Genomic DNA, 58,117 nt, shown 5'->3' with positions numbered 1-58,117 from the left:
ACTGGCTGGCTTGAGAGCACTTTTTACTAGAGGTAGTTGATAGGGTAAGACTCCTCACCCATACTGCCCTTCCCCTTGGTTTTTAGTCTACTTAAATCTGATTAATTGAACTAATTAATTAATTGAGCCAATTAATTAATTAAAGCCACACAGAGTAACTTCAACAGTGAGATGGGCAGGGTATAAATTAGACAGACAGACAGACTAGATAGATGATAGATAGATAGATAGATAGATAGATAGATAGATAGATAGATAGATAGATAGATAGATGATAGATAGATAGATAGATAGATAGATAGATAGATAGATAGATAGATAGATAGATAGATAGATAGATAGATAGATAGATATTTCTTTCAATTTGCACTAATGGATTCCAGGCTTATGTTCTGGAACACTAAAAATACATTTTATCTATGTGACAGCTTTTGAAATGATTATTCAACAGGAGCTTTTGTGGGACGATAGTTGAAAAGTCAGGATGTCTGTGACACAAAAGGAAGTGGGTTCAACCACATAGCTGAAGCCACCATGTTGCCTTTTTTTATCTACCTAGATGACCCTCTTACACAATTAAATTACCATCCCTTGCTCAGATATCTGAAATCTCTAAACCCATCAGGGCTTATTTATAAATATATCTGTATAAAATGACCCAGACAGATTATCATTCTAAATGAGTTATGTAAGAATCAGTTCACCTGAACTCAGTGAAACATTCATTCAGACATGCTAGCAGTATAAATAGACAAATCACATTAGTGAATGATGACTGTTTATACAACATTTTTACTCAACCAATTCTTTGGATTTCCTGCCTACAATGAATCATAGACTCACCTCATGAGCTTTGTTCACAAATTGCACTAATGTATTCAGTCAATTGTACAAAGAAAACCATTCAACAGATATCACAACCTGTAAATAATGGGAAGGAATAAACCTTTCTAGCAAGTATATTTTGATTAGCTCTTGTTAAAATGTACTGTGACAGCAAATCTTTCCTCTTTTTTTGTAAGGATCTCATCAATTTTATTATTTCTTTGTCCAACCATATGCAGAGTTCATGCCTCAGAAAGGAGAGGTTTTTTTAAAAAAATTATTTAACTAAACTAGTGTGAAAGTTTGGTTTCTATGTTCTGCAGATACAGACATGAGCTCATTATGATTTAATGTTTCACCACAGTTGGCCTTAAACACAGAGCAGTTTGAAAAACTACATATCCCCACTGTGAGAGCAGTGGGTTATGCAAATATTGTAAATTCTCTAGTGCCCTAAATCTCTCAGGCTATATTTGCTGTCCAAAGAGTGAGGGACTCCCAGGTAAAGTCAAAGAATAGGCCATTGTAGAGACTATGGAACATGATGACACTTTTCTGCCACCTTGTGGCAAATGTGCATAATTCAAAGGTGCTAGTCACAAAGTATCCAAAAGAAAAGCTTGTTTTTCATTTACATTCAGTAAAATGCTATGTGTTGATGATGTATTTTGCAACAGGATATTTTCACTTCCTTATATTGCAACAGACATAAGTTGTAACACACTTAGCAGTTTCATGTATTAATGGGGCTGTCCTTGAGGACACACCTCCCCACACCCAAAGCTTTAATTGGTTCAAAAATGTAGTGGCTTGATTGATAATGATTGATTGATTGATTGGCTTCAGTGTGCCTGTGTAATGTCTACGTTTTGTGAGCTGCCCTAATTTCCAATAGCTTCCAGATGCTGGTACCTACCTATACCTATAACCCCTACATGACATAAGGCATGCTTATTCTATCACCTATAGCATCTACCTGACCCATTTAATTCTGTAGGGTTGGTGCACTTGCATTCCTTCAATTAAATGCTCTCCATCAGGATCCCAGAAGGACACCTGCCACAGCAGGATAGCCTCTATTCTGCTGTTGTTCAGAAGAACCACAAAAGCTCTTCACCCGGATCTGTAACAAGGGAAGGTGAGGCTCCCTCCTCACTTTATCCCATCTGATTTGTCACACTTGCCATCTTTTATTGTTAATTTTATATATACATTTGCTGGCCAATCAATCACAGTAATCCCACTGTCATTGAACCAGGTTTTGGTGCTTTTGGCAGTGTGGGCAGGTGCCAAGTCCTTCTTGAAAATGAAGTCAGCATCCCCATAAAGCTCGTCTGCGGAATGAAGCATGAAGTGCTCCAAAAACTCCTGGTGGACGTCTGCATTGACCTTGGACTTAAGGAAGCACAGTGGACCAACACCAGCAGATGACACAGCTCCCCAAATCAACACAGACTGTAGAAACTTCACATTGGACTTCAAGCATCTTGCAGTGTGTGCCTCTCCATTCGTCCTCCATACTCTGGGTCCTTGGTTTCCCAATGAAATGCAAAAGTTGCTCTCATCAGAAAAGAGGGCTTTGGACCACTGAGCAACAGACCAAGCCTGTTTTTCTTTAGCCCAAGTAAGATGCTTCTGACGTTGTTTGTTGGTCAGGAGCGGCTTGACAAGAGGAATACGACATTTGAAGCCCATGTCCAGGATCCGTCTGTGTCTGGTGGCTCTTGATGCACTGACTCCAGCTGCAGTCCACTCCTTGTGAAAGTCCCCAACACTTTTGAAGGGCCTTTTCCTGACAATCCTCTCCAGGCTGCGGTCATCCCTACTGCTTGTGCACCTTTTTCTTCCACACTTTTCCCTTCCACATAACTTTCTATTAATGTGCTTTGATACAGCACTTTGGGAACATCCAACTTCTTTTGCAATTACTTTTTGAGGCTTTCCTTCCTTATGGAGGGTGTTGTCAATGATGGTTTTCTGCACAACTGTCAGGTCAGCAGTCTTTCCCATGATTGTGATTCCTACTGAACCAGACTGAGAGACCATTTAAAGGCTCAGAAATGCTTTGCAGGTGTTATGGCTTAATTAGCTGATTAGAGTGGGACACTTTGAGCCTTGAATATCGTACCTTTTCACAATATTCTAATTTTCTGAGATTGTGGATTTGGGGTTTTCATGAGCTGTAAGCCATAATCATCACAATTATGACAAATCACGGCTTGAACTATCTTGCTTTGCATGTAATGAGTCTATTTCATATATTAGTTTCACCTTTTAAGTTGCATTACTGAAATAAATGAACATTTCCACAATATTCTAATTTTTTGAGTTTCACACATTATATATATATAGGCATACCAGGGGTTGTAACACAAATATATATATGTTGTATTTGTACTGATAAATAAATAAAGGGCGTCTTAGTGGCTAAGACTCCTGCCTAAGATATAATACAGCCCAGGTTCAAATCCCAGTAAGGGTATGGCTAGCTGATGAGAGCTAATTAGCTCGAAATAGATCTATACTAGTCTCCCTTTATTTATTTATCAGTACAAATACAACACAAATATAAAAAGGCAACATTAAAAATAAAAATATGGTTTTCTGCCTGCATGGTCTTCTGTGATGAGCCGAAGGACAGAAAGAGGGAGTAGTGACCTTCCTCCCATATTTAGGCATACCAGGGGTTGTAACACAAATACATACATATATACATATATATATATATATGTATGTATGTATGTATGTACGTACGTACGTACGTACGTACGTACGTACATACATACATACACATACATACCGTAGGTATGTGTGTGTATGTATGTATGTATGTATGTTTTTGTAGATTGTATGTATGCATGCATGCATGCATGCATGCATACATACATACATACATACATACATACATAGTCGTAGATTTTCATGGGTGTAGGTATGTTGGTCTTGTTGTATTTGGGTCTTTTCCCATGTAAGATTGAGATTGTCTTGGCAACGTTTTGGCTCACTCGCCATCTTCAGGCTGGTGTTTTTGGCTTAAAGCGTGGTCAGGCTAGAAAACCAAGGAGTCTACAAAATACCATGCAAAATCTGCCCTGAAACATACATATGACAAACTAATAGGATAATAAATGCATGCATCGCAGAACACAAGAACACAGTCAGAAAAAAAGAAAAAAACTTCCTCCCTTTTCCAGCACCTTAAAGCTACAGGACATGAAATTGATTTTGAAGGAACCAAATTAATCTCCAAAACTGAACGCTTCAACAAGAGAATAATTATGGAAGCTATCGAAATAGAGAACACCCCCACAACGTGAATAAACATGACAATGCCTCCCGCCTACCAGACATCTGGAAACCAGCCCTAGTCAACAAACAAGCCCCACCCACCACCCAGGCACAACACAAATCAACAACACACAGCCAGCACCGATCAGCACCAATCTACCAATCATGATACAACCACACAGGCTATCAATTCACTTACTGAAACAAAGCCAGCACTCCACACACCCCCACCAAGATTTATAGAAAGATGGCAGCCCCGACCACGCTTTAAGCCGAAAACACCAGCCTGAAGATGGCAAGTGATATATATATATATAGTTTAATTGTCATGAACTAGCCAGAATGGTTGAGAATTCGGCGGCATGAAGTTTAATAAATAAATATTGAGGGCATCCCCTTCCCCCCCTTGAATCTCTGATTACAAACCTAATTGTTTTACCAATGTAGCATGGCATAATGGTCACAAGTGTCAGGTTTTGGTAACAGAAAGTAAATGTAAGTAAACAGAAGTTTGGGATTACAAATCTTGGAATTTCCAACTAACAGAGGAGTATCCCCGGTTTGGGAAGGCTGACATAGCCTCAGTGTCTGCAGTTTTAATCCAGCCTCTTTCACTTCATATATATGACATCCACACCCATAACTAGGATTCTCAATAATTATTGTACTTATTTTCCAGAACGCTAACTAGATAAAACAAAATTTTGCATGCCTCTTTTTCTAGGCAGAGGTCTTTCTACATATTCTTTGAGTAACAAATCTGTGTTGAAGCTACACAATAGAAAGTATGTAGTAGCCAGCCTGAAATAATATACAGTATATATGTATTATGGATGTTTAGATACCTCAATTTACACCTTCAGTCATTATACTCTGGTAGCATACATTTAAATAGTGCTAAACCTGTTTAGTCTCTGTAATTGCTTTTTTCTCTTTGGAAGGTGGGAATATTAAAAACTCAAAATAAAATTGTATGAATATTTGGCAAGGAGAGTAATTTCCCACAGGACATTTTGACAGAATTTAAATGTGCTAATTGGTAACTTATTAAAGTAGCATTTTTTTATTTTCTAAACTATCCTCAAAATATTAATCACAGTAAAAAAAGTGTGTATAATTAATAAGGCTGTATATTAGGCACAGTCCCTTGAAAAACGGGCAATTCTGTTCATACGTTTTGCAAGGCATTCTCCCGTGTTTATTGTTCCAAAGGCATTTATAATTTTTAACCAGTCTCAATTATATTTCAGCAATTTCTTTTTAATTGTCTCGGTGGCGTGGGTTTTGTTATTTTAATCATACGAGCCTCTCAAAGCCGCGTAAGTGAAATGGGCGGCTCTATAAATTTAATAAATAAATAAATATAGGGGGGTTTTCAGGAAACATACCAAAGGGAGCCAGATCCCCAGCTTTTCCTGGCCATTGCAGAGATGAGATATAAGCCCCGCAGAAATGATATAAAAATGTGGTTTATTTTGCGTACGGTCTGCGCTTAAGGCTAAGAGTTTACCCATCGCATGATGCTTACAAACACCCATAAGAACTAACCACCGACTAGAAAGTCTCAGGGGTAGTATTGGAAGGCCGCCTTGTAGACTTCAAATCTGCATGTTCCCCCTCCCGTCTCCGATTATCGCTTCCAAAAAGCGACCGAAGAACATCCCGGCTGTTCCATAAGGAAGAAACCTCGGTTGTCTTTTTTCTGCTCCACCCGGCAAGCGCTTCGCGCACGCTGGATTAACGGCCCCTTTCTCTCGCCGTAGGGCGCTCGGATCATGTGACGGGAGCCGCGTGGCTCGACCGACGCGACCAGCGGGGCTTCAAGCGGCTGCCTTTCCCTGCCGTGACCAGGGCGCGTTGAGCTCGAGGTGTGGCGCGGGGGACGATGAGCGGCGGTCGACGGAAGGAGGAGCCGTCGTCGCACCCGCACTCGCAGCAGCAGCAGCACCTGGTAGCCAACGGCGGCGGCGGAGTGTTGCGGGCCTCCTTGTGGGGCAAAGCCTTGCGGAGCGACTCCGCCTGGGAGGACAAGGTGAGGCCTAGACCGGGTGGACGGACACACAGACACACGCAAAGCGGGCTGGCCGGGTGTCTACGGGAGGGCAGGTCTCGGCCTTGCGCTCGCGGGCGACGGGCTGGGGCTTCCTGGCGTTTTTTGAGGGGGGGGTGTTGGAGCGGCGGGGGGGGGACGACGACTCTGCCAGTCGGTTCTCCTAAAGGTCACAGCAGAGCCCTCGTAGGCGCCCAGCTGGCAGGAGTCTCTGTATATCGGACATTAACACAATTGAGAGAGTCCAGAGGTGTTTCAGGAGAAGAGTCCTCCGCTCCTCTGCTCACAACAGAATCCCTTATGCCACAAGGCTCGAAAGGTTGGCCTTGAACAACCTTGAACTACGTCTGACCTGAACGTACTACACAAAACTATTCACTACAACGTCCTACCTGTCAACGACTACTTCAGCTTCAACCTCAATAATAATCAGGCAAACAATAGATTCAAAGGCAAGGTAAACTGCTCCAAACTTGATTGCGGAGAATACGACTTAAGCAATAGAGTGGTCAGTGCCTGGAATGCTCTACCTGACTCCGTTGTTACTTCCTCTAACCCCCATAACTTTAACCTAAGACTGTCTACTGTTGATCTCACCCTATTCTTAAGAGGTCCGTAAAGGGGGTGATCATAAGCGCACCAGCGTGCCTACCGTCCCTGTCCTACTGTCTCCATTTATTTGTACCCATTTACTATGATCATATTTATGTTTATACTTATACCTATTATCGTTTACATGTTTGACAAAAATAAACAAAAATAGAGCCTGCTGGGGTTGCACCTTGAGTTGTTGGGCAAGAAGGATGGAAGATGTGAAGGAAATTGACACTTGATTAAGGCGGCAATGTTGCCTGCCCCAAAACCGTTGGGATTGGTGTCAGCCCCTTTTGCTGGCTTGAGGTGGGTGGTGGTGTTACAGTTTCCCCACCAAGGAGCATCTTGGCAGTGTTTTCCCCTAGATGGGAGGCCTTCAAACTTGGCAACTTTAAGATTTGTGGGCTTCAACTCCCAGAATTCTCCAGCCAGCTGGCTGGAGAATTCTGGGAGTTGAAGTCCATAAGTCTTAAAAGTTGCCAAGTTTGAAGACCTCTGTCCTAGATTCACAAGAGATCAGCAGGTGGAGAGCTTTTCCCTCCAACTTTGGCTGGCAGGCTAACTGCCATGCCTAGTTGGGAAGTGGGAAATGTTTGACAACCAGGAGGTGTTCTCCCTTTTTATCTTGAATCCTGGATTGCTGCAATGTGGCCTGCTTTAGGTTGCCTTTGAAGATCATTAGGAAATGGCAATTGGCACAGAATATGGCAACCTACTAGCTGGCACGTATTGTGGCAACACTTAAAATTCTGGGCGCTGCCTTGCCTGCCAATCTGTTTCCAAATAGAATTCAGAGTACTGGATTTGACCTGGAAAGAACCCCACAGGGTTTGCATCTTTGTTACTCTCATGTTACTCTCAGGACCATCTTCTCTAAACAGAATCTTCCTATACTGTCCAGACAGCCCAGAAAGCAATGCTTTGGGTTACCTTCTTCCTCCCTGGAATGTCAGAATAGGCTCTCTTTTTTTTGGTGGCCTTTCCCTTATTTGGAACGCATACTCCCCACCCCCAGGTCTGAATTTTACAATTCAGAAAAATGTAAAAGTTTTGCTTTTTTGCTAAGTTTTTATGGCCAGAGAGCCACTTGTTTATTAGCCTATTCCTAATTATATTTCAAGTTTTTTTTATCAAATTGTTTTCATTAAATGTTTTTAGGATGTTTGTGAGAACCAGTTTGGTGGTGTGGTTAAAATCATTAGGGTACAGACCAGTGGTGGGTTGCAGATGGTATGCCCCGGTACAGGTGTACCGGTGCCTACCCGGAGCACCGGGTACCATTCCGGTACAGTGCTCCAGAGGGCCTGCGTGTTCCAAGAGATAACCATGCATGTGTGTGCTGTGCGCATGTGCACACGCGGTGCGTGTGTTCATGTGGTGCATGCCGGGCTGGTTGCAACGGGATCCAGAACCCACCACTGGTACAGACTGTCAGTACAGACTACTTTAGATATGAAGTCAGGTGGTAACTTTGGACCAGACATTCTCAGCCCTAGAAAGAAGACAATGGCAAACCAATTTTAATTAATAGGGAAGAAAACTATGTGTGGACTTATCCATGTAGTTATCAGAAGTCAAGACCGATTCAAAGGCATCAAAAAGGTTTTGAAAATATTTATGTAAGCTTCCTGATGTTTATAAAATTGGATGATATATAGTTTAGATGGATAAATAATATTCTATATGTTGTGATTCATTTAACGTAGAGTCTTGTGCAAACAGTTTTTATGTTTTTCAGAGTGCTTAATTTTGATTTAAGCAACTAAGATTTTTAAGGGGGGTGGAGAGTTTGAAGAACAGTCTGGATACTGTTGAAGCTAAAAGCTTAGATTATGTAAATTATAGTTTAGCATGATTAAGGTGACCAACTTTTTTACAATGAAAAGGAGGACAAAACACGTTCTATTGTCCAAAATGCTAAGGTGACCAACGTTTTTACAATGAAAAGGAGGACAAATAAATTGGAAAAAATATATCGTAAATAAAAGAAATATTTTATTCATTGCAACAACAATACACTAAAATATGATATATGCATAATAAAAACAGTTGCAACATTTTATATTGTAATTATGCTTACATGCCTGTTAATTATTATTAAAATGAGTACTTTTCCATTGAATTAATATTTTTGTCAATGTATCATCTTCTAACAATATATTGGAAATATCTGAACAAGAAATATCCTTCATATTGAATTTTACGGCAAGTGCTGCAGCTAGAGTATCAACATTCAATCTCGATTTCTCACTTGTCGAAAAATCATCGGCAATTGAAAAAAAAACTCTTTCAACTGCTGCATTAGTTCCAGGGCAGCACAACGTAAATTGAACGTAAATTGAACAAGTATAAATAAATGTTCACATGGAATATGTTCATTTTTGAAATGGCTGAAAATATCCACCCATCTTTTATCAATTTCAACATGTTGATTTTCCCATTGTATTAATTTTTCAGAATTTAAATATACATTCAGTCTTCTAATTTCTTCAAAGAGACACTTGTCGTCTATTTTAATGTCTAGCATTTCTTTAGATAAAAGTTCAACACAAGATTCAATATCTGTTCAATATACTTGCGATGAAGTAAAAAAAACACCATTAAAAACCGTTTAATAAAATACGTCACATAACGCGCAACAGATTAGCCTTCAAATATCAAAAAGGAGGACATGTAGGAGGACACTTTTCGAGGGAGGACAGAACTTACAAAAGAAGGACTGTCCTCCCTAAAGGAGGACGGTTGGTCACCTTAGCATGATGAGTAATTCAGTTGACCAAGGTGACACAATTCAAAGGAGGAGCTGCTACCAAGTGAGATACCAAGTGGGGTAAAAGAAATCTTGACTTCAGGGCATATCTGTAACCCAATAAACATCTGCAACAAGACCCAGTTTAGTTCTTAGGAAGATAAAGGGAAGGTGCACAGAAATGATTGTGTCGCTATAACTTTATAATAAAAGTAGTATAGGCCTGCATGAGCTTTGTTTCCTAATCTGGTCTACTTTAAAGGGCTAATATGTAGTCATAAACAGGGTAGGGAATATAGATATTCAAATTAAACTCTTAAAATCATAAGTTCTGTATAATTTCTATTTCACTATTGTGAAACAAAAGAAGCTGGAATCTGACTTTAGAACCAAGCAAATTGTCTTATGGTAGAAAGTACATCTTTTTTCCATCATTTCATAGCAGGTGGAAATTTTTCATTCTAATCTGTTCTGTGAATTAATTATGCTTTTTTTTTAAACAGAAGAATTCAGGCTGCTTGTTCAGCCCATTTGTAAATAAAGTGAAATTAGAATGGCCTAGAGATTAGTGAGCTGATATTAGCTTAGATTTAAACAGTGTCTTGACAATGAAGCTAAGCAGATACCTCACTGAATCAGTAACCCCCTCCATCTCCCAGAGTTGTTATGAGATTAAAATAATTTATCTAAGCTCCTTGAAAGACAGGTGGTTAATAAATAGGAAATGAATGTAAGTATATACTTTTTACCTTGGAATTGAGATAGATTTCCAGGTAGGATGGAAATAATTGCAGGTGTCTCATTTCTGAATCTCCTTTTAGTTTTTCAGACCTTCTCGAAATGTTTGTATAGTTCTTTTGAATTAGGCAGGTGAGATATCTTGAGAACTTAGAATTGTTGTTATAACAGGAGATACTCCTCTACATACAGTATATTGAATGTAAATATAGGTTCCATATGAATTTGATACTGTTTTTTCTCTGCAGGATGAATTTTTAGATGTCATTTACTGGTTCCGGCAGATCATTGCTGTTATTTTGGGAGTGATCTGGGGAATTGTTCCACTTAAGGGATTTGTGGGTATAGCAATGTAAGTTTTTTTCCATGTATTTAAAGACAATCATTTATGAAGTTGAAATGTTTAAGACAAGGGATATATATTTGAAGCATATGGGTTTTGTATTATACATTTATTTGAGCTTGCAAAGTTTTCTCAGAACAGTTTGTAGGAAAGAAGTTGACAGATACAGAAGGCTTCTTAAATTTAGTCAGAGGGAACATGCCCCAGAGCATCAGAAAAGGTTTTCACAGAAAAAAACTGGCTGCAGTGCATGAAATAAAGAAAATGTTGAAAATGCGTCCATTTGCCTGAAAATATTTGTCTATAAGCTTAGAATGTGTTATTTATTGCTGAAAACTAAGTGTATGGCTATGTTGAAAAATTATATAGATGTTTAGCTATGAAGTTTCAGCTATGACGAAATGATAAAGAGAATATCTTAAATACTGTTAGTAATTAGCATCATGAAGCATTTTCACAGTTGCCTATGTTTTCCTTAAATGATAAGAAAGGGAGTTTGTGAAAATGAAATGCCTCCAGTTATTTCTTCTAAATCTATTTATAGACTTATAGATAAATATCTACATCTGGCTTAACTTTATTTAGAAGATTAGGATAAGAAAGAATATCATCCATGTTTCTTGAATGTAAGCAACCCAAATTTTTAATAAAGCCAAGATAGTATGGCTTAGAGGCAGAATTCATAGTTCAGGTTCACCTGAAATTAACACAGAGCAGCAAGAAGATAATCAAAATCTTTGATTCCACATATGTAGTAGAAAAGCCATTTCTAGGTTCTTTCTGAATTTAGTGAGGTTCACCTGTTGCTTTTAGAGCTTTAAAATAGGATACCTCTTCAGTACCTATTGTCCTTATATTTAATGTTATATTGTTAAAGGGCTAATGCATGTGCATTCAGGATTCTTGTTTGAAGCAGGCTTGTGAAAGACACAATCTACCATTTAAATTCATTTGGGAGAGACTGATAACAATAGTAGAGATAGTCCTTGATTTATGATCATAATGGATCCTGTCCATTATAGTTGTAAGTTGTGTCAGTCATAAAATGGACCATTTATTTGAGCAATCCAATTTTGCAAACTTTTTTGTGGTGGTTGTTTAGCAAACACCATGGATATTAAGTGCGCCAATTGTTTGCTAAAAAAAAAAAAACCAGATATGTGATTATGTGACCCAGGGACATGCAAACAGCCATAAGTTGCTGAATGCCTGAAATGTGTTCACATGACTGCAGGGAAGTCCATCATAGCTCTGAATGATTGCCATATGACTGGTCATAAATCAAGGCCTACCAGTGTTTTAATCTGTACTGGCAGTACAGACTTGTAGCATAAGAAAACTTGCAAATTCTGGTCATGTGATTGCAGAATGTTGCAACCTGTCATAATTGCAAGCCAAGTTGCCAAGCACCTGAAATGCCATGGATAGCTCTGGGGGAGGGGTGGCAGTTGTAACTTTAAGAACAGATCAACAACAGCCTTTTTTAAAAACTCCACTGTAACTTTGTACAATTGTTAAATGACTGGTTATAAGTTGAGGACTATGTGTAGGTAGGGGCTGCTCTTAATTTCAGTGATAACTGAAACAAGAAAGCCGCTTGATACCGTTGCATTGTAAATTGACTGAAGTTGCCCAGCATCTCTCTTTTTTTCTCTCTCTCCTCCAGATTCTGCCTCATAAATGCTGGCGTCCTGTACCTCTATTTTAGCAGTTTTCAGCAAATAGATGAAGAGGAGTATGGTGGAACATGGGAGTTAACAAAGGAAGGCTTCGTGACATCTTTTGCTTTGTTTTTGGTAATTTATGTTACTTGTTTGTAGATTCCTGACATTATACGCACAGTATAAAACAGGAGGTAGATTATCATCCCAAGAAACCTCAAGAGCTAGAGAGAAAAGAAATAGATTAAATTTAGAAATGTAAATTACATGTGAGTAAAATAATGGATATTCTTTCCCCTACTAAGAATTTAAAAGGCAAATGTATAACTTTTAGAATTCAACATAACACGAGCAAGCTCCCCGTTGTAAATTGCATTGTTTTTTTCTCTTCAGCTCAAAATTATGCCTGTTTGCTCTTGGGGAGCATTGCTCTGTGTGTGCATTGGCCCGCCGTTGACATTGCCCGGTTCCCCTTTCCCCCCACCCGGGCCACCAAGGTTGAGGATCACTGTTTTATGGCCTACTTAGAGGATGGGGAATATAGAGAAATGGGGAATTGGTTCTGCTGATGGCTGTTGCATTGTTGATGAATTAATCCAAAGTACTTAATGGTAAAACATTTCATTATGCTAATTTGTACAGAAAGATATATGTATCTGTGCAAGTGGGAGTGCAGTGAAAGCTTTTTATCTGCCCCCTTTTTCAGTAAGTATATTTGAAAACTTTTGACCATGTATTCTGTCTAATATTTTTATGTGCAAGCTATAGCATTTAATAGAAAATATTATAAATGCCACTATTAATCTTCAGTATAAAGTAATATAGAGAAAAAAGAGCTTTGGCAATTATTCTGTTTAGGGTATAAATTGTTCTGTTTAGTTGTTGTTAGAAGATGTCACTTACATTCTTGTTCAAACATATACAATTAGTGTATAATTATAACATATATAACTCGTTATAATGTCTCAAAGCTTCTGGTTGGGATACAAAATTTTGATTGTAGGTGTTTACTCTTTATACATAAAGTATCCAGTACTGTATCTTTGGTTGTTTCCAAGTTTTCATACATAAATATAAAAAAATATAGAATAGTAGTTTCCAAAAGGGGTGCAAAATATTTTATTATACTTACGGTATATCCATTCCACTCTTACGACTGTTCTAATCTTAACAAAGTGTTTTAATCATATTCTAATAGCTAATAGGTCAAAATGCTGATAGGATCATTTTGAAGTCATAATATTGAAGAAAGTTTAGAAGAACATAATAACATTTCTGCTAGACCAGGGAAAGAGATGTAACAGAATCAGAACATTTTTACCTTGAGAAAAATTTTATTTGTCTGTCTCCTGCTAGCACTAAAAAGCAGTGAGGTTTTCTGACGCTAGTCTAAAGTTTTTTTATGATCCCTTATTTTAGTAATGTTAAATAATGCAATCTTATTCAGAAGGAAGAAAGCAAAATACATTCATACTTATAATTTGGTAAAGTTTAGATCTTTTTCTTATTTGTTCTTATCTCTGCTTCATTTCAGGTTGTTTGGATAATCTTCTACACTGCCATCCATTATGATTGACAAACTCAGCCAAATTAATTGTCTTAACTGAAGAACACTTTAAGAACCCCTTTGGCCTATGGAGAGGTAGAATAAGCCAGTTTTTACATCCATGGTCCAAGGAGACGCAACATGTCTTGGAGATTCTAAGAAGAAAAGTTTGATCAGTCTTAGTTTAAAAAGCTGTTGCTTTTCCAGAACTTTAAAAAAAGCCATTACAATGCTTTGCAGACAGCACAAGACTTTTCAATCTTTCAGCCTTCTTGGTGACTTCAACCAGTATGGCGATGACAAATCTTTATATCCTAAAAGGGTGATTCTGTTAATTAATGTGCGTCGATTATCTTGTTCTCTTTGAAATCTATTCAGATTGTGACTTGTCTTCCATTTGTAAGACATACTAAAATGGTAGCCATCATGAAGCATGGCAGGAGGAGAACTCTGCTGAATGTATTGTAGAACATAGATTTTGATGGTTCTCAGCTGCTTTTGAGGAAATTAAAGCTCTGATCTGATTGTATTAAGTACTAATGTCTTTAAATGGTTCATCCAGGGTCTTAAAATTTTGGTCGCTTAACAATGTAATAAGCATAATCTTCAGATGGTTTCCTAATATTTTGAAATTTTAACTATTTACTGAGAAGTGTAAGGCTTTCGTAGCTTCATTAGGGAACTTCCCAAAACAATTGCAGTGATTTAGAAACATCTTAATATATTGGTTAGTTAACCAATTCAGTTTTCAGAACCTACCTCAGAGTCAGTGATCTAAATGCACAAAATAACAGATGCTTCAGAATTCAATTACTTTGGGATTGTTATAGGTTTTTGAAGCTGAAACATAATACAGAATAATACAGAATAATTAAGGCAGCTAATGTCTTGTACATAGAACTAATTTTCAGATAGGAGTAGACTGAAATTCAGTGTTGATCTTTTATGATTATTGAAAGTATCAGAATGAAAAATTCTATTAATTGTACACTAATTGGGCTACTTATGAGCTTTAATTGTACTTCAATTATTTTAAGATTTAAACTTGTCTATATAAGTATTTAATAATTTCAAGAAAAAGCTATTTCCTATCTTAAGTTAATGTAAGTAGACAGAAAATGGAGTTGTTCATTAAGACTGCCTTATAATGAGAAGCTGTTTTGAGTCCTAATATGCCGTGGATAAATTTCCAGTTCTTTGTACTCCTCTTTTAAACGCTTAAATGTGCATACTTCTTTTTTCACAAGTAGCTTTCCATGTATTCTCTTTCAACATTGTCAGGTCTGTCTGCCTTTTTTGCAGTTCAGTTTTAACATCAGGGAAGAATTTAGCCACAGGAAATGAAAGACAAAACTACTAAAGATTGGAGAGCCTTAGCAGAGGTTTCTCTTGCAGTTCTTCATTGCCAACTTAAGTGTTCTCTCCTTCAGTTTGAGGAGATACTTAGACATTTTGGTATTTGCTATAAGCTGCATTTCTCAATCAGCAGGTTTTTTTTTCCAAAGCTTGAGTCATCTTGAAAATAAATAAATCATTTTATACATGGAAGATCACTAATAAAGATCACTTTAAGAAGCCGGTGTAATGTTTTCTTATTGGTATTGCCATTTTTAAATTTTCAAGTAGTATTTTGTAACTGCTTTGGCCCTTAAAGTAGTTGGATACTTGCTTTTAAAAAAGAAGATGGCATGGTAGGTTTTTGTTAAGAGATCTGGCCATAAATATGAGTTTTAGTATTGCAGGATAATCTTAGTCTGTCTTTTACTTTGGGATAGTGGGAGGAAAAACTCTTGCCTTCATTTGTGGAAAAACTTTTTTTTACTGATTTTAAGATCTAAGTTACATAAGAGATCCTCTTGGAATTGTATAAAACTGTTGGGGTTGGGGAGAGTTAGAACTGGAGCAGATTGCATCTTTAAATTATCTCCACCAGCAAACATTAGCAGACATGCTATGTGATTAAAGTTATTGTTCCTGCACTAACTTCCATCATGTTGATGTCTCACATTACAACCGCAGTGATTTACTATCGTAACTCCAGGTTCAATTCTGGTCATAAGTCATAGGCTACCTGCTGTATACCAGGGGTGTCAAACTGGATTTCTTCGACGGCCGGATCAGCATTGTAGTTCTCCGTGGGCAAACTCCGTGGGCCGGTGGGGGGGGGAGAGATAGGATGGACGCCTCCTGCAGCATCCTGCCGGCCAAAACGGGGCTTGGGGAGGGCACATGCGGCCCTCTCTGCCCCATTTTTGGCATGAACAGCCTCCTGCAACACTTTACTGGCTAAAACAGGACGCGAGGGCCCCGCACACGGCTCCCCCATGTCTTCTTTTTGCCCTCCATGGCCTCCTGCAATACTACATACCCATAAATACTCCATACATACTCCATGGCCTCCTGCAGCATTAGATACCAATAAATAACTCTATGGAGCTAATCGAAAGAATGACGAGTCCAAGTATCTCCTTCACATAATCCTAGTCTTTGCTTAATATGACAGCTGAACAGCATCCAGAATCCCTCGTTATGGCCTCCCCAGCAGTTCCATCTCAATGACGATCACCTTCAGTTCTGCACAATAAAATTCTTGTGCCATTTCCCAAATCCTATTACAATGCCAACGGTTACTGCTCTTCCACATCTTACCCACGTAGTATATGGATTCTGTACTACAAATGGAGCAAAGAGGTATTCATTGCAGAATAGGCTGTATCTCTTGTGGGCTATTAGGGGTCAAGAGGAGAGCAACTTGGAGCCAACTGAGAGGTCTGATGTTGCTGCTTACCAAAGCAATGTCTGGCCTAGATTTCAGATCAACAATGTAGCCTATGCTGAGCTTGTCTTCCACAAAACACCCCCAAAGAATCCGCCTGCCTGCCTGGATTTCTTTTAATTAAACTAAGTTTATATTTTAATCAAATTTTTGGACTTTTTTTTTCAGACTGGCAAGATTTTATTGTATTCATCAGATGATTTTCTGCCTCCTTAAAAGATTGTGTAAATTTGATTTTTAAAACTTTATGCCTGTGAAATTAATTTGAAGGGGAATTTAAATGTAATACAAATGGATCTGATGGATGATTCTTTCCCCAAAGATGATATTAAACCAAGAAATCGATCCCAATATTTCTTTTGTTTTAAATAAAAAAGCTCCACTAAGATTTAGGACACTTAGAAGTGACAAAAAAGATGGTTTTTTTTTATGTATTCAAAAAAATTCTATTAAACTTTTGAAGGATTTTCATTTTAAAACACAGATGAGCAGAAAACTACCTCTTAAGATTTTTCTGAATAGGTTAAAGAATAGTTTGTTTTTTTAATGAGGAAAGTGTTGTAAGATTGGCTTCTTCAACCAGTGCTAAAGGAAGAAAATAATATGGTTGCTCTTACTGGACTTTTGCTGACAAAAATTGATTGACTAGCATTTGGATTTTGTTTTCCTTATCTAAGTGATGAGCTATGGGTAGAAGAGAAATTATGCTTTATTTAGAGATGGTGACAGCTATTTAAAAAAATAGCTGGAATGAAGGGGGAAAGTACCTTTTCTCCAATCCGATCCAACTAGGCACGGCTAGTCTAGTGAAGAGAAGGACCAGGGGAGACATGATAGCAATGTTCCAATATTTGAAGGGCTGCCACAGGGAGTCAAGCTATTTTCCAAAGCACCTGAAGGCCAGACAAGGAATAATGGATGGAGACTGACCAAGGAGAGATTCAACCTGGAAATAAGGAGAAATTTTCTGACAGTGAGAACGACCAATCAATGTGGGAGCTTCATCATTAAGACTTTCAAGAAGAGATTGGACTGCCGTTTGTCAGAAATGGTGTAGATTCTCCTGCTTGAGGAGGGTGGGGGTTGACTAGATGACCTATAAAGTCCCTTCCAACTCTGTTAATCTCTAATCCCGTCAGCCAAAAAAAGTGTCGGCTGGCGGGAACTAGAAGACCCTTCACGATGGTGAGTGACATTTTCCCATCTCCGCCATCCCCCTTTTACTCCCTGAAGCGACACCGCGGAGCTTAGAGACGGCCAAGCGAGTCGGCCAGCGAATCCTGCCTCTCAAAGCTCCGCCCCGCCGGCCTTTAGCGTCCGCCCTTCCCGCACGCCTCCGCTTCCTCCCCAGACACTCGGCTGGGCTCCCCTCTTGGCGAGCTGGGCCGGCCTCCACCGGCAGTCATTTCCGGAGCAGGAGCCTGGGCTGAACCGGCCAACCAGCGCGCCTGCCTGGCTAAGGAGGCGCAAGCAGGATGGCGGCGGCGGCGGCGGCGGCCCCGGCTGCAGGGGCCGCCGAGAAGGAGGCGAGCCAGGAGAGCAGTTTGGGCGCCTATTCGCCCGTGGATTATATGAGCATCACCAGCTTCCCCCGCTTGCCCGAAGAGGAGGCGGGCAGCGCCATCGCCCCCGAGAGCTGCCTGCGCTCCAGGAAAGAGGAGGATGCCTTCCTGGCAGAGCAGGACACCGGTGAGCGCGGATCTTAGCCCGTTCGCTCGCCGGGCCTCTCCATCCGACCAGCCGCCAGCGGGACCTTCACGACCATCTCTCCATCCTCCCCCTTCCCGTCACCTCCGCGGCCTCCATCCCATCCCAATCGGACGGCTCCTCCGGGACTGGCTCTCGTCCTGCCCTTCGCCCGCTTCCCCGCATCTCTCCTTTGGCGGGTGGGCGGGCGGGGCTTCTGCGTCATCCCTTCCTTCTCCCCCTTCCCGAAGCGTGTTGGCACCGGCCCAGCGGTGCAGCCGTCCCGCATCCTTCGCCTGCCCTGCTTCTGCCCTTCCCGCTTCTCCTGCCTGCCCCTCTCCTGACGTCCTTGCCGGGAGTCTCCAGTCCTCCATCTCCCCTGCTCTGCACCATCTTTTCCCCCCTTTGGCCTCCTTTCACCTTCCACTGTTGCCGGTGAGGCTGTAGGAGTGCTAGGTTGCATGGCGAGGCTGTGGAGGCTCCTGGGCTGCCTCTTTCCATTGTCTTGTTTCCATTCCTCTCCTCTTTCATCCCTTCATCCCTTCCTTCCTTCCTTCCTTCCTTCCTTCCTTCTACCTTTCTACCAGTTCTACTGTCAGGGCAATAATGTAAGTGATTGTATTGCCTCCATCCCATGATATCTTTCTGATCACAAATATCTTTCTTGCTCTCCAAAGTATGCATACTGATGCTAATGCAGCCTTTCCTAATATCTGTGTCCTGTTGTAGATGCATTGGACTGCAACACCCAGAATTCCCCAGCCAGCCATCTCCCATTCTTTGCCAACTTTTTACCTTCCTTGAAAATGTCTCAGGTTGATTAAGAACCCAAGACTTGGTGTGTGTTTTTTTAACTGTTTCTCTCAGTTATTCATACTTGGGAATAACTTTGTGAAGTGTCACTGAATTTTGATCTTCAGAATGTTATTTACTATTCTAGGGTCTTCCAATCAGTCTAAAAGTGTGAGAGAAAAAACAGTAGTATGCTGAAAATTACCCAGGGTAAAGTTTGCTATTGCTTCAGTAGATATTTTCAATACTTAGGAGCATGGGACCTGTAGCAGCAGAGATATAGCCAAGATCTTGTTCTCAGATTTATTACTTATTGCAGCACATAGGGTCAATAGTTAGAATAGAGCTTCCAGTCAGCACAGCAATTCTTAAAACAATTATCTCTAGCGTGGTGCATTTCAGAATAGCTAGACTACAACTCTCACAATCCCCATCCTGCATAACTGATGGTTACTAAGAAGAAGGGGCAGTCTGGATAAGGTTGTCTTAAAGTTCTCTGGTCTCATAAATATAATTTTCTGAGTCACCCAATCAAGCTGATTGGCATTAGGTTAAGATGACAAAAGAGCATCTCTTCATGCGTTGTGTGGGTAAACTTAGTATAGTATAGCCTTTATTGTCATTGTACATCATGTATACAACAAAATTGGAAAGTTCAAATAAATAAATAAAGATAAATAGAACAGTGTAATTAGTAGTCAGTTATTTTAATGGATTATTATGAATTATTGTGAGCTAGATGGATTGTGAAGTCACCCTGTAATTGAAAATGTTGCCTTCTTCTGCTTCCCAGTTCCGGAGAGACTTTTAAATGTGGAGTTCTTGGTGTTATCTAACCAAGTAATGAAATGTGTGCAGAAAAAAAATCATGCTCAAAACAACAAGGACCCAATAGTTCAATCCTGAGGGTTTTTTTAATACAGTTGGGAGCAGAGTTTTCATGTTTATTCCAGCCTCCCTCCCTGGAGCTTCCCCTTAAATTCTTTCAAGTTCAGAAGACTAACCCTCTTCAGTCACATTAGAGAATTCCCAAGTCTAAACCAATGAAAAAAACATATTATTTATTTATGTCTAAAATTCTATGTTCACAAAATGAAATGCTTCTAGTACAAATTGCATTAAAGAGTATCTTTTTTCTCTCTCAAAGTTCTTTCACGTTAAAAATGAACTAGTAAAAATCACATCTAGACCAAAACATGCCTCATTTTCCATAATTCTAATTTCTTGTGAAAATAGAGTCTGGTTTTCAATTGGTTTATTTTAGGGAAGATTGAGAAATGTCACCAAAATGTTCAGGATATGTATTCTGTTAAGGCCAGGACTTAAATTTTAAAGCATGGAGGGAAAATGAATTCAACACCCAACAAAGGGTAAGGGGCATGCACACTTTCATTTCAGAATAATAGCTTTTAATTACTTTTTTAAAAGATACAACTTTATTTGAGTCTACATTGATCAATCTTTTTTTGCTTCCCTCCTTCCTGTCCTGTATTTCCATCTATGCAGAGGGAAAGTAATTATGCTTTTTCCCCCCATGCACCTTCTATGAAGTGGACAATGAAACCTCATAATTTCCCATGGGACAAGATTTATGGTCCAAGGACAATTTCTGGAATTCATAGAACATAAACTGCAAAATCCTTGTGTCTCACTTTATTACAGAGGCTAGGAAAGAAGAAGGCTGAGTCACCAATACTTCCTTGTATCTGCTTTGAAATATTTAGGATGTTGTGGCAAATAATAGCTAAGGTTCCAGTCCCTCAGACAAAGCAAAGGAAATTTGTTAAGCAAGTAGTCTTGAGCTGCTGGAGGAAAGTGAGAATATAAATCTAATCCATCCAAAAAGGATTGATTCAAATCCCCATTGGGCTATGAAATAGATCTCTTATGAAGATCAAATTGCTGAAAACTGACATGATCTCCTTGGAGGAAAATAATACCAAGATGTGTCTTATTTTTTTTTTCTATTTTACCATCATTCCTTAATTTTTCTTACTTTTCATTTGTCATTGCCATTGTCATTTTGAATAAAATATGTGTGTGTATATGTGTGATTATCTTGCTTTTATCTTGATTATAATGCCATCTCAGACTTCTGAAGTTTGAGAATCAAATAGATCATGTATTTCAATCCTGATATAATTAGGCATCGGCTTATTTCTTTTTAAGTAATAAGGATTCTGTTGATTGGAAGGTTAAAATATTCTTCATTTGGAGTTGAATTACATATTAGTACATAAATTGTTTGGCGTATTTCATAGTGTGTTTTCTCCATCCTCCACAGCTGCTCCAAAACACTTTACTATTTGAGACAGAATAGCAAATGTTCTATCCTTCCTAATATAAAATTTAAGGAAAACTTTAATGTCACAGGGTAAACATGTATACTATGTTGCACTACGCAGTGTTGTTTAAATTTCCCCATAAGGCAAAATATAGTTGGACAAAACCCAAGTGTTTGCTACGTATAAAATACAATGCTACATTGTGTAGGTTTACTTAATACTTTCATATCTCATAATTTCCCCCTATTCACACTTTTGTAGGTAGATTGATCCTCTCTATACTGGGGGAACAGAGGAAGAATGCTGGGGATACTATTTGCCAATTACCAGTCCCCCTCCCCATTTTAATATTTACAGTATATTCTCCCAAACGTCAGAGTATTAATTTGTATGGAAATATAATTGCTGTAGACAATACTAATGGCAATCAATAACCTTGAACAACTGCCATAGAAATGCCAAATTTTAATAAAATCGTGTGTTCTTAAATTCTTTGTATTTTAAAAAACCTTGATCATTCATTATGCTAGCACTTATTGTTTAGAAAGTACATTTCAAGGCTTCCAATTTTTTCATATATCATTTTGGAAGTCACTGTAATAAAAGCAATCCATATTTTATTTTTCTACTACAGGGCAGAGATGGATTCCTACCGGTTCGGCCCAGTTCAGCTGAACTGGTAGTAACTTGGCGGCCTGGGTCACTGGAACTGGCAGCGATCCAGACCTGCCACACTCCTGAACCGGATATCTTGGTGGCACTATAGGTGCCACCATCTTGTTTTTGCCTTTGCTCATGCGCAGAGCAATTTTTGTTGCACTGTCCATGCGCACGCATCAAGCCTGCGTAGCATCCCTGAGCAAACAGGCAGTAGTGGCAGCTGGAACCCACCTCTGCTACAGGAGATTTTTTTCTACTATCCCTCCATTCTGTGGCCAATCGATCACACTTCCCATATATTATTTTTAGCATTTAAGGGATCTAATCATTTCACTAAGTAATTTCATTAATCCAATATACAGTATTATTATTTTAACAAAGGGTTGTAGTTTTTAGAAACAGAAAACTGATTTCAGGGGCGGAGGAAACCTTACTGGTCTGTCAATTCTGCCCTTGGAGCTATTTGTTTGTTTTTTTGTCAGATAACAGACGTGTTTATCCCAAGCTTGTTTAAACTCAGTGACTGATGATTGATGAACCACTATCTTCACTGAAGTTGTTTCCAAACTTCCACTATTATTTCTGTGAAGTAATATTTAACATTACTTTTGAACTCACATCTCGTCAGTTTGAGGATGTGCCCCTATGTTCTTGATTTAGGGTTCTAGAATCTTATTCACGTTCTTATACATTTAAAGGTTTCAAACATGTCCCCACTTCTCCTTCTGTCATCCAGCTGTACATATTCAATTCCTCCAATCCAAAATTAACTTCATAGGTTACTCGGCAACTGCAACACAAGGATTAGTTATCTGTAGGTCTATTACATAGATATGTATTAGAACTACAGTTGATGCTGTGCAATGATTATTATTGGTTTCCTCCCTTCTTTTAATATAATAGGATAGATTTCATATGTATTCTAGAAAAAAATGCATGTTTCTATCTAGTTTCTGATATGAATAGATGTAAAGTAGGAAATGAAGTTTGAAATAAACTTGAATAGAATGTCTAAATTGCTCCTGCAAGCAGGTGAGTTTGCAATTGTTTAGTACATTCCCGCAAACGTCAACAGTGAACTTTTTTTTCTGCCCGTATTTTAACTGAAACTCCTTTTCTAATTTACCCACCATCTCTTTTCTATAAAGTTGCATTCATTTGGGAATGGCTTTTCTGAATGTTAATATTTCTGGCTGAATTTTGGTGCACAATTAAAACAGATTTCATAAATTGAATAGTCCCTTTGAGAATAATTTTCTTCACCATTCCATATTTCTCGGGAAAAGCTTTGCCATCCATATGCCATTTTGAAGAAAACTAAAGATATTGAAAGCATGCAAATATTTGTTCCTCAAATAAAAGATTTCTCTGGAAAAACTAACATCTAGATGTGGTAGTCTTTACCAAATGACACGGAATGGTTTTGACACCCTGGAATATGGCTATACATTTTAGAAACATCCAATAGCATCACCATGGTGTTGGTAACATACATAACCAAGCAGAAGTTGGCATATTACTTGTTGTCATTTCACAATCTTTGCAAACATGTTGTCAATAATATACAGGTAGTCCTGACGTTATGGCCACAATTGAGCCCAAAATTTATGTTGCTAAGTGAAACATTTCTTAAGTGAGTTTGCCCCATTTTACAACTTTTCTTGCCACGGTTGTTAAGTGAATCATTGCATTTCTTAATTTAATAACATTGTTGTTACACGAATTTGACTTCCCCATTGACTTTGCTTGGAAAGTCAGGTAAAGGTTGGAAAAAGGTAACCACATGACCCCGTGACACTGTGACAGTCATAAATATGAACCACTTTGAATTGTAACTTTGAATGGTTACTAAATGAACCATTGTAAGTTGAGGACCACCTGTATATTAATGTGAAATGAAGGGGAGAAAACATCGTTTTCACCTTTATTACAAAATCTCTATGTTTTAGGATGCTTCTGAAGGAATTTTCTCCTGGATTTGCATTTACAGGTATATAGCATGCAAAATGATCATGACTTGTTTCACTCAATGATTATGCACAGATCAAAATGACTTCTTCCTTGTTCAGCCTTTCCTTCTTCAAAAACCTTCCCACTTCCCACTTTTTCCTTTTTTACAGTACTTGTTTCCTCCTCTAAAGTAAACTGATATGATGAAGAAAAGGCTTTGCCGGTATCATCTACAAATATTTGCTGTTTTTGTTTACATGTAAACCGTATTTACTGAATACAATGAAAATTCCTTTTTCCTAAGGATGTCTGAAAACTTTAGACTGAGTTTTAGCTTATATTTCCATATTTTCATTTAACATAGCTTAAATAAATATATTTTGGCTAAGTGTCAGTCATGCCACAATGATCAAGATTTGAAAACTAAGTATAGGTTACTTGCAAAAAAAGAAAGGACTGTCCCATTTTCTCAGCAATCCAAAAACTCATCACAAAATGAATAATTGACTGCATTGAATTGACTAGAAGTGACAGATCCTTCTTTTACCTAGCCTAGGGTGTAAAGAAGGATTAAGGGTACAAAAAGGAGAAGCAGCTTCCAAAATCTTTGGATAGGAATGTTATTGATTCTAATGGGGAAGGGTGATTTGGAGGTCTCTTAATACCTAGGATGAGGAGTAGGTCATGGGAATTAAGGATACAGTTCCAGTATTAGATATCATGAAGCCGACGATACATTGGTAAAGTTGTATTTTGACTTTAGAGAATAGTAATTTTCCCACTATTGGAAGGAATTCAAAATTGTCTTAGGCCCATCCCTTAAATAGTGTAGAAAATACTGCATACATTTAGCATTTAATTTGTATGTGTAACTACTTAAGTTCCTTTATGCTTCACTATAATTATCTAGAAAATAGAGTTATCATATAGGAAATAGATTATTTACAGATCAAACCTTCAGTATATTTAAATTTGTCCATATAGTATTTGAATTGAGTTTTGCTTGTTTATGTAATACTCAAACTGCACATTTCAATAAAAAATTAGAATATTTTTGTTTGTATACCTACAGTTTGCTAATTACAGTATGAAATGACCGTATTTTACCTCAACAATATGATTTCTAGAAATAAAACCTTGGGCCAAGATCCAAACAGAATTCAGCAGCTCCCTGCCTCTCCCCTTTATTTGAAATGGAGAAAATGATGTACGGGTAGTTAAAGATATTGGTATGTTAATAGGCTTAACTCTGGATGGATTGTGTTCTGATTTTGCTAGTATGATACGATCTAAGGCACGGGTGTCAAACTTGCATCATGTTGATGTCACATGACCTATCACCAGGGGTGCGTTCCGGTACTGCTGGTTTGCTTGTGGCCACGCCATGCATGCACACACGTTTGATGCACACTGCATGCATGCGCAGAAGCAAAATACAAGATGGCAGTGTCTATGGTACTGCCTGGAGAACCGGTTTGGGGGCGTGGCAGGCCTGGATATCTGCCAGTTCCAGCGACCAGGCCGCCAAACCACTACCGGTTCAACCGAACCAGTCCAAACTCGTAGGACCCACAGCTGCCTATCACAACATTTTCTCACAGAGCTCGAGTGGGCGTGGCCTGCGCGTGACGCATCCGGTTTGACACCCCTAAGATATCCCTTATAGCTCAAGCACGCGCACTCAGGAAATCAGCTGGGTTTTGTTCTTTTTCCATTTTAAAAGATTGTTACATAAAATATATTTACGTGCAACATTTGTTTCATTTCCTTCTTACTTATGCCCTATGGTTTAATAACAATGTAATCTATAGTATAAAACACTGAGATCACTTTCATGGATGCGCCAGATTTAGCAGTAGCAGCAATAGCACTTAGACTTATATACCGCTTCACAGGGCTTTACAGCCCTCTCTAAGCGGTTTACAGATACAGTCTAATACAGTTTATAAGAGTAAATGTGTTTTTTTTAAAAGCGAATTTAGTTGCAAGGTTATTTAAATGTGGTTTTGTCGTACATGAGCTCATGTATGCAAGACTTTAAAGCAGTAATTCCTTAGACTCCTACCTTTCATATCTTCAGTTCCAGAATTTCCAGCCGACAAGGCCTGAATTGGAATCCCAACAGAAGATTCCAGCCAAAGGTGGCTGTTTTAAAAGGAAGAAAAATCTGGGTACATGTTTGATACTGATTGTGCTTGATTATACCTCGGGATAAGTACAAGGAGTCCTCGAGTTACAATCACACTAAAAAAAATGTGACTTTTGACCATTTTTCACACTTAAAACCATTGCAGCATCCCCATTGTCACCTGATCAAAATTCAGACACTTGGCAACTGACATGTATTTCTGACAGCTGCAGTGTCCCAGGGTCATGTGATCACCTTTGGCAAACCTCTGACAAGCAAAGTCAATGGGGAAGCCAGATTCACTTAACAACCGTGTTACTAACATAACAACTGCAATGATTCACTTAAGAACTGTGGTAAGCAAGGTCATGAAATGGGGCAAAATCCACTTAGCAAATGTCTCGCTTAGCAACAGCGATGTTGGGCTCAATTGTTGTCATAAGTCGAGGACTACCTGTAATTCTTTAAGGGTTCAGTTCAGTGGTGGGATTCAATTTTTTTTACTACCAGTTCTGTGGGCGTGGCGTGGCTTGGTGGGCTTGGCTTGGCTTGGTGGGCATGGCAGGGGGAAGGATACTGTAAAATCTCCCTTCCCTCCCCACTCCAGGGAAGGTTACTGCAAAATCCCCATTTCCTCCTGTCAGAGGTGGTATTTACTGGTTCTCTGAACTACTCAAAATTTCCGCTACCAGTTCCCCAGAACTGGTCAGAACCTGCTGAATACCACCTCTGGTTCACTTGTACCAAAGGTCAGTTTAATTCCTAGAGTTTAGGTACATTTTCACCAACCTTCTGTAATTTATGGCTACACACTGTAATGGTAGTAGGAAATGTTTTCAGCAATTGAAAAGCAGCCCCAATCCCCTTCTACTCCCACCCCATGCACAAATTTGTATCTCTAGCACCTGTAGTTGAAAGGTTGATTGCACAATTACCAAAGGTCCAACAGCCCTTTTAACTTCTGTTGGGAAAGGAGAAAAAACAGAGAAGAATGATCTCAATGAAACAAGCTTTTCATGTTCTAAGACAATTGAAATTTAAAAGAAATCTCAAAGGCCTGAACATTGCAGAATCAAACATAGATCTTACTGAGATATGGATAGCTGTGACAAGGGTGCTCATAATGGCCTCTTTCACAAGCAGAATATTCTGCATGGCACAAGGACCAATTGGGACCAAATGTAAAGAAAGTGTTTGCGGAAAGAGGAAATGCAACTTTGTACAGTTTGACATCACAAAGTCAGGCAAGCCATTACTAAGAGCATTTTTGCCTAACTGGAATGTAGTTTAATTGCATTCCTATAAAATAAGGAAAGCCAAAGTCTCCTCTTACTGCAGAAAAGAGCACAGAAGTTGGGCATACAAGCAGCAAAGTGGATTATTAGGAAGGATGCATAGTTGGGTTTGTAGAGACAGTTGCTTGTGAATGAGAAATATATCAGGTGGATGTGGGGGGATAGAAGAGTGGTGCATAGGAACTGTGCTGAAGCTAACTGTGGGTCAAATTGGGTTAGCAGAGGCTCTATGGCCATGTGTAGGCAATGAATTATTATTAAATGTGAAATCACAGTTCCCACTTCTTTAGCTGAGATTGGCCTACATTTGCACCAAGTTCTTCTGAAAGAACTTAGAATGTCATAATGTATTAGCATTGTGTGAGGATCCAAACAGTGTGGCCTTTTGTAGTTGACAGATGGACATTTTCTCAATGGGTAGATTTGCTAAATGCCTTCCAAGTTTTTTCTAAGGGAACCAACAATGCCCATTATTCCTGGGACCACCCTGATCAGTTTATGCCATAATCTTTCACTTTCTATTTTTAGATCCTGATCCTTGTGATCTTCTCCAATTCTTTGGCTTCTATTTTACTATCCTCTGGTATTGTTTCATCAGTTATACATCTGTCCTTTTAAACCAGAGTTAAATCTGTTGTGTTATGTGCCAAGACTTTATATTCAGAAATTCCACAGTATTTTAATCTGCTTATTTTCAACTACTTTTTCAAGTATATATTCTCACTAATTTTTCATTACTAGCACATAATTTTTACAGATTGTTATTATACTGTATTTATTATGTTATATACTTATCATTATCATTATGAACATCCAAGCCATTTTTGACCACAATTTTTGAAAATTGGTGGCATAATTTCCTGCCTTTTAGACAAGAGAAATGCATTTAAAAAATTATAATAGGCTTAACATGGTTGAGCAAGATGAACAAATCACCTGAAGCCAGTGCATCCAATGGCTATTTTGTCTGGAGGTCAGAGGAGTTGTTGTCCAATATAGATGTATCCAGTTGATCTCCTACACAGATGTCCAGAGCACTCTTCTAATTTACAAAACAAATAAAAACTACCATTAATTTAATAATTTGATAATTATGTATAGCACTTAGTGATGCTTAATCATTTAACATTCCTAGCAGACATTAAAGGATCTGTGCTTTAAAGTAAAGAAAAAAACACACCTTTTTAGGCATAGATAAATGCATATTTTTTTTGAAACAATGATTTCACTTGGCCTTTGAGTAAGTGCCAGTGACTTACAGTAACTCCAAAAAAATGAGCATGGCCATTAGAGAATATAATTTTTCCCAGGTCTCAAATCATAATTTTATATAATTTATATATAATACAGCCTATATTGTCCACCCACTTAATGTATTTTAAGATTTCTTGCTATAATATAATTTGCCAGAACTCATGGGACTCAGAATGCATACCATGCCTTAGAATTCAAATTTCCCAGGAATGGTATGGACCACTGCCCGAATTCCTCTGCATGAGTACTAATAATCATTTCTCATTGAATTGCTCTGTATCTTCCTGGTTAACATCAAGTGCTAAATCTCATCTCCAAATGAGTGACAGTGGCTTTAAGGACTGCAGAAGCAGTTTTGCACTGAATAATCTATGTTGAGGAGAAATGTGCTTTGAAGAGACAAGTTTAATTTTTCAAAGGGTTCTTCTATGCACAATTTATGCAGGAGACCACTTGAAATATGGTGAAGAAAATTCACTGTATTTTCATTCCATCTTTCCCTGTCAGCATTTTCCTGTCAGTATTCCATTCCCTAGCACTTGTCAGTTAATCAGTCGATACCTACCAATTTTTCATTAGGTTGTTTCTAAAGGGATTGGCATACTATTGTTAATTGTTGTTGAGATCTTCTCTCTGGAAACCTTAAGATTCTCCCAAACCTTCAGTTACATTCCTATAAAATGTGGTTGGAATCATTTTTTATATCTGGTTCTACACCATGACAAATACAGTAAAAAGTCTGTGAGCTGATTATTTTCATTCACAAATCTTTTGCTGTCCCATGTGATCCATATAGCTCTGAAGGAAAGAACTTATGGTAAATCCAGACTACAAGAATTGTTAGTTGTTTCAGGCTCTTGAAATCTTTAAAGAATGTCTTAAGGTTATATCTAACTACAGTTCGTTCTTCCTTCCCTCAAAAAAAGATTTAGACTGTGATTGTGTCTGCATCTTGAACCATCATGACACAACAGCATCTTTTGGCAGCACTTTTTTTTTAGGTTGGTTCCCCATAATGTTGCCTTTACCTCCTTCCCAGCCTATGAATGAGACAGACTAAAGTTATCCATTGCATGTGTTTCTACTCTTATCCAAGTGCCATCTGAGGGCAGTTGCATTGAGTATAAAATTAGTTAGCATTTATCTTGGAAGGAAGTCAGATGACTGCCATTGACAAGGAACCGAGGGAGGAGAAGAGGGATCCTCATTGGAGACAGCAAATGTCATCCAGGTATGGTTTTCTTGCTTACTCAAGAGTAGGTGGATAATACTACAATTCAGCAGAGGCTGGAAAAAGGTCCAATGGTTGAGGGAGTCAAGTTCTGACATTCCTGTTCAAATTATTGGCGATGCTTCTTAGGGGTGCTGGACTTTGTATTCAGTAACACCTGGAGTGGCTTGGGTTGTCAACTACCATGGACCGGAAGAATCTCTAGACCAGGGGTGTCAAACATGTGGCCTGCGGGCCAGATGCATCACATGCTGGCCACGGCCACCCCCAGTTTAGTGAAGGCGGAAAAAGTCACGATACATCACATGACAACAATATGATGACACAAGTTTGACATGCCTGGTCTAGAATGATATCATCCTCCCCAATCTGAAGCACTCCAGACCAGAGGTGGGTTGCTCCTGGTTTGGCCGGGATCAGGTGAACTGGTAGTGGCGGTGGCGGCAGGCTCCACCCACCCGCCCGGACACTTCTGTGCAGAAGAGTCACACATGTGCGCGAGCAGATAGTAAGAAAAATGGCAACCCACCACTGCTCCAGAGGTATTGGATTTTAACTGTCATCACCTCAGGCAGCTTTACTATAGTGATCTGTGCCTTTTGAGGGCACCAAGTTTGGGTTGCCTGAATTAGAAGAACAGGATGGTGACATCTGTGAATTAGCATCTTCTTTCCTATGCTCTTTGGAACTAAGGAACTGAATAATGAAATTCAGGAATATGGGAAAACAGAGATAGCTAAATCAGTGCTTGGATTCATTACAAGAGCAATTGTTAAACCATTCATGGCGATCAATGGTCTTTAGCCTTGATGACAGCGTGAATGTCTCTAAAGGCCATCTGTTGGGAAACTACTACAGTAGAGCAATTGACTGGCCATTGTGAAAACATACTTCTTTGATGGACCAGGGGTTGCTATTTGCTGTGGGAACATATTTGTAGTACAAGTTCATACAGCAGAAATGGCAATAACTTCAATGAGTAAAAAATGTATATGCAAACTCTAATGTGCAAATTGGTCCCCTTCTCTGTGTATTGTTCAACATTATTTTAAGGTTTCCGAGAATTAGTGAGAATTATATGTAATTTGACTCTGTAACACCTGAGCCAGAAAGACTCTTGAAAACGCAGGTAAGCAGAAAAACAGTGGGGCTTATTAGCAGCAGCAATGTAAGTGTCTCATTGGATATGCTTTAAATGAACACAAACCCGAATTTATTCCTACTTGACAGGGTTTTTTTTTCCTTTTTTGATTGAAGACCCAGATTCGTTCCTTAAATCAGCTCGTCTCCAGCGCCTGCCTTCTTCTTCATCGGAAATGGGCAGCCAGGATGTCTCACCACTTCGGGAGACGATCAAGGACCCCTTCTCTGGGGACTGCAGCTGTCGTCAGGATGGTCTGACTGTGATCATTACTGCCTGCCTAACATTTGCTACAGGAGTCACGGTGGCCTTAATCATGCAAATCTACTTTGGGGATCCCCAGGTAAGAAGAGGTATTTGATTGTGTTGGTGTTTTTCCTTTGAGAAGGTGATTATGTTGAGGTCGGAAGAACATATCTTGCATGTATAACAATGATTTCTAGTATTATATGAAGAAATAACTATAACTCTGCAAGCAATAGTTCAGTGAAAGCTAAATTGGGAATTGCTCTACTGAGAACCATGCAGTGAAGCTGTTGATTTGAGGCTGCTGAATTTACTAAGATTCTTATTTACTAATTCAAGGAAAGATGTCCTTGATTCCTGTTAATAGAATTCCCTTCCCTTCCTTGTTTTAGTTAGGGACGATCTATATACCAGTAAGCTTTGGCATTAGCACAGCTACATGGTCATCCAAATTTAGACTGAATTTATGCTGCTGTGTTCTATGTTTTTCTCTCTGCTTTTCTTGTAGTTTTTTTTAGTTTTTTTTACTTTGTATCTTATTTTGGGATTTTTTTAAGAATGAAAAGTGGGGGATAAATGGATGTATCAATAACATGCATATATTTTGCAAGTTACTATTTTTGCTAGTAGTGTTCCATGCTGTGAATTAATCTTTAACAAGGTATATCAGAATAGACTTTTAAATCAAGGAGACCTCTTGCATATGGGAGTCTTAGTCTTCTTGTGCTAGTTTCTTATTATAGAGCACACCAGGTAACATGGCCAATTCTAATAAAATATGTGTTTCCCTTGCATTATAATTTTCCTGACATTTTATGGCACTAAATACATACCTTATTTTTCCTGTTTCGTGACCTAAAGATATGTGTGTTTGCTAAATTAAACATATCTGGATTTGGCCAGTGCCTGAGACATCACCATAAAAACCCACTTCTTCTGACATTAATTCCATGATTAATGAACATTATACTGGTAAATGTTCTAAAATCCAGAATGAGGTCTTTTTATAAGAGATCCCTCCATAGGGAGAATAAGAATAAGATGCCAATAAGTGTGAAGATATCTTTATAAAAGATCTTAACACCAATATATAAATCTGGCTAGTATCTAGGTTGCAAAACTTTCGACCACTTCTAGATAGAGTATCTGCAAAGCATTAGATTTTTCTCTATTTCTTTGCTGGCATGTAATAGTCATCTAGATACTAACTGTAGCCCAAAATTTGCTAGAATTAAAATAGGTCTCTCATTCTGGACAGAATGTATCCATACAATTGCTAAAAGTTGACAAGGATTTCATGGCACCTAAATCAGTAAATTAGAGACAGTAGCTGACTTCTCTACACTTGAAACTATACAACTGTCATTACCTTTCCATACCCCAAGATTGACAGGTATGTCCTAAATGTGCTATCATGGAGCCATCCTGATGATTGATTGGATAAGTCTAAGGCTTAGGGTGGTGGGGGTCTTTCTAATGATTCAGTCAGTTGTATTTGTAGCTATTGTCTCACCATGTGGTTTCTCACAGATATTCCACCAAGGTGCTGTAGTCACTGATGCTGCTCGCTGCACCACCCTAGGGATTGAGGTACTGAACAAACAAGGATCCTCAGTGGATGCAGCCATTGCCTCAGCCTTATGCTCAGGAATTATCAACCCTCACACAGCTGGCATTGGCGGGTAGGTGTCCAGCAGAATCTCTTTTATTGATTTGCTGTCGTTTTTCCAAAAGAAACATTCATCTAAACACACACACACACACACACAGAGAGAGAGAGAGAGAGAGAGAGAGAGAGAGAGAGAGAGAGAGAGAGCCAGGTTTCTATTTTCATTTGGGAGTGAATTTCTGCAACCAATGGAAGAGTATGTTTTTCTAACAGCCCATGCGAGTATAATTCCTGTTTATTCCCACATGAAATATATTGTTCTGAAACAGGGAAAGCCTTGTGAGATACACAATTTCTGAAGGACAGTCTTATATTTTAATGTCTGTTGCTCAAAGAGACTTTAGATTGAAAGACTCTGAAAACTTGAGTATAGAATGGATTTTGTCACAAGACATTATGGAGAAATCTTATACCTGTTGGATTTTTTCTCCTCAAATTAAACAATATAGAAACTTATCTAGAGAAGTCATCAAATGAGTGGAGTCTAATTTGGATAGATTGGTGGGTTATTTTATTTTTCTATGATGCCATCGTCTGGCTAGAGATGAAGCCAACCAGAATTGCACCGCCAGCCTCCCAAATTTTGGATGGTCATTGCTCCAATGTCTTAGTATAGCCCAGGATGCCTATGTAATCCTAACTGCTCTTGTGACTGTCGCCATGGTGTCAAGGATGTCCACAAGGTATGGTAAAGTTAAGATAGTGGCCACAATGGTGTGTTTGAAGCTCTGTTTTTCTCTACAACACATATTGCCCATGGCTGTTGCTTCCCATCAATAATCAGGCTGTTTGTTTTAGGTAGATATTATACAAGAGAGATTTCAAGGTCTCAATGGCTGGAAACCAGGAAGCTCTAACAAATATAATTACATGAATTATGTAACCTGATAATGACCCACCAGCTGGGATTTGAGAGAACTTTTGTTTAAACTAGAAAATCCAGTTTGGTATCCACCGCACTTAATTAGAGAATAGAGAAATAAAAATAATCCACAAAGATAAGGCCAATTTAAACTTCCTTTTCATACAGACTGGACTAATAACTTAGATTTGCTCTATTTTAAGTGTTGTATCAGATGAGTAGAAGCCATGGTTTAAGAAGAGAAGCACATATTAGCCCTATTTCTATTTTACCCTAACAACTCACCTGTATAATAATAACCTGAAGAACAGGAGTCTCTTAAAGCAACCACATCAACACAGTGTTTAAAAAAGTTATTTTATTTATTTATTTATTTATTTATTTATTTATTTATTTGTTTGTTTGTTTGTTTGTTTGACTTATCAGTCGCCCCCTCTCCGCAAAGGGACTCGGGGCGACGTACAATCAAAACAGATATACAGATGTGGCATGGAGGAGGTGACATCAATGCTTAACAAATAAGATTCAAATAAAAAGCCACTAGGTTAAAATAAATAACAATAAATCAAAACAGTTAAAATAATTTAAAACCCCAAAATTTACATTTACCATAATTAAAATTGCCAGGGAGGTTAGAAAGTTCTAGTTAAGCCAGGCCGGCTAGTTGGAACAGGTGGGTCTTGAGTTTCGTGCGGAAGGAGCGGAGATCGGTCGTTATCCTGATGTCTGGGGGGAGGTCATTCCAGAGAGCTGGGCCCATCACAGAGAAGGCCCTACTCCTGGGCGCCACCCTCTGACACTGCCTGGTGGACGGCACCCGGAGGAGTCCCTCTCTGTGAGAGCGAATTGGTCGCAGGGATGTATAGGGCAGAATGCGATCCCGCAAATAGCTAGGTCCTGTGCCATGGAGCGCTTTAAAGATGGTAACTAACACCTTGAAACGCACCCGGTAGACCACAGGGAGCCAGTGCAGCTCGCGCAGGAGAGGTTTTATATGGGAGAACCTCGTTCTCCCCATGATTGCCCGCGCGGCCGCATTCTGGACCAGTTGCAGTCTCCGGGTGCATCTCAAGGGGAGCCCCATGTAGAGAGCATTACAGTAGTCCAGGCGGGACGTCACCAGCGCGTGAGTGACTGTGCAGAGGGCATCCCGGTCCAATAGGGGGTGCAATTGGCGCACCAGGCGAACCTGGTGGAACGCCCCCCTCGCCACGGCTGCTACATGGTCTTCCATAGACAGCCGGGCATCTAGGAGGATGCCCAAATTGCGCGCCCGCTCCACAGGGGCCAGTTGCTCGCCCCCGATGGCCAGCGATGGAATACACTGGTTGAACTGGGGGGCCGGTAGCCACAGCCACTCCGTCTTGGAGGGGTTGAGTCTGAGTCTGTTGTCTCCCATCCAGACCCGTACGGCTTCCAAACACCGGGACATCACTTCGACGGCCTCGTTGGGGTGGTTTGGGGTGGAAATGTACAGCTGTGTATCATCAGCGTACAGATGGTATCCCACCCCAAAACCACGGATGATCTCGCCCAGCGGCTTCATATATGTGTTGAACAGGAGAGGCGAGAGGACCGACCCCTGTGGCACCCCACAAGTGAGCGGCCTCAGGGTCGACCTCTGCTCCCCTGCCAACACACATTGCGTCCGGTCGGAGAGGTAGGAGCAGAACCACCGCAACACGGTGCCTCCTACCCCCAACCCTTCCAGCCGGCGCAGTAGGATACCATGGTCGATGGTATCAAAAGCCGCTAAGAGGTCTAATAGGACCAGGATAGAGGAACAACCCCTATCTCTGGCCCTCCAGAGATCATCCACCAATGCGACCAAGGCCGTCTCTGTGCTGTGCCCGGGCCGGAAGCCGGACTGGTGCGGGTCTAGATAATCAGATTCCTCCAGGTGACGTGGGAACTGCTGAGCCGTTAAAAAAGGAAGGTTGGAGACAGGACGATAATTTGCTAGCTCCATTGGGTCCAGAGAAGGCTTCTTGAGCAAGGGCCTCACAACCGCCTCTTTCAAGGCGGCTGGCAGGAAACCCTCACTCAATGAAGCGTTCACAAGTCCCAATAGCCAGCCTCGTGTAACCTCCCAGGAAGCCAGTACAAGCCAGGAGGGAAACAGGTCCAATAAACACGTGGTGGCTCGCAGTCGCCCACGCAACCTGTCCAAATCCTCGGTGGCAACAGAGTCAAACTCCTCCCAGCATGGTCTCTCAAGACTCGCCTCGGACGTCCCCCCTGGAACACTGAAGGGGGCCCATTCCCTCCGGATTTGAGCAATTTTATCCTGCAGGTATTCCCCAAATTCCTCTGCCCTGCCCTGCAAAGGGGGCTCTCGCTGCCTCTGTGACAAGAGGGAGCGGGTCACCCGAAACAGGGCAGCAGGGCGGTTCTCTGTGGACGCAATGAGAGTGGCGCAATATCAACGTTTGGCCACTCTTAATGCCACAAGGTAAGTCCTTAAGTAGGTTCTTACCTATGTTCGGTCAAATTCGGAGCGAGAGGATCTCCATCTGCTCTCTAGGCGTCTCTTGTGGCATTTCATCGCCCTTAGCTCCTCGTTAAACCAGGGAGCCAGGGCGGTTCGTTGCCACCGGAGAGGCCGCAAAGGCGCAACCCGGTCTAAGACCCCAGCAGCCGCACTATTCCATGCAGCCACCAAGTCCTCCATCCGGGAGCGGGTTAGGTCCACAGGAAGTGGCCCAAGCTCTGTCTGGAACCTATCCGGTTCCATCAGATGCCTGGGGCGGAACCATCTAGGACAATCTGGTTCCGCCTCCCCGCGGCGGGGGGTAGCGCCAGGGAAATCGAGCCGGAGAAGTGAGTGATCTGACCATGACAGGGGCGTGATGGCTAGATCCCCTACTCCTAGATCACTCATCCACTGGTCGGAGACAAACACAAGATCCAGTGTGTGGCCTCCCTCGTGCGTGGGGCCCTGAATTACTTGAGTCAGATCCATGGCTGCCATGGAAGCCATGAACTCCCGAACTGCCTTGGATGCTTCTCCCATCGACGGCAGGTTGAAATCCCCCATAACTAAGAGTTAATGAACCCGTCATCAAGGTGGGCCCTGGAAAGGGCAGGGGGACATACCTGCGAGAGGGGGGACTCTCGCAGTCGTAGCAGGTCTGACCTCAGGTAAATCGTGATCTTCCGGCTGTAACAGGGTTTAGCTCATAATAGGGTATTGCAATGTTGGTATAAGTTTATAAGTCAGGGCTCCCATAAGAAAGAGGGGAGAAAACGAACGTCCACAGTAGGAGCCAAGAAGCAGTTCATAAAGGCAGTAAGGCGGAGATCCCAGTTCAGCGGGGGGGACATATTAGCAGCGAAGGGCAGGGTAAAGAAGCCGGGAAAGCTCAGGCATAGACCCTCACCCTCCGCCTCTTGTCCTGCTGATATTCCAATTTTCACATTGCATTTGTTATTTTTAAGCATTCTACTATTCTTTCTAATTAATGTCCTGTACATTTTGAAATCCATTTTGCAGCAGAGGTAAGTGCTGTCAATTTAATCTATTCAGAATAGACCCGTGTACCTCTGATATAGAAGAAATAGAAAGCTAGTTTACAAAAGATTGTCCTATTATACATCTATCCAGAATTGCTTACTCTAGTATTCTTTCTTGAGTGTTTAAGCACTGCCAGTCCTAATTTGGTAAAATGAAACAGCTGCTTTGAGCATCAAACCAAGACAGCTGTCAAACTGGGCCAAGTGCCATTCACTGCTCTCCCCACCCACTATCTCAGCTGTCTTTTCATTGTGTTCAGAATGCATCTGTCTCCCATGCATCATTATGGAAGGATCCTCAGTTCAGCACATTGCAAGAGGCCTGTGGTGCATGCCGTCAGCCACTGCAGCTGTTTCACAATGCATTATTTTGAAAACGCCTTCAGAATGACATTGAAAAGGCAGCCAGTAGAAAAATAAGCTGTCATTATCTCCAAGAAAAGGATGTATAGGAGGGTACCACCAGTCTTGGGTTGCTACTTAAACTACAAAGGGTAGATTCCTTGTACTGGAGCCCAGCTGAGAAAAAGTCATTCTGGAGGTGGCAAAGTATTCTTAATGTAAATTTTGCTGATTTGTGATTCCACTGTTGCAGTGGAGGGGTAATGCTGGTTCATGACATCAGGAAGAATGAAAGCCAGGTTGTGGATTTCCGAGAAACTGCCCCCTTCAACATCCAAGAAGAGGGATTTAGCAAGTTTTGGGAAACAAAGGTGGGTCATTACCTTTTATTTTTTAGGTGAGGAATAGGAGTTGGTTGGTAAAGGTCTCCATTCATCTCTTGTCGTTTCCTTTTTTCCATCACTGAATTAGTAAAAGTGCTGTAAATAAAGCTTTGTCTTCCTACCCTATATAGAGACTCTCTTGACTTTGCTAGTATTTTTAACATTTACCCTTTTCATGAGTCTCATTTAAAGAATTTGCATCTTCTCTGTACCTTACCTTCTTGCTTCTTAATTGAATTTTTCAAAGTTTAATTTTATTTACTCATTTCAACAGTCTGTAATATCTGATAGCAGTCTGATATCTTTGTATCTAACAATACTTCCCCTATTAATAACATTTGGGTGAATTAATGCTTCCATCGTTGAAAGCCAGATTGGCATCCTCAAATAATGTCGTTCTTTAGTTTTCTCCCATACCAACATTAATACATTCCTTACATAATGTCTCTGAAAATATCCATGTATCTTATTTTTCCCATACCACAGGAAAGCATTCCACCACAACTGTAAATCATGTCCTTCCAAAGTCAATAATCTTATATTCCTCAGTTCCTCTGAGTTATTGTTCAAAGAATGGCTTTACAAATTAAGTAAATTAAAAGTATAAACAGTTTTTTTTAATGGATTTAAAAATTAGATTCCATTTAAAACAATGTTTTTAAAGTTCCTGACTCTTTCCTTATATTCTTCCTTTTAAAAAAAAATCCAGCCGGGTCTCTTAGTGGGTGTTCCAGGAATGATCAAAGGACTCTATGAAGCACATCAGTCTTATGGGAGGTAAACAACATTTGTCATATGGATGCACGCCATTGTTCAGTACCAACTGAAAGATGAAGTATGTGTTAAATGACAATATGTCTTGTGCAAGGACTATTTCCTTTTATAAATGGAAGCAATCAGATCCACGTCTCATATGCAATTTTAATGTGTATCAATCAAGAGCTAATACTATAAGTGCAAAAATAAAATGTGAATGGGACAGACATGCTTGCTGTGCTAAAGTGCACAAAGAAATGAGATCAATCATATCTCTGAAAAGCCTGTAATCTAATAGCCAATTTTTTTCACATCAGGGACCAGTCAATTTTCAAATACCAAAGAGGCAGGGTTGAAATCCAGCAGGTTCTGGAGAACTGTAGCGGAAATTTTGAGTAGTTGGAAGAACTGGCAAATGCCACCTCTGGCTGGCCCCAGGGTAGGGTGGGAATGGAGATTTTGCAGTATCCTTCCCCTGCCACTCCCACCAAGTCACGCCCACATAACTCATAGTAAAAAAAATGAATTTCACCACCTCAAAGAGGTACACAATGGGAGTTTGTGTGGCCCTCAGATCCTATGATGTAGCTTTCAGATCTCCTCTAAAAGTTGCTAGGAAATTTCATGTGATAGAACTTTATTAAAGTTGTAGGGAGGACATATATTAACTCTCTTTCCTTAATTACATTTAATCTAATGTTTTACATTCTGACCTGTTTTTGGAAGTGTAGCTCTTGGCAGAGGTCCTAGAAGTTGTGATTTTCTGTCAGATGCCTTCTAATTTCCTTCACTTCCTATTACCACATAGTTTCAATTCTACTTTGACTTTACACTCATGTCACTTTCGCTTTTCTTCTTTCTTTTCATTTCCCTTGAAAATGCAAAGCACTTCTTGAACAATATGTTCAAGGAATAATTTTATTAACTATATTGAACAAATTTAAATTTAATCAACTCAATTTTAATTCTTCTCCTGGCTATTTCTGGCCTGCTAGTAGCTTCTCCTCCTGTTCTTCACCTTTGCCTCTTCCTCCTCTTCCAATATTAGTATTAATTGTTTTACTCTAGGCCCAAGCATGAAGGCTCAAACATGAACTTAGTCAAAAATTGTGCTGTTCTGCGTTTATATTTTGATACCTGTCAATAGTTAGTCATGTATATCATTTTCAGAACATCAGAAGGACCAACAAATTAACTTGGGTTCTACATAAAATGAAATTGAAAAATTCTGCCTAAAATTATTTGGTAACATTTTCAGTATGATTTTATATTCCTGATGAGATGAAGACTGTCAAGTCAAGCCATTACTTCTGTTTTGCCAGGCTGCCATGGAGACAGTTGTTGGGCCTTGTTGCAGACATAGCTCAAAATGGATTCAATGTCACATATGATTTAGGTGAGTGCTTTTCCAGAACAAAAGATATGGTGAGGCTAGATTGTATGTACAAGAAATGCCACATTTTTTGATGCTGGCCAGTGCAGTACTTCTCTAAATTTTCTGTTGCTATTATTAAGGTTTACTTTCCCGCAAATATATTTTGGATTATGAGAGCTAGTATTGTATAGTGCAGTGATGGCGAACCTATGGCACGCGTGCCACAGGTGGCACGCGGAGCCATTTGTCAGGGCACGTGAGGCACTGCCCTGTCAGCTGGCCAGCTGAGTTCACCCTTTTTTAAAGCCATTTTTTGCCCTTCCCAGGCTCCAGAGGCTTTATAGGAGCCTGGGGAGGGTGAAAAGAGCCTCTCCCACCCACCGGAGGCCCTCCGGACTTCATGAGCTTCCCTGATGCCTTCGGAGCACTCAAAACGACCCTCCGAGCAAACCGGAAATCACTTCCGGTTTGCTCGGAGGGTTGTTTTGAGTGCTCCGAAAGCATCAGGGAAGCCTCCAGACGGTCCCTGAAGCCTTCAGAGCACTCAAAACAACCCTCCAGGTTTGCTCGGAGGGTTGTTTTGAGTGCTCCAAAGGCTTCAGGGACCGTCCGGAGGCTTCCCTGACGCCTCTGGAGGGCGTCCGAGGAAGGCTGTTTTTGCCCTCCCCAGGCTCCTATAAAGCCTCTGGAGCCTGGGAGGGTGAAAAAAGCATGTAAAAATGGGGGGAGCGCCTGTAGTGCATGCATGCGCATTGGGGGTTGCACATTTCATTATGGGTGTGGCACGCCCGCATACGACCCCCCTGAGCTCCCCCACTTATGGCACGCAAGCCAAAAAAGGTTCACCATCGCTGGTATAGTGGTTAAACAGTTGGACTAGAGATGGGGAGACTCGGATTCTAGACCTCTTTTAGGCAAGAGGTTTTGCTGGATGATTTTGGTCCAATCATTCAACAACAACAACAACAACAATAAATATACTATTCCACCCTTCCTTTCTTCTACACTTGTCCACACCATCTTAGCTATGAGCAAAGACTCCAGTTCCTGACTTCACAGGGGAAAACAGATCGACTCTCATTGTCAGCAGAGAAGTTAACTTTCTAACACCAGCAAGGAACTCAAGTTCAAAAAAGCCTCCTCCCAGCCTGGCACTGCCTTCATCACATCAGAAGTCTCCAGCTACTTTTCAGGGCATCTCCTGCAGACATTCTTTCTAGAGAAAAGCACACAGGGAGGTCAAATATCTAGACCTGACACCAAGGGGATGGCAGAGATTCCTTCAGGTTTGTGCCAGGATCTCATCTGGAGCTACACAACAGAAAGCCAGCATCCCCACTACAACCAGCTACAGAAAAGTCTTAGGGAGTAGAATAGAAAACTAGGAAAAACTCCTTATTTTTTAAACCAGAACTACCTAAAAGTGAGAATATTAGGTATATTCAGTGTAACAGGCTACGCTTTTAGAAAGAATTTTTCCTCAATTTCTAAGTTGGTTTGGAAAGCTTTAATAACTCAACATTTTATGTTTTTGTTATTTTTGTCATTTGTAGCAATGGCTATCAAAGAAATGAAGGAACACTCCAATCATTCAGAAAAATTCAGAGAAATCTTCTTTCCTGATGGGCAACCTTTGTTGCCAGGAATGTTTGTGAGAAGACCAGATTTGGCAGCTCTTTTAGACTTGATTGGGTCAAGAGGAGTGTCCGCTTTTTATAGTGGAAATGTGACACAAGAAATTATTTCAGAGGTGAGTCATTCATTGCTGTTATGTACATTTGTCATTCATATATATATATGAATGAAGGATATTCTTGTTAGCGGCATTGAGCATTTTTTATGGAAAGGTCTGAAGCAAATAAACTAAACACATAAAATGTATAATGACAGAGAATTCTGATTCTTATTTAAACTAATCTGGGACAATGAGTTTCAGACTGTCACTTGGCAAGTTGGTCAAGAATTATTTTAAAGTTTCTCTAGTATTCCAAAAATTGTGTAATGATGGAAAAAGCCTGTTTGTCAGCCACTATCAACACCCCCCACCCATAGCTCAAAGGGAATATTTATTGTATTTTAGAATGCACTCATTAGACAGGCCCAACAAGTCTAGGCAGTAATCAATATGAAAAGGGTGACCTATGTAAAATTAGGATTTCTCTTCTTTCTCATTCTCTTCAACGGTGGATAAATTTGTATAGAAACTGTTTTCAACATACCAAAATATACCTGTTATAATAAGTTTACAAATAAAATGATATTTGGTTTGCTGAAAGATTTAGATTATTGTTTTGTAGTTGCTCAGCCATTTTCAAAGTTATTTTAAACTAGGGCAATGCACTGGAAGTAACACCACTATGATCCTCTCACTAGGTCCTGAAATCTGGAGGTACTTTGTCTGAAGAGGACTTTAGCAACTACACTGTATTGGTTGAAAATCCAGTTCATACAATATACCAAGGTAAAAGGGCCCTTCTATAACCTCTGCTGTTATTTCTTATATCCTTTACATTTTCATTTTTAAAATGAATTTAGGAAGTACAACTACTTTTTTTTGGGGGGGGGGACAGAAAACTGGATTGCATTTGTTTATAAATTAGCAGAGTGCTCACAGAGCAGAATAAAAACGAAGCCTCGTATATCCATAAAAACTGAAAAGAGAAATAATAAGGTATTCCAAAACCCTATTTGGGAAACTGCAACAGAGTTTAAAGTTTTTTGGCCCTTGACTGAAACTTTAATTATTGGTAGCATAGAAATATACCATTGGCATAAGCTAAAGCCTCAGGTTACTACATAGGCATATTACTGAATAGTACCGTGTCATACTAACAGTCAGCCTTTCATAAAGAACACTAAAGTCCCTTTTATTTATGAAGGTTAATCAGAAGGCAATGCTCTGTTTATCTGAGGTTGGGTAACCATGTCATTCCTGCTGAAGTCACAAGTTGCTTTCAAAACATTTGTTTTAAAACAGTTTTCTCGTAAACAGAGGAATTTGAACAGCAGTTGGAGGAAAAGCAAGACTAAGCTTGTAATGTTTTCTTACATAGGATTCAAACTTGCCAAACTCTATGAGATTTTCTTCTGAGTGGATTGTTTTGAACTCCACTGTGAAGCTGCCCTTGGTTTCATATTAGTCTAACCCAGTTTTCCCGTGGCTTTTTCCTTCTTTCACATGAATAGGACATCTTGTTCTGAGTCCACCACCTCCACATACAGGTCCTGCTTTGATCACAGCCCTAAACATCCTTGAGGGATTTAATATTACCAGTCAAGTAGGCAGAGAAATTATTCTGCATTGGATAACAGAGGTAAGACCTGCTCAGCCAAATTGCTTGGATTTAAAGTTGTCATAAGACTTTGTTTCCTCTTTGTATTATATATAAAATACTATACTATACTGTTTCGTACTATCTGCAGGTAAGGTATAATAAATGGTGGGAGTTTTTTTGCCAGATAATATTTCATGAACTTAGAGTGTCTGCTCTTGAAAATAGAGTCATAGTGTTTGTACAGTTTAAAAACCAAATGGTTAACATTTATTTAAAATACTTTTCCATATAAATATATCCAATAAAATTACATGCAAAGTTATAAAAAGATCTGGGGAATGCATTTCAATAAATTTCACTGGCAGAAATATGGCCAGTGGCTTCTAATGACAGGATTTTGGCTTATAAATGTACAATGAGCTACAGGTTCATTTAACCTTGATTAATTCCCATCTTGAAAATGTTCATCTATTTTAATAATTCCTATCAATATAAACTATTTACAAAACATTATAACCTACAATAAATGGATATAAACTACATTTTTAAAGAGAATATTCATGAATTAATATTCTTTACTATCTCCTGATTATTGGAAGATGAGACAATCCTTTCACACGTATTAGCTAAAAAGCACCTCCTTGTGGCAGTTACACTGTAACTGAAATATAACAATTCCATCTTTTCTATGGCTTAAAAAGAAAAAAAAACTTCTAAAGTTTTTTCAGCCATCTATGTCTCCATTTTTAAAAAGCATATGGTATATAATTAGAAATTTCGCGAGTAAAAAAAATCAGGGAAAGTTCCTGCAACAATTCTGGTCAGGCTCAGTTGATTTTCTACAGCATGCCTAGAGAATTCTTATTTTTATAATGGCCTATGTAAAATAAATTTGATATATGCCTGATATTGGCAACTGCATTTTTAAAATAATTAATAGACTTCAATGTGAAACTTAAAATAATAAAATTCAGGAACTGGAGGTAAACATTCTAATTTGGCAGCCAGGTTCAGAAAGTTAGCCCAATGTTGCGAATTTCTGAACCACCTTCATTATCGAAGCATGCATTCTTATACATTCTCAAAGACAGCGTAACACGGAAACACTTAACTCATTTCTTGAGGAAAAAGCCTTATAAGGAGATGGGGGTCTTACTTCTCCTTTTGTTACAGGTATGGACTACGTGCGATTAAACAAACTTTAATTGAACCTTGTGGTTTTGGACTTTTGACATAGGGACATTTGCTGGAACATGATGTGGTTGAAGGCTGATGACATTTCCCTGTCCCTTTAAGCTTCTGACTGTCCCTTTTATGCCACGTCTTCATTCTTATATTTTAATCCATATTTTATTCTACTTTAATTTCACTGTAAAACTGATCAATCTGAAAGTAGTGCTAACTTTGATTCTGTAGCCTTAGTCCACACATGAGAGATTGTTCAATTGTATACACTGAACTAGCATTATGATACATTAGGAACAGTCACTTATTTATTACAGAACAAGCATTTCTTGGGTTTAAGTCAAAGAGAAGTATTATTATTTTCAACATACCCAATAATGTTCATAGTAATGTATGTTTTTATAGCCAATGCAAAATGCATTCTTAGACCATGTATACTTACTTCATAATAGATGTGACATGTGGTACTTAAGAATTGCAATGTATTTTCTGTGGTTATTGAAACAGACTAACAGAGTTGCTAACAGTTTTAATACTTGGCTTCTAGAAATCCTATGAATAAATACATTTTAGAAAATGTAATGATTTATATATTTCTGCTATAATCAAGTAAGTTAGGTGTTAAGTATCAAACTGGACCTGAGATTGAATTATCTTTTAATTCTGCTCCTTCAAGACTTCAATAAATATTGATCACAATCTGGAGTTGGAACAGAAGTTCAAATGTTATTTGCTTCCAAAGCTTTTTTTAGAGATACAAATAGCAGATATTAATATTGTTAAGAGACCCAGCATCATGTACTGTTTAATACATCAGGCTAAAAATCAGGAGGCTAGGAGTTCTAGTCATACCCATAGAAGAAGATAATGGTAAGCAATGGTAAAGTACTTCTCAAATCTGGCCAAGAAAACTGCAGGGATTAGTCCAGGCAATCAGTAGAAGTGAATAATAAGTGGAAGGAGCACATATGCATGTGAATGTGTGCACACACATATAGAATCTTAAAAAGGTATGTCAAAGTAGAAACAGTGAAAAGGACAGCGGTTTAGAACTTCTTTCCCATCCCATAATACAAATTAATTATATTGTGCACCCACCATTAATTTTTAACAAAGAACCAAAATGTTTTAATTATGGAAATGAAAATTTCAGGTCAGGCCCAGGGCTGGGTTTCAGCCGGCATTACTGCCGGTTCGCTCATGCACGCGCTGGATGCGTACTGAGCATGCATGAGCAGTTCAATGGGAAAAAAAAGATGGCGGTGACAATGGCAGCAACAGGGGAATCAGTTTGGGGGCATGGCCAGCCTGGATCACTGCGACCGAGGCCGGCATACCACTACCCGTTTGGCCGAACCGAGCCGAACCGGGTCAAACCAGTAGGAACCAGGCTTTGGTTTGCCCTGAGTGTTGTAATCTGAGGGAATTCACATTCCACATATAGGAATAGTGGCTGAGCCTTCTTTTAACATTGACAGTTGGTCTGCAGCTTCCACTATATTGAAGGACAATACGCTATCTGAGGAGCAGGGACCCACTACATAATGCATGCACTTAAATTTCCAACACTAGCCTGCTATTTCAAACACCTATGGGGATCTTGCAAAGAAAAGTTATTAAGAAGAGTAAGCCATCCTTCTCAGATAATAGAAGCCACTCCTTTGGCTTTTGTAGAGGGAATGAGAGAAACCACTGTCTTATTCAGGCAGTGTAAAAATCCTGTTTGTCTCTCTCTGGAGAGAGATTTCAAAACCATTTTTGTATTCTGTCCCCCCTCCACTCCCCCCCCCCCCGTTCTATGTAGACCTTAAAGGTTGTGTTGGCATTAGCTGGCAGTCTGGGAGATCCTTTCTATGATGCATCCATTTCCGACAGTGTGGAAGATATGATGAGGTGAGTTTCAATTGCTGATGATCATTCTTTATACTGATATTATTTTGGTCATCGTGCTAAATGCAGAAAAGGAATGAGAAAGACTAAGTCAAATGAACTGAGGCATGAGGTGAAAAAAAAAAGAAATATAACTAAAACAAATGTCAGACAATACAATTCATTGTTATCCTGGCAAACTTTTCTTGTTTCCACCATGTCTCTCTATTGGTTCCCATGATGTTTTGGGGTTTTAAGCTTCTTACATCTCTTTTTAAGGGCCTCAGTTGCTCCATCCAACAAAAATGTTTCTTAGATTTCTTATTGCTCTAAACAATTCACTCTTATTTTATTGTTTTGTTTTGTGACTTGGTCCTTCAATCATTTTCTCTATATAATGTCATACCATCTCAATGCACTTCTTCAACTTATTTCTGATAATTTATTTTTATATTCAATCCACATTCATTAAAGACTATTTCTTCCTGTTTTACCAGAAATATTTCTTAAATATCCTAACTCCTCTGCATCCAACATTGGATGGGTAGAGACTCTTGGGAAAAGGCGTTGCCTCTGCAACCAAAATGTAGGCTTTTAGAGTCTAAAGACGGCTACTGACAAGCATTTTAAATGCTATTGCTTATTGTGTCTATATTTTTATTTATTTGTAATTTCATTTTTTTAAAGTATCCTGTCCTTCGTTTGACCAAATGTCTATATCAACGATGGCGAACCTTTTTTGGCTTGTGTGCCATAAGTGGGGGGAGCGCAGGGGATAGTGTGTGGGCGTGCCGCACCCATAATGCAATGCACGAACCCCCCAGTGCGCATGTGCGCACTACAGGTGCTCCCCCCATTTTTTGCATGCTTTTTTTGCCCTCCCCAGGCTCCAGAGGCTTTATAGGAGCCTGGGGAGGGTTAAAACGGCCTCCCCCGTCCCCCCCAGAAGCCCTCCGAAGGCTTCAGGGACCTTCAGGAAGCTTCCCTGAAGCTTCCGGAGCAGTCAAAATGAACCTCCGAGCAAACTGGAAGTGACTTCTGGTTTGCTCAGAGGGTCGTTTTGAGCGCTCCGGAGGCTTCAGGGACCTTCAGGACGCTTCCCTGAAGCCTCCGGAGCAATCAAAACGACCTTCCGAACAAACCGGAAGTCCGTTCCCGAACTTCCGATTTGTCCCTAGGGCCAGCTTTTTGCGCTCCAGAGGCTTCAGGGAAGCTCATGAAACCTCCGGAGGCCCTCCGGGGGGGAGGCTCTTTTCGCCCTCCCCAGGCTCCTATAAAGGCTCTGGAGCCTGGGGAGGGCGAAAAAATGGGTGAACTTTAAAAAGGGTGAACTCAGCTGGCCAGCACGCACATGCGCGCTGGCCAGCTGACAGGGCAGCGCCTCGCGTGCCCTGACAAATGGCTCCACGTGCCACCTGTGGCACACGTGCCATAGGTTCGCCATCACTGGTCTATATATTTGGTGAGCAAAAATCAAGACAAATAATTCCTCCCTGATTTTTCTTCTCACAGTAAATCTAAAGCCAATTTCCTGCATCAGCAGATTGATTCCCAGGCTTTTCCCTCTGATCTTCACATCCCACATTTCTCTATTGAAAGTGGCCCTTCGGCCAGCCAAGTCCTTGTGATGGGACCTGATGATTACATTGTTGCTGTTGTAAGGTAAAAAAGATTCCTAATTTCTGAACGATTAACCTCCAACTAGGAAAAGGCTTTTAGTTTATGATGGTGGTACTAATAATATCTGGCATCTGTGAAAAAGGATACCTCTATTTTATGGATTAAAAATAAAATTGCCACTATGATCATCTCGTATCAATCTGTGATGAGGAAAGTTCATGTGCTCTTCTGTTTGAAGGATGGAAGGCTGAGTCAACCTTGAGCCGCAACAGCAGCTAGCAGTCAGCTAAAGTAGCCTGCAGTACTACACTCTAACCACTGCACCACCTCGGCTCTATATGCACATTCATATAGTCTTCTTGGGATAAACTTTAAAGTTCAGCATTAGGTCCCTGCATATAGCTATAACACTTAGATTTATATACTGCTTCATAGTGCTTTTACAGCCCTCTCTAAGCGGTTTACAGAGTCACATATCACCCCCAACAATCTGGGTCCTCATTTTACCCACCTTGGAAGGATGGAAGGCTGAGTCAATCTTGAACCGGTGAGACCGAACTGCAGCCAGCAGCCAGCTGAAGTGGCCTGCAGTACTGCACTCTAACCACTGCGCCACCTTGGTTCTAAATGCACATTCATGTAGTCTTTTGGGGATAAATATGAAAAACAAGAGGTGGTTTTCTGTCTTCCCAGTCTAAGCAATAGCTCTAATATTCTCGGGAAGTCTTGCATTCAGATATTAACCCAAACCATCCCTGCTTTAGCTTCTAAGCACAGATAAAATGAGCCATGTGCTGCCACCGCAGAACTATTGTTGTTTTTTTTCATTTAAAATAAATATTATAGCAGTGGTAGATTAGGATAACATACAGAAAAAATATGATGGAAACATTTCATGTACTTTAAATGTACTATTATCATTACTTAGAGGTGTTGTACTGATCTGATTTTGTAATTAGTCTAGAGAATCAGAAAAGTCTAAAAATAATGTAAAGAAAAGGTTATTAGAATGTTTGGTTAAAATAAAGAAAATGCTTAAAATAGATTTATGAGAAAATTGAGAGGGAACGGATTGTTATTATCACTTTTTCATAATATTAGAATAGAGACAATTCATGGGTAATTGATTGTTGTGTGATTCAGGATGAACCAAACAAAGTATTACTTCTTGAAATGTATGGAGAGTGGTACCATAAATGGATCAAGTTACATAATATATTAAAGATTGAACTCAGGTGTGATCTATAAGAACTCTTTATTCTGGACAGGCTAAAATGATTTATACAGTTGTAAAATACTGGACAGTTGACTCAATGGGAAGACTTGAATTCCAGCCCAATCATCTTTCTCTTTTATTTCAGTTCCTTGAATCGGCCATTTGGAAGTGGAATAATGACTTCTTCAGGAATCCTTCTAAACAGTCAGATGTTGGATTTTTCTTGGATGAATGAAACAGAGGACCATTCCTCTTCCAGCTTGGTAATAAATTATAAAATTATTCCAGGACAAAAACTGAAAGCAGGAATAATTATATATGAGTATGTTCAATATCTAGGGATGCGGTGGCTCAGTGGCTAAGATGCTGAGCTTGTCGATCAGAAAGGTTGGCAGTTTGACGGTTCAAATCCCTAGCGCTGCATAATGGAGTGAGTTCCCGTTACTTGCTTCAGCTTCTGCTAGCCTAGCAGTTTGAAAGCATGTAAAAATGCAAGTAGAAAAAATAGGAACAATCTTTGGTGGGAAGGTAACAGCATTCCGTGCGCCTTTGGCATTTAGTCATGCTGGCCATATGACCACAGAGACATCTTCAGACAGCCCTGGCTCTTTGGCTTTGAAACGGAGATGAGCACCTCCACCTAGAGTAGGGAATGACTAGCACATATGTGCAAGCGGAACCTTTACCTTTATGTTCAATATGTATGCCTGAGATAATTAATTAATTAAATTTTACTAATTAATTTAATTAATTAATTAGTAAAACATTAGCAATGTTTTCTATTACGTTTATAATTTTAGATTACTTATATTTTTAAATAATCATTGGGTTGTACTTATTTTAGTAAACCTCTAAATAAATTTGATTTAATAAAAATATTGATGGAATGTAAATGTAGATAGTTTTTAGCCAGGATAATTTTCATTCAGAGTCCTTATATTATTGAAGCTGACTGCTAGACAAGGTTTGATCTACTTCACAGAAGCCAAACAAGTTAGTTAACAAAAGAATCAAGACTTTATAAACAAAAACAGAAGAGAAAATTCCTGAGTCTATCTAGATATGGTTCAGCCACTTGAAGTGGTCAAGAATGAGAAACTCTGATCTAGTCCTTAAAAATGGTATTTGTACAAAATATTCATGAGGAAACTGAACCTTGAAGAGCAAAGGAAGGTCCTAAGGATATATTAGCAGTGTTTTAGGGGATAACATCTTTTTCCTGCAGAGGAATTTTATTCAACCTGGGAAACGGCCTTTGTCTTTCTTACTACCCACTATTGTTCGACCATCGGAAGGGATGTGTGGAACTTACCTGTGCCTGGGAGCCAGTGGTGGAGATAAAGCTTTAAGCAGCATTATGCAGGTAAGTTCTGGACACAGGATTAATAATTTCATTATGGGAGTAGAGACCACTACTTTGTTCAGGCAGTGATTCCCATGGATTGCAGGGCAGGGCTTGGAAATATAGAGATTACACAACAGATTTGTGCATACACAAGGTGTCAACTTGTAAAGCGTTTCCATGACTACTATCAAGTCGACATAGAAAAAGGGAGGAAAGGGAGTAGAATTCCATGCATACCTTTGGCCTGAGTCAGGTATCATATTCCTACAGCTGGTGTGTGAAATGCGCATGTTCATAGCCTGCCATAGCATCTTGTTGGTGGATGTGATTTATGACACAGACAGAAGGGAGGGGATACAGGGTGTAAAATTCAAACGCAATTAAGCGGAAATCAGTTTCGGCTCCACAGAAGAACATGCCAAAATGTTGATCCTAATAAATGCATGGATTTCTTTTGAACTTTGTCTCGAGGCTCGTAAATTAATTGGGTCATCCTTTGGAAACTTTACACAAGGATCTCCATGCATAGGCCACTATAAGCATGTTTGTCTGGTGGGAGCTTGTTGCTTGTTCAGCCTTTGAACAGTAGACAAGACTCAAGGTAAAATTAAAGAATAATTCATTCATAATTGATTTCATTTCTTTCTGACAGATTTTAATAAATGTTTTGGCATTTAACAAAAATCTAAGTGAGAGTCTATCACTTGGACGGCTTCACCCTCAGCTACAATCAAATATTCTAGAAGTTGACAGTAAGTATGAATGTCTACTAGGTTTCCTTTAATATGCTGACACAAATAATTTTTTTCCAAAGTATCTAAAACTATTCTGCACCCTTTCTCAGCTAGACATGGCCTGTTATTTTATAACGTGCAAGTTTAGAAATAAGGGGTATTCTTTTACGATAGACTACATAAGAGACTGAGATTGAAAAGCTAAGGAGGGATGGACTTGGCCAGTATTTAGATGACAGATGACTGCCAGCACTTTAGGTTAGACTAGGAAGCCCCCCCCCCCCAAAAGAAAAACCTCTAAAGAAAAGATAATTGCTTTTGTCGTTTTGCCAATATAATTTGATGGACTTTTTCTTGAAATCACTAGAAATTGAGGTTTTATATTGGAGAAATAAAAGAACAACTGCATAGGCATTTTTATATTTATTTTATCAACACATGGAGAACAGAGGTGGGTTGCCAATTTTTCTACTACCGGTTTGGGCACGCTCCTGCGAGCGCGCTCGTGCACGAGCAAGGCTTCTGTGCGTGCGCAGAAGCATCCCGGTGGTTGGGCAGAGCCTCCAGCCACCGCTACTGCTGGTTTGCCCGATCCAGGCCGAACCAGGAGCAAGCCACCTCTAATGGAGAAGAATTACATCTTTGGCTTTGTTAGCTGTTTTGGCTTTTTAGTGTGGCATACGGCATTTACTCAGATCTATCTGATCAGTTGGCCTAAGTGAGAGTGGATGGATGCCCCCACAACAGTACTTCAGCTGAGGAGCCATCCTTTATTTAAGCAAAGGAAGGCAACTTTCTCAAGCAGAAGGATTAATGATAAATTGCTGGAAAGGACATGTCTGTGTGTCACCACTTTTGTTAATTGACTAGTGTTTGCAACTATGGCAGAAGAAGTGGGCCCTAGTACCCACATGAAAGTGAGACTACTTCCGTACCAGCACTGTTTTTATTCTCAAATCTCCCTAAAGCACTTTGAAACTCACCCCAAATACAGTGGTTTCAAAATATTGAGAACACCCATCTGCTCCAATTGGCCTATTGGACAGAACGAAACGAAACATTCAGTTGAATACTCAGCCCTGAGCAACTGCCAGTGCCAGAACTGCAAACTTCCCCTCACCTGCATCTCACATAACAAGGAGTTTGATTAATATCCCTTTTTGCCTTTGATTGTTCATGAAACAGAATGGTCGCTGTTTGGGGTTGCTGCAAACACTGGTTAGCCTGAGTCTGGAAATAGAATAGAGACAGGGGTGGGTTCTGGCTTCTTTTATTGCCGGTTCACTCAGGGACGGGCTTTGGGCACGCACGTGCTACATGCGCATGCACAGTAGTGAAAAAATTGCTTCTGAGCATGCACAGAAGCAAAAAACAAGATGGCAGCACCTATGCTGCGGCCGATAGAACCAGTTCAGCAGCCACGGGTGGCTGAGTTACTACCTACCAAACCGATAGGAATCCACCACTTAATAGAAACCAAGACATGACCTTCTATTGGTGAGAAAAAAAGCCCACCCACAAATTAAAACTTTAACATGGAAAACTGTCCTGAATGCAGTGTGAGATACACTACAGTGAGCTGAAAATGAATTGACTTGGCTACCAGTCATGGAGAATGGGCTGAGACCTCATATATCCAGAGCTGATTTTGGACTGATGTGTGGAAGTGCCTCCAAAATAAGTTGCCAATTGACATGGTTTCTAGATGCAAAATGGGAGAAAGGTACTGTTTTGTTATGTACCTGAGAAAACAAAATGTTTCAAGTTGACTCAAATGGGGCATTATTGCTCTCATGAAAATAACTTTTTCAAACCTTTCTTATTAGGTGAGTTTCCAGAAGAAGATATCAGCTATTTTACAACCAGAGGTGAACATGTAAAGAAAGTTGAGGTCCTCTCTATAGTTCATGGAGCCAGAAGAACAAACAATTTCATAATTGGTGTGAAAGACCCAAGAAGTGTGGATGCAGCAGGAGCAACAATATTATAGCAACTCTCAGATAAATTTGTTCCTCCAAAAAAGAAAGGCTTTCCCCCCAAAATACATTATGCATGTTTCCAAACAGTTCCTTTATCATTCCCCATAATGTGGAACAAGTGGTGTTTCTATGGGTTTTTACATTGCTAAATAGTCCCCTCTGCAATTCTGTACTAAAACAATGAAGCCTGATCAAGATACAGCACAGCAATTAGAATTTTTCTTCATTATGATCTTGAGTTATAAAAATCTCAGGCATTATTATAATAGAAGCACAGGGAATAAGTTTAATTTTGATAGCTAGTCCAACTATTTGATGCACCACAGTGAAATAATTCTAAATTGAGCACAAGAAACAAACAACTGATACTGAAAATGTACCATTTTGACAGTGTTAGTGGAAGATTCACTGTTCAAGGAATATGTCTATTTTCACCCAGGTTCTTAATTAAAAAAAACCCCAACAATCAAACACAGTTCCATGAGTTTGAATTTGCATGGGAAATACATACATATATCTAGAGAAGAAGCCTATTGGCTGATATTGATAGCAATTAATAAATTTCCTCATCTTCAATCTCTGGAACAGTTTTGCAGTTTGTAAGAATGTTTTCTTGATGGTTTTCCTTACATGGATAAACACATACTGAAATAAAGATGTGTGCACTTTTTTTTCTTTTAAGGTAGATGGTTTTTCTAACTTCTTAGAATAAAATCAGGCAGCTAACACAGTATCAGACATCCTATATACAGCTGATTGCAGTATAACATGGATTTATACATATCATTCAAGTGTGTTTGTTAGTTGTACATATCAATTCATCAGTGAAGAAAGAAAATAGTACTTTGATAATGCAGAGTGCCTTTGTGTCAGTATCTTGAGGATCAAGCAGAAAAAGTTTTGTAAGAACATATTTATTTCTGGTACTTTAGTGATCTTACTCCTTTCTCAATTATTATACATGAATGGAAAATAATATGCTTAAGATTCTCAAAATTTCCCTTTGAGTTAAATGATTTATACCAACACACTTATTTAATTGCAACTGCTCTTACTCATATCTCAAGTAATATTAACTTTTATAATCCTCTCTACCCTGAGGAGAGAAGGCAGGTTTCCACAATCCTCCTGATGGCATCAACTTAATGGTAGATGGTTGGCAACTTCAACACATTGAAGGTGCCACTTCAAATGTTTTGACACAATATGTAATATCATTCAGTTGTGGATCGGAGTTATGAACTAAGCTATTTTAACCTGCAGAAAATTGGACCTTTTTCTTCTTGGTCTCTATTACTGCTCTCTGGATTGTTTTCATTTATAGTGAAAAAAATTCATGTGCAGAAAGGACTCAAGCAAATTCATTCTCATTTCACACTGGATAGTTTCATTGCAGACTTATGGTGCTCTATTTATTTGAAATGTTTGTAAATTGCCCCAATCTGAAGGCTTTAGGTCTAGGATGGCGAACCTATGGCATGCGTGCCACAGGTGGCATGCGGAGCCATTTGTCAGGGCGCACTGGCCAGCTGAGTTCAGTCTTTTTTAAAGCCATTTTTCGCCCTCCTCAGGCTCCAGAGGCTTATAGGAGCCTGGGGAGGGTGAAAAGAGCCTCCCACCCACGGACGCCCTCCAGGGGGTTCAGGAGCTTCCCTGAAGCCCCCGGAGCTCAAAAAAATGGCCCTATGGGCAAACCGGAAGTTCAGGAATGGACTTCTGGTTTACTCATAGGGTCTTTTTGCCCTCCGGAGGTTTCAGGGAAGCCTCCTGAAGGTCCCTGAAGCCTCCGGAGCGCCTCCAGGTGGTGGTGGAAGAGGCTGTTTTCACGCTCCTATAAAGCTCCTATAAAGCCTCTGGAGCTTGGGGAGTGCGATAAAAGCATGCAAAAAATGGGGGGTCGCGCATTGCATTATGCGTGCGGCATGCCCACACACGACACCCCTGCGCTCCCCCCCTTATGGCACGCGAGCCAAAAAAGGTTCGTCATTGCTGCTCTAGGTGGCAACAGGATAAAAAAAAGTCAATGAGCTATAAGTTATAATTTTACATGCTTTACAGCTGATGTCTTGCCAAGCGTATCTCTCTTTCGTTCACTTGGAGTTCTAATTAAGCAAACCTCCCCCTAATATACACACTAGATCAGGAGTGTCAAACTGGCAGCCCGGGGGCCAGATGCGTCACGTGCAAGCCATGCCCACCTCAGCTTCGCAAATGGTAAAAACATCACAAAATGTCATGTGACAGCAATGTGACACCATAAATTTGACACCTGTGCACTAGATTAATGCTTGCAAAACTTTTTATTTATCTAAATCATTATTAACATTGCTTAAAAATGCTGAAATAAAATCTCAATATTTCTGATGTTTTAAAAAATCAACTACAGATACAGAAAAAAGCAGGAATAAAAATAAATAAAATAAATAAGAATAGAATCCATGCATGACATGGAAGGTCCCTATCCAGAATGGGAAAGCCATTCATCCCTGAAGTGATGCTCTTGGTTCAGTAAGGCTATATCAAGGTTTTTCCAATGCAAACATAAGTGTGTGTGTTTGTGTGTGTGTGAGCGCGTGCGTGTGCATGTATACACATACACATACAGAGACATATATTCCACAATTGCCTTCAAATTAGTTTTCATTGGGCTTAGTTGTGAATCATTAGAAAAACAGTCACTTGTTAAAATTAAAGACAATTCACTAAACAGACTCTTTCCTTCACATTTATGCTGCTGCTCTCAATTTATTATGGGAACATTTTATAATACATAACTATTTCTGTTTAGATAGCGTTTAGAACATGTTAGTATTTCTCTTAATGAAAAAATATACTTCGTGGAATGCACAGTAACAGAAATTTAAGCACAGAAATAGACCCTTCCCCACACGCTTAGTACAACATATAGGAATTACATCACTGAAAATGAATACAAGTCCTGCTTTTGCAGGACACAGTTGTTTTAACCGATCCTATCCATGTGCAACTCTATGTTTATCTTCCATTGAAAAGGGAAAGCTTAAGGAAATAGTAGATGTGATTCTATGTCCACGTGTTCACTTAATGTTTGAAGAGCTGTTCTGAAGACAAAAGAAAATTCGTTTTACTCAAACACTATAACGAAAAAACTGGAAGGCTATTCCTTCTTTTCTATTAAGAAAAAAACAACACTCGCAATTTCATTGCATTGAGTACCTTAAATATTTGTTAATTCATTTGAGAATTTTTTTAATTATATAATTTCGTTTTACTGCAATGCCTATCAATGGGAACTTTCTTTAACTATCTACTATTCTGCATACAGTATTTCTCAACCTTGGCAACTTTTAGATGTCTGGACTTCATCTTCCAGCTTTTCTTAGCTATTGCCCTCATGTTGAGCTTTTGAACTTTTTATTGAAACTGTTGGCTGCCATGCTGTCTCAAATAGCAAATGAGATAGGCCGCACCCTGTTCCAACAAAGCAGATTTTATTTTTGTTAAAATAATTGTATTAAAGATGATGATTACATTACTAAAATTAATACAAAGTAAAAGAAAGAAAAAAGAGAGTAAAAAGTGCAAAAAAATTAAAGAAAGAGAAAGAAATTATTTCTTTATAAATATAAATAAGTTTAGCAACAATATAAACAATATTGTTCATCATAATAACATAAATACATTTACTAACTTTTTACTTCCTCTTAATTTATAGCCAGTGATCACTTCATCCCATATCCCATCTCTTTTCTATAAACAAATCCATAAAGTATCATAATTTCAGTCCCGCAAAAGTCCTAAGGGTTGTCAGAAATAACAACATATCTCTTTTAACCTTAATCAAATAAACCAACTTTATATTTCTTCCTTTTGCTTCTAACAATTTTAATCTTTAGTCACTTCAAATAATGTCATAGTACTTGATTTCTTTTTATTTGCTTTTGCTCCTACTCACAAGATCAATCCATGTTTTAAAAACCACTTTGATAAATCCAAAATATAAGAATTATCCAGGTCACTGTTTTGATTTATTATTTGTGATTCCTTTTAATTTTTAAACTGTCAAATGATTTGTTTTGTATTTCCAATAAGACATCTTTTTCCATCTCATTCTTGTAGTCTGTCATTTGTAGATTTACTTTCAGTGTCAACTATTTATATGTCTTGTGATATAAAAACTACTTCTGAAAAAGTAGTTAACAATCAATTTCCAAATGTGATTAGAGAAGGAAGTATGCAAACTTAATGTCCTTTTAAAGGTATTGACCACAGTTTGAGCAAGATGGCTATTCCTTATCTCTCAGGGCTCAAAACTTCAGAAGCCATTGTCTTGTGGTTTCCTTATGAGGAACAACTTTCTGGACCACTTGTAGGGGATCTCCTAGCTTTGTGTCTGTAGAGGTTTGAAGAACCCATTTACTCACCAACTTTTCATTCTTCCCCATGGTCGTTAATCCCACCTTTTGTGGTACCAATCTTCAATCTACCATTTCTTCCTCTGGAAGCTTTTTCTTTCTTAAAAAAGATTTTATGGTCATGGATCAGAATATACACATAAAATCCAGCAACATTCATAAATACAAGAGTAGTAAAGGACTGAAAAAGCAAATAAATGAATAAATAAATAATCAAGTAAATAATAATTTGAGTTATTTTTTGAAGTTTCAAATAGAACCCTTCAGTGGATAAAGGATTTGCAGGATTTGCCTAGAACCCATCTCTGTGAATTGACTCAAAAGCTATCTTTAATAAAAGTAACTCACAGAATATCACTTGG

General features: G+C 39.4%; 2 protein-coding genes across 3 annotated transcripts; both read left to right on the top strand.

Annotated features, from left to right (window-relative positions):
* The first annotated feature begins 5,574 nt into the window (after positions 1-5,574).
* On the top strand, positions 5,575-15,369 carry RAB5IF (RAB5 interacting factor). Of its 2 annotated transcripts, XM_081947577.1 has the most exons (5): positions 5,575-6,145; positions 10,493-10,596; positions 12,254-12,383; positions 12,891-12,953; positions 13,783-15,369. In XM_081947577.1, the coding sequence occupies exons 1-5, from the start codon at positions 5,999-6,001 to the stop codon at positions 13,822-13,824; spliced, it is 486 nt and encodes a 161-aa protein (XP_081803703.1). In that variant the 5' UTR covers positions 5,575-5,998; the 3' UTR covers positions 13,825-15,369. The 2 variants fall into 2 exon arrangements, with proteins under 2 accessions (XP_081803703.1, XP_081803704.1); XM_081947578.1 differs by lacking the exon at positions 12,891-12,953 and having other exon boundaries at positions 5,653-6,145.
* Positions 15,370-18,010: 2,641 nt separating this feature from the next.
* On the top strand, positions 18,011-56,150 carry GGT7 (gamma-glutamyltransferase 7). Its single transcript, XM_081948605.1, has 15 exons — positions 18,011-18,259; positions 31,109-31,335; positions 32,769-32,920; positions 37,878-37,995; positions 38,717-38,784; positions 40,086-40,159; positions 41,692-41,888; positions 42,512-42,599; positions 43,325-43,452; positions 46,403-46,491; positions 47,980-48,129; positions 49,449-49,566; positions 50,529-50,666; positions 51,301-51,400; positions 53,209-56,150. The coding sequence occupies exons 1-15, from the start codon at positions 18,046-18,048 to the stop codon at positions 53,370-53,372; spliced, it is 2,025 nt and encodes a 674-aa protein (XP_081804731.1). The 5' UTR covers positions 18,011-18,045; the 3' UTR covers positions 53,373-56,150.
* Positions 56,151-58,117: the final 1,967 nt, after the last annotated feature.

The sequence above is a fragment of the Natrix helvetica genome, assembly GCF_964273705.1.
Source record: "Natrix helvetica genome assembly, chromosome: 3".
Classification (NCBI taxonomy): domain Eukaryota; kingdom Metazoa; phylum Chordata; class Lepidosauria; order Squamata; family Natricidae; genus Natrix; species Natrix helvetica.
This window is presented reverse-complemented; position numbering and strand designations above follow the sequence as displayed.

What these genes read in the sequence shown, in the direction of transcription:
- GGT7 (XM_081948605.1), top strand. Translation starts at nt 18,046, where the DNA reads ATGGCGGCGGCGGCGGCGGCGGCCCCGGCTGCAGGGGCCGCCGAGAAG. An exon ending in TCTACTTTGGGGATCCCCAG is followed by an intron (nt 31,336 to 32,768) that starts GTAAGAAGAGGT and finishes GGTTTCTCACAG; the next exon opens with ATATTCCACCAAGGTGCTGT. An exon ending in TACATTGTTGCTGTTGTAAG is followed by an intron (nt 48,130 to 49,448) that starts GTAAAAAAGATT and finishes CTTTTATTTCAG; the next exon opens with TTCCTTGAATCGGCCATTTG.
- RAB5IF (XM_081947577.1), top strand. Translation starts at nt 5,999, where the DNA reads ATGAGCGGCGGTCGACGGAAGGAGGAGCCGTCGTCGCACCCGCACTCG. An exon ending in CATCTTTTGCTTTGTTTTTG is followed by an intron (nt 12,384 to 12,890) that starts GTAATTTATGTT and finishes TAATTTGTACAG; the next exon opens with AAAGATATATGTATCTGTGC. An exon ending in TTTATCTGCCCCCTTTTTCA is followed by an intron (nt 12,954 to 13,782) that starts GTAAGTATATTT and finishes GCTTCATTTCAG; the next exon opens with GTTGTTTGGATAATCTTCTA.